General features: G+C 32.7%; 3 protein-coding genes across 7 annotated transcripts; 2 read left to right on the forward strand and 1 right to left on the reverse strand.

The window, feature by feature from the left end:
• Positions 1–4,818: 4,818 nt before the first annotated feature.
• Positions 4,819–17,441, forward strand: LOC133694632 (histone-lysine N-methyltransferase SUVR5-like). Of its 4 annotated transcripts, none has more exons than XM_062116237.1 (12): positions 4,819–5,112; positions 7,839–8,327; positions 8,639–8,941; positions 9,052–9,162; positions 9,665–9,775; positions 10,395–13,232; positions 13,546–13,707; positions 14,800–14,916; positions 15,002–15,105; positions 15,186–15,323; positions 16,451–16,538; positions 16,859–17,441. In XM_062116237.1, exons 2-12 carry the CDS (start codon positions 7,980–7,982, stop codon positions 16,964–16,966), a joined length of 4,428 nt encoding a protein of 1,475 aa, XP_061972221.1. In that variant the 5' UTR covers positions 4,819–5,112; positions 7,839–7,979; the 3' UTR covers positions 16,967–17,441. The 4 variants fall into 4 exon arrangements, with proteins under 4 accessions (XP_061972221.1, XP_061972224.1, XP_061972222.1 ...); XM_062116240.1 differs by having other exon boundaries at positions 4,820–5,112; positions 8,112–8,327; positions 8,634–8,941; XM_062116238.1 differs by lacking the exon at positions 4,819–5,112 and adding an exon at positions 5,194–5,716.
• Positions 17,442–25,716: 8,275 nt separating this feature from the next.
• Positions 25,717–30,988, forward strand: LOC133694012 (BTB/POZ domain-containing protein At3g50780-like). Its single transcript, XM_062115421.1, has 2 exons — positions 25,717–27,102; positions 29,737–30,988. Exons 1-2 carry the CDS (start codon positions 26,467–26,469, stop codon positions 30,655–30,657), a joined length of 1,557 nt encoding a protein of 518 aa, XP_061971405.1. The 5' UTR covers positions 25,717–26,466; the 3' UTR covers positions 30,658–30,988.
• Positions 30,989–42,194: 11,206 nt separating this feature from the next.
• LOC133694022 (BEL1-like homeodomain protein 2) lies at positions 42,195–49,088 on the reverse strand. Of its 2 annotated transcripts, none has more exons than XM_062115438.1 (5): positions 48,684–49,088; positions 46,977–48,465; positions 45,104–45,489; positions 44,382–44,442; positions 42,195–42,913 (listed from the first exon to the last, which is right to left on the reverse strand). In XM_062115438.1, exons 2-5 carry the CDS (start codon positions 48,363–48,365, stop codon positions 42,269–42,271), a joined length of 2,481 nt encoding a protein of 826 aa, XP_061971422.1. In that variant the 5' UTR covers positions 48,366–48,465; positions 48,684–49,088; the 3' UTR covers positions 42,195–42,268. The 2 variants fall into 2 exon arrangements, with proteins under 2 accessions (XP_061971422.1, XP_061971421.1); XM_062115437.1 differs by having other exon boundaries at positions 46,977–48,462; positions 48,684–49,053.
• Positions 49,089–72,089: the final 23,001 nt, after the last annotated feature.

The following is a 72,089-nucleotide window of genomic DNA, read 5'->3' on the forward strand; positions in this document are numbered from 1 at the left end:
TACTTTTAAAGCAAAAAAAAAAAAGGTGTTCCATTTGAATGTTGAAATGCAATTGAGAGGTTTGTTCTGAAGGAAGTTATGTCATTGGAAAAAATGAAACACATATCCCTCATATAGAAAAATTGAAATGATGTTTACAACTCTTTTGAAATATTATGCTTTCAAAATAGTTACATTCTGACATATATGAGCTGTAATAAGTACATATACATGTTCTTTTGTAGACAACATTTTCAAACTTTCACATGATTCCAACAAAACTAATGTCCTCTCCCAGTTATTCAAGATGTTTTGCCCCCACTTTTTTTGTTTCCATTATTCTATATTTTTTTCCTTATATGTTTTTAATTTTTGCACTCTGCAATCATCACATGCATCATTTTCATTTGCAGCTTTTATCTTTAACTGTTTACCATTTATTTTCTACTACCGTAAATAGTTATACTGACAATTAATATTTCAGAATTGCATTGACTTAAATTCAGCAACTAATCTCTGGAATATTAATTAAAAAAAATACATGCACCTTAATAGTCCGATAACCAACGTAAAAAATCCATAAATACACCGACTAATCTCTGAAATATTAATTTGAAAAAAAATACACACACCTCAACAGTCCGATAACCAACGTAAAAAATCCATAAATACACCGACTAATCTATGAAATATTAATTTGAAAAAAAATACACGCACCTCAACAGTCCGATAACCAAGGTACAAAGTTGATAAATACACCGACAAATGTTTGAAATATAATTTTTTTTAAAAAAAACCATAACACAATAGTCTGCTACAATGATGACTCCAACGAGCTTCTGCAACTGCAAACTACTCTTTTTCAAAACTGTCATCACATTATTCTACAAAAATAAAATAAACATGTAGAAATAAATTATCAATCATGTCAAATAACATCACACAATACATTTAGCTAACATTTGAATTTTTTTCATTAATTAACATTTAAGAAAAATAAAATCATACCATGTCAGTTATGCACGTTTACTTCATGCATACATTCGTTGCAACCATTTGAACTTCTGTTCAAGAGTACCCATAATGTACCACATTTCTCGTTTCCTTCTTAAAACAAGATAATTCGTAGCAAAGTCGTGAAAATCATCATCAACCAAAACTCCAGGAATTGAGTGGAGCTCAGCCATCACCTCGGGAATACGATCCATATTCAAAGAAGTTGAATCACTCTTAGTCAACATACTCTTAAGTAGTTGATCCCATCTTAACAGCATCTAAATACCAATTCCAGATGTTTTCTTCTTTCTACCTCGACCCTCAGAAGGATCTCATTCTTTTCTTTTGCCATTGCTCCTTTTGTTGTTGCTGCTTGACATATTCACCCCCATTAACCATTCGAGACATGTTAATGTCCAAATTTGGAATCACATCCTCTTCTGAATCACCACTACCTTCTTCGAAATCAACACCATCAATGTTGGATTTGCTTGTGCCAGGATTGACATCATTACCACCAAGTACTCCTAACGAAGTAGCCCATACAAACTCTTCAATTGCGACAATGTTGGAAAACATTCTGTCAAATTTAATCTTCAATGACAGTTCAATACCGTTTTGTCTGAATTTTTTGGCTCCTCTTATTTCCTGCATATAATAAGTACAAGTAATGAAGGATCATGAATTGAACATTTTTTCTAAAATTTGACAACAAGAAATGAAATTGTTAGGGATGATGAGGAATTTATCTGAATTTTTGCTTTCCACCACTCATCACTAGCTGAAATTGTTCCTAATTCACTGCTCCAACCGATAGTTTCAGAAACCAGCTTTGATCATATCCTCCAATCCTTTTTACATCCATCCCATTTGTTTTTCAGTTGTGTTTTAGTGAATGTACGACCAGTTTGTTCTTTGAATGATGTTATAAGAAATTTCCACTCTATTTTATCGAAATGAGTATTCGGTTTCATTCCCATATCATTGGCCTTAATGCATAGACCACAAAATATATGCAACATTTCCTTTGTCCAAGCAGCCTTATCCAAAGATTCAAGACTTTCCATGATATCTTTTAAAACATTTAACAAAAGTTTAAAATCAATCAATGATATCAATTACTTTGTGGGACATATATAACCGTGGATTGAACCAATACAAAAACAATCAATGTTCTGCATTTACAAAAACTATGTGGTTAGCAACAAACATTGACCATGCATTTAATTTGAATGAGAATGTTTTCGTTAATTCCAAATAAACCAGAAGGAGTTGAAATTTGTCATGAAAACTAATTGAAACCCATTAATTATTTTAACTGTTCAGAAAACTTAGTTTCTGTTATAGAATCTTAAACCCAATTCAATGAGAATTTTTCTCTTTTTGAATCACTTTTACCATATCTTCACTGGACAACCCTTTAGAACATAACAGAACGGAACCTTAAAAGAAAATGACCAGGTGCAGAAACATAGGCTGTTTGGATTATTAGAAAACAGAGGAAAAAAACAAAAAGTCAAGAATATATTTCTAGATTCAAAGTAACACCTTTCTTTCTCAGCATCTAAACACACAAATGCAAAATTAAAGTTCTGATTTCCTTCAAAAGTAGAAATAAAAGTAATAGACGGTGAGAATTTGGTCTAATCCTACACTTAAGACATGCTAACAGGTCACTCCTTAGGATTTTTTATAAACAAACGCATAGTAAAGAACTCTACCATTTATCAAGCACAAACAACATATAATACACACAGTAAACAGATCAGTATGGATGCATAACATTGTTTCCAGTAAACAAACGAAATCAAGTAACAACATTGTAAACTAGTAGACATCAACAACAAAACAAATTTCAACGAAGAACAACATATAATTACGCACAGTAAACATATCATGAAGCAGCACAAAAATGAAAATTTTAGCTCAATTAAAAAAATTAAAGATAGAGATAAGGCAAGAACTTACGGGTCTCTCTTTCATATGACCTTTTCCAGCACGGATCTACTGTGTTTTTCTGCAAACCGAAACAATGGAGACCTAGCACAAAAATGAAATTTTGAACTGAATGAAAAAAAAATTGAAGAAGAAGATAAGGCAGAAACTTACTGGTCTATTGCTCATGTGACTTTTCCCAGCACGAATCTGTTGTGTTTTTATACAAACCGAAACAATGAAGGGACATATCGGTGAAGGTAAAGGTGACAGATCTTCATTTGAAAGAAGAAGGGACAGGGGGGAACAAGGATGCATCTGGCGTCTAACTTTGGTGTCCTGTATGAGTTGTTTTTGAAAATTTTTGATAAATTGTTTCGTTGTCTTTTGGCAAGAGACGAGAGAAGGGAACAAAGGGGAAGGATGAAATTAGAAAATGGAAGTCCAGATCAATGGCAGTAATTTGGGAACAAAGGGGAAGATGAGCTCTCGGCCGTTGAGAAAGTATCGCAATGTTTAATGCAATGTCAGTGGTGAGAGAAAGGAGAACATGTATGAATTGCTTTTCACAAATTGAGGTCCAACCTCAGTTTTGGACTGGGACCCATATAAAAAAAAGTGTGGTTGATATTAACCAAACACTTTAAAACAACTTTTAATTCCAGTCGCAGCCGTAGCAGCAGACCCAAACACCATCTTAAGGGTGTGTTTGAAATTGTGGTAGCGTTGATGGTTCAAAGTGCTTTTCGCTTAGAAATGCATTAAAATAAAGTTTTTATTTTTAAAAAATTATTTTTTACATCAGCATATTAAAACAATCTGAAACTATATAAAAAATTTATTTTAAGCAATTTGTTTTTTAAAATTTAAGGGAATGCGATTTACACCGTATTTCCAAACATATTCTAACATCAGGCTAAGAAAGGAAAGATAGCTAAAAGATTTTGAAATTTATATTAGTACAGTATATTTGATGCTTTCCTTTTATGAAAAAAATAGTCAATTCTTTTAGTTTAAAAAACTCAATATTGAGTCTTATATTGTTATATGTTTTGTAACTCAATCCTTTTATTATTTTTTCCTAACATTTAATTTCTTTTTTTGTATCCCCTAAAATTTTTTTTATTTTTTTGTTCTTATCCGGGTATCCTCACACCCTTTTAAAAGATAAGACTAATCATGTTCGGGGTTCGGGGTTGCCCCTTCCAATAAATGATCAAATTATCACCTACTTCAATCAAAATTAGAAATGCATTTAAAAGAGTTCAATATGGGAATTTTAAAAAGAATTAACAGTCAACATGGGTCAGAGGACTAACTTATAATTTAAAAAACTAGAAAACTAATTTACAAAACCCATAAAAACTACAAAGACCGAATCGTAATTCAGTTTTTATTTTATAAATCCTGAACCAAAAGAAAAAAAAAAAGAGAGCACGAAAGGGATGCTACGACGCCGTTGTTGGAAGTTCGGCTATGGTCTTTAAACAGAACTCAATAAGATGTGCCCTAAATCTCGTATCTCGATGCCAAGTAATCTTCGAAACATAAAACCCTTTTCAACAGCATCGACATAAACCACTGAAAAAAAACCTTAAAAGCTTTTGTTTTTGTGCTGTAAGAATATATTTTTTTAAATTTTAAATTTTTAATTATTTTTTTGTGTTTTAAAATTAATGAAAAGATTTGAATTTTTTTATTGTTTTATATAATGATATCAAAATTAAATTTAAATAAATAAAAAATATTATTTTAAATAAAAAAAAAGCATAATCATGAAAATCAACCACTCTCTTTAGAAACATACAGACAACAACAGCAAGTAATATTTTTCCTTTTAAAAAAAATCCCCACAAAACAGCCCTTTAGAATCGCACTTCTTTTGCCTAACCCGGCTTTTACATCTCTTCATGAACACACCACAGATCACGTCTTTTTGTTGCTCCCTCTCTCCCTCTCTCTCTCTAGATTTATTATATATTTCCCCTTCCTCTCTCTTTCTCTCTCTCTGTTTATTTTTTTTTGGTCACGGGACCTATATCCCCCCAGTTGCCCACAGAAACACGTATCTCACTGGCCAATTTTGATAAAAACATGGGACATTTGCACCAAAAAGAACAAAAAGACCACCCTCAGCCCCGCTAACCTTAACCCTCAAGGCCATAACCTTCCAAAACAATTACACCACTGCTGGGAAAAAAGGTGATCTCATCTCTCCTTGCAAGCTCACTCTCATATTCTTTAAAGCTACATTTACAGCGCCTAACTATCTCTCTTTTTTGTTTTGTCCATTGACTACTTATTATTATTTTTATGCATGTGTGTCACATTTTATTTTCTTGCAATCAATTGGAAGACCTAGCTATTGCTGCTGCTGGTATGCATGTATGTCTGGTATATAGCAGCAGCTGCTGCTGCTGGTGTCCCAACAAATATATATACAAGTACAAAAACACCTTAATACCCCCGAGAAAAAATAGAAGACATGCAATTAAGACAAACCCTTTTGGCACAAGGACTTTTGTTTAGGGATTTTAGGTCTATCTGGTTAATTAAAAAGGGGGTTTTTTTTATTTAATTTTGGATCATCTTCTAGGTCATGCATGTTTCACATGATGTTGATCATGTACAAAAAAATCTGGTTGTGGGTCTTGGATGGTGTGAATCCATTGTTGTTTTCTTACAGTTACTGCAACGATTAATGGTGAAACGATGCTAATGTACGGTTCCATGGCACGTTTTGTATCTGGGTTTGGTGGGTTAGGGTTTTAACTGATAATCTCTGCAAAAAGATTGAGTCTTTGAGGTGGGTTTTTGGTTTTTAAGGATCTGGGCCTTCTTTAATTTTTTGTTGTCGATTAATTTATAATGTTTGTTTTGTTTCATGTGTTATTTAGTGGTGCTACTTTGTCTTGTACCGTAGCAGAAGCTATGTTTTACAAGTTTGTAAGAGAAGATAGAGAAAACAAAATTTAATTTTTTGCTTTCGGAAGCCTCTGTAATGTACATGGGTTCTGCACGCTTGCATGTTGATTTGAATTTTGCTAGGTGCGGAAACCCCCTAGATTTTGATGACAGCTGCATTTGTTTTTATCTGCATTGTATTAATTTGATAAATTAAAATTCAATCATTTTTTAATTAATTGGCTTTTTTGGGATTCTTAATTGAATGTAATTGAAGTAGATTTTGCTCCTCCTTTTATATTAAAATATCAATATCTCCTTTTTTTAATCAATTACATATGAACACATTATGTTCATTTAATGAGGTCAGTTTTAGGGGAAAAATGATAATACTTCGCAAATTTATTACAAATAAGCAACCACGGTAAGTTATGCACATGAGGTGACCTGGATGAGATACAGAGGGAAGTGACTTCATTCAGACTGACTTTTTTTTTATGCAGTGATAGAACTTAACTGTACTAATATAGAAAAAGATTAAGACGTAGAAATTGCAAATAACCAGGTTGGGCTTTGGAATCATTAGGCAACTCAGTATCTTTGAGTTTTTATTAACTGAAGAGAGGAATGATAACTTCAGTTTTCAACTGTTGAAGGATGTTCACTTAATATCAAATGACTAGCAAAAGCGAAAACTAGGGAAATTTTGTTTATTCAGAATAATGGGTCACAATCTTTTTTGAAAACTGATGAAAACATGACCTTTTTTACAGTTAGATTGTTGTGGGTTTCTGTGGAAATTCAATGATAAGATGAGTTGTTCATTATTTTAGAGATGGTTACAATCATTCCATCTTAGTGGTCTTGTGAAACATTATAAGTCATTAACTGAATGAGGTCATGATATGCAAACCTTGAGTCAGTACTGTCCCTGCAATAGTAATGGATATTTTGGTGTTTCCTTTCCCCACCTCAAGAATGATTAGAATTCACAATCCCCCCTTTCTAGGTGCTTCTTTTGAATGATATCGCTCGTACAAGTGTTGACCCTTTGCACCTGTATCGCCTTCCTTTTCTAATGTGGTCTCCAATTACCTCATCACCAGAGAGCTTCCCTATGGTGGAGTGATTGAAAAAACAAATCCCAAGTACAGTTCTGAATTTTATTTGGCCCTAGCACCTTAGGAATTCATACTTGATGAAAGCAATAGGCCCTGCTCCCAAGTTGTATTGAATCGGAGCTCTTCTTGCTAACGTCCCCTGGTACATGGAAAGCTGTAGAACATTTTTTTTTAATATATAAATATAACAGTGAAAGTAATAAAAGCTTTTGCCTGCTTGCTTTCCTTGTTGGATTTGTAAGTGTTGTTTGAAAATCTCAATTGAAAGGGACATGGTATTCTGTGTTTACATGTTAAAGGGGGGTTTTTTAAGTCTGATTTTGCAATGTCAAATTATTTATGATTAAAGATTCTTCAATCTCTTTGTCAAGCCTTCTAGCCATGAGGCTATTATGTATGCTTGTATTTGCAAGTCGCTTTTTCCCACAGCGTAGTACTCTATATTTATTCTGTGGAAAAAGTGCTGATTTTTATGTGTTTGAAAACTTTTCTGCACTATCTTTTTCTGTTGCTATAGAGAAGAAGGCTTGAATTGATGCATGCTTACTATAGTTAGATAAAGCATTACCAGGGTTGGTGGGAGGTTCCTTTTTATTTGACGTGCTTAAACCTGGAAATTTGGCATGCATATTGATTATCTGCCATGTGATTTTCCCTCCATGTCTGAGAATCTGTTGGGCCAATAGTTGGCTTGATTAGCTAACAAGAAAACACACTATGTTGAATTACTGGACTACAGATTTTTTGGAAGTTTACTTATCAAGGATGCCTTTAATTACCACCATTTATGATTGGCAGCTTTTTTTTTTCTGAACATTTCTCTCTGACTGTTTGATTTATTGACCTGCAATTGAACATGGAAATGAGTTTGGAATGACCAATACATGTTTTGTGGGACTGCAGATTTCAGTTTAAATTATGGACATGCTTCCTTGTAATGGTGTTCAGTATGTTGGAGAATCTGATTGTGAATGACAGCGTTCAGGGACAGATTTTACTTATGATGGAGAATCTAATGGTTTTAAACTTGTAGAACAAGTTGCAATGGATGATGGCAGAGTGAATGACTTATTGCTAAATGTAGAAGAGTCTCGTATAGAAAGACAATGTGAGGGACTAGGGACAGTAGACAAATTGCATATTTCTGAAGGTGGAACTTCATATTCTGATTGTCAGGTAGCGAGCCAAAGGTTATCCTGTGATTCTCAGGATTTTGGAGAAGATGGCATAAACGAACAGAATTATTACACAGAACCCAATGCAGCCTCTGAAAACTCCAATTTAATTGTTGACACCATTGAAAGCGAACCAAACAGCTGTAGGTATGGAGAGCCATCTCTTTTAGAGCCTAACTGGCTAGAACACGATGAATCTGTGGCACTATGGGTCAAGGTAATTTTTTTTTTTGTTTTTTTTAAATTTCTCTATTCTTGCTTCCATGAAATAACAGTTGGTCTTTAGCAAATGCTGTACAGAAAATATTGATTGTAAGATGTCACATGCAATGTTAATCTTTCAAGGCTTGGATTGTGCTGTTGGCGCACTACCCTTTTTTTGAGGCTCCCTTGGCATTGTCTTTCACATGTTAGTTTTTACTAGGAAAAGTTTTTTTAATCCAGGAATTTTAAAATTTCTGTATATTACTGGGGATTTTTCCCAAGTTTGATTTTCATGCTGATACTCCTATGATTTTCTAAGTATAGTGGAGAGGCAAGTGGCAGGCTGGAATCAGATGTGCACGGGCAGACTGGCCATTGTCAACTTTGAGAGCCAAACCAACTCATGATCGAAAGCAGTATTTTGTGATATTTTTTCCTCACACCAGAAATTATTCCTGGGCAGATATGCTGCTTGTCCAACCAATCAATGGATTTCCAGAGCCTATTGCATATAAGACTCACAAAATTGGGCTAAAAATGGTTAAAGATATGAGTGTTGCACGGCGGTTTATAATGAAAAAGCTGGCTGTTGCCATGGTGAATATTGTCGATCAGTTTCATTCTGAGGTATGATTTTTAATCTTTTGTTGTCTTTTTTTTTCAAATACTAATTGATACTCATGCCTTGTTACTGTTTCCTTGCAATTTCTCTCTTTGTTCTTTTAAACTTGTCATAGGCTTTAGTAGACCCAGCTCGTGATGTGATGGTCTGGAAGGAATTTACCATGGAGGCTTCACGATGTAGTGGTTATTCTGATCTTGGAAGAATGCTTCTGAAACTTCAAAATGTAAACCCCTTTCCCTGTCAAACGGTGTAGGTTCTAGGTCTTTTTTCCTCTTCCTTTTACAATGCAGCAATTAGAACTTATGATCTATAAAAGCCAAACCCCTACTGATTTCTTAAAGCTAGCATTTGTTCCTTTCTTTTTTATGCATTGAAACATGTGTTCATTAAACGTAGGAGAAAGCAGTTATGAATAAACTTTACTGTTTGGAAATTAAGTTGTTTGCTGTTGCATTTCTTTGTTTTTTGTTTATAAATTTAGTCTTTTTTCATCGCGTGTCAAGTTGCCATGCTCTGGTGTTTTTCTTTGTATGCTATAATTAGGTGCATGGGGCCATTTGAAGACTTCTTTTTTCCCTACACGTGTTAAAACCTGGACTTTGTTATTCCGCATTTATTCACCATTTTTTTTCCCTTGCATTAATTTAAACACCAAACAATCTCCCTCCCACCCCTCCCCCCTCTTGGTAAATGATGATGTAATGGCACTTGTCCTTTCTCTGCAGATGATTTTGCAACAGTACATAAGTTCTGATTGGCTGCAGAATTCTTTTCAATCCTGGGTACAGCAGTGTCAAGTTGCATGTAGTGCTGAATCCATTGAATTGCTTAGGGAGGTATGTGTTAACTTGGCTGCTGACACATTAATTTGACTGCAGGTTGTTCTGACATGTAAAAGGCATGCTGGAGTTAACATTTCTGTCATGTCAAAATTATAATAGAATAAATTTCGTTCCTTGATATGGTATGTGATGTATTCATCCACTGCATGGGACTTTCTAGAAAATTGACAAAAAAGGGCATGTGAATGTCTACTTACCTAAATCAATTAAAATTTATTTATTATGCAAAAACATCCACATTCAATTCATGTTTTTGCTTCTTGTGATTAACTTTGAAATGTTTATTCAATAACCAGTTGATGCATATCTAATGTTTTGTTGTAAGAGCTGTGCTATGTGATTTCCACAATTGTATCTGATTGACATAGAAAGGAAATGCCACACAACCTGTGGTCATATGAACTTTCGATACAGTAAGCCTGTCCCCATTTTAGGTTAACCCTGTCTCGTGGGTTGCTTCATTCGTGCAAGGATACATGGTTGTTTGCTGGGCCATTAGGCTTCAGCTTGCTCTTGCGCTGCCCACCTCCCTACCTCCCTTTCCGTGCTAAGTTGTATAATCTTATATCTTTGTCTTCAAACATTTGTTGATTGTGGCTTTCTGTGATTCAAGGAATTGTACAATTCTATTCTATGGAATGAAGTCGATTCTCTCCATGATGCACCAGTGCAATCGACATTGGGATCCGAGTGGAAAACCTGGAAGCATGAAGCTATGAAGTGGTTCTCAACCTCCCAACCTGTGACAAGTAGTGGAGATATGGAGCAGCAGAACTGTGACAATCTCTCCCCCTCAACCATCAGTCTTCAAGCTACCAGGAAGAGGCCAAAGCTTGAAGTTCGCCGTGCAGAGACACATGCTTCCCAGGTTGAGTCCAGCAGTCCACTTCAAACTACGAATGTCGAAATTGACTCTGAGTTTTTCAGTAATCGAGACACTGTCAATGCTCATACTTTAGAATCAGAGCTTTCTAAAGAGGATGGTTTTGGCGAGGTAGCTGCACCTTTAGAGTCACCTTGTAGCATGGCTGATAGATGGGATGGGATTGTAGTTGAAGCAGGAAATCCTGAGCTTGTACAGAACAAAGGTGTAGAAATGACACCTGTTAATGAAGTTTTGGCTAAGGAAAGCATAGAACCTGGGAGTAAGAATCGCCAGTGTACTGCTTTTATTGAATCTAAGGGAAGGCAGTGTGTGAGGTGGGCTAATGATGGTGATGTTTATTGTTGTGTGCATCTGGCCTCTCGTTTTGCTGGCAGCTCCACTAGAGGAGAGGCAAGTCCTGTTCATAGTCCTATGTGTGAAGGTACCACTGTTCTTGGTACTCGATGCAAGCATCGGTCTCTACCAGGTACCATATTCTGCAAGAAACACAGACCCTGGCCTGATGCAGAGAAGACCTCAAATTTGCCAGAGAATCCCCTTAAGAGAAAACATGAAGAGATCTTTCCCAGTTCAGACACCACATATTGCAAAGAGATGGTGTTGTCTGGACAAGTTGAAAATCCCCTTCGAGTGCAACCTGTCTCAGCCATGGATGGCGATGCCTTTCATGGAAGGAAAAGCTTACCCAAGAAACTTGAGCATCCTGGCCATGATTGCAATAGCTCCAAGATGCTGCACTGTATTGGCTCAAGCTCCCTTGATAGTAGTATCCTGTGTCCTGAGAGTCCAAAGCGCTATTCGTTGTACTGTGACAAACACATTCCTAGTTGGCTCAAGCGTGCTAGAAATGGTAGAAGTAGGATAATATCAAAAGAAGTGTTTATAGATCTTTTGAAGGATTGTTGCTCATCGCAGCAGAAATTGCATTTACATCAAGCATGTGAGCTTTTCTACAAGCTTTTCAAAAGCATTTTCTCTCTAAGAAACCCAGTTCCTATGGAGGTTCAACTTCAGTGGGCTCTCTCTGAAGCTTCTAAAGATTTTAATGTTGGGGAACTCTTGTTGAAGTTAGTTTTCACTGAAAAGGAGAGACTCAAAAAGTTATGGGGCTTTGCTGTGGAGGAAGATTTACAAGTTTCCTCTGTCATGGAAGAACCAGCAATTTTTCCATTGGCTGTCAACTGTAGCCATGATGATGAAAATTCTATTAGGTGCAAAATATGCTCAAAGGAGTTTCTCGATGATAAAGAGCTTGGAAACCACTGGATGGACAGCCATAAAAAGGAAGCACAGTGGCATTTCAGAGGTCATGCTTGTGCCATATGCCTGGATTCTTTTACTGACAGAAAAAGTTTGGAAACCCATGTGCAGGAGAGACATCATGTGGAATTTGTTGAACAGTGCATGCTGTTCCAGTGCATTCCCTGTGCCAGCCACTTTGGGAACACTGACCAGTTATGGTTGCATGTCCTCTCTGTTCACCCTGCTGATTTCAGGCTGCCAAAAGGTGCTCAACAACTTAATCCGTCTATGGGTGAAGAGAAGGAGGATTCCTTGCAAAAACTTGAGCTGCAAAATGCAGCATCAATGGAAAATCACACTGAGAATTTAGGTGGTTTTAGAAAGTACATTTGCAAGTTCTGTGGCCTGAAGTTTGATTTACTACCTGATCTTGGTCGCCACCATCAAGCTGCTCATATGGGACCAAATCTATTCAGCTCTCGCCCCCCAAAGAGAGGTGTTCGATATTATGCTTATAGATTAAAATCTGGAAGACTTAGCCGCCCGAAATTTAAGAAAGGTCTGGGGGCAGCAACATATAGCAGCATCAGGAACAGGATGACTTCTGGTCTGAAGAAACGTATCCAGGCTTCAAAATCACTTAGCAGCCAGGGACTAAGCATACAGTCTAATTTGACTGAGGCAGGGGCTTTAGGTAGATTAGCAGAATCTCAATGCTCAGCGGTTGCAAAAATATTGTTTTCTGAGGTTCAGAAAACAAAACCTCGGCCTAATAACCTTGATATCTTAGCTATTGCACGCACTGCTTGCTGCAAGGTGAGCCTAAAAGCATCACTGGAGGGGAAATATGGAGTGTTGCCAGAACGCTTTTATTTGAAGGCAGCCAAGCTCTGCAGTGAGCACAATATTCAAGTACAATGGCACCAGGAGGAGTTTAGTTGTTCCAGAGGATGTAAGAGTTTCAAGGATCCAGGATTATTCTCGCCCTTGATGGCTCTTCCAAATGGTTTTAAGGGGAAACAAATGATACATTCATCTGATCATACAAACAGTGAGTGTGAAGTGGATGAGTGCCACTATATTATAGATATGCATGATGTTACAGAGGGGCCTAAGCAAAAGGCTACTGTCTTGTGTACTGACATAAGCTTTGGGAAGGAGACAATACCAGTGGCATGTGTTGTAGATGAAGATCTCCTGGATTCCCTCCATGTCTTGGCAGATGGTTATGATGGTCAAATTAGTAAATTCCCCAAGCCCTGGGATACTTTTACCTATGTAACATGGCCAGTTCATGATCAATGTGATAGTCTGGACATTGAGGTATCTTTTGGTTGGGTTTCTGATTTGTTTTTTAGATTTGATTTGATTTCGATTATGACCAATTGTATCGATGTGGAATGCACTTGTTGGTTGTCATCCTACATTGGAGATGATTGAACCCTGATTGGCTGCTGAGGACACTGCAATTCGAAATATAAAACACGTATACACAGACACACATATGCATAGAGATAGACAGAAAGGAAGGCAAACACCAAAGAAATATGCTCATTCATGCCATCTGCATATCCATATAATTTTAGAAATGCATTAAACACTGCTTTTTTCTCCTCCCACATCCCTTTTTATGTAGGGTTTGCAATTGAGGTGTTCTTGCCAATATTCAATGTGCTGTCCTGAAACATGTGATCATGTTTATCTCTTTGATAACGACTATGAAGATGCGAAGGACATATATGGGAAATCCATGCTTGGCAGATTTCCGTATGACTATAAGGGGCGGCTTGTTCTGGAGGTAATTTCATTATCTTTTTACCAGTGCAAATAGTTACTGATTACACTCCAAAGTTGATGTTCTTTTGATAGCTGAGTATCTATGATTGACTGCATATGGAGTAGCTGAACTTTCTATTCTCTGCAAATTTTTTATTGGCCTGCTGCTTTAAGAGTGTCTGGTGGGGTGACTGATACATGCTATTGTTTCTCTCTTCTATATTACTTGCCAATTTGATTACATAAACTGTACATGTGGGAATCCTGTAATAGAAAATAGCGTAAAAATTTAGCTTCCATTCACATCACCACCTTGCTTGATTCCCCCTTCATAAGTAGTTTTTACTTGATCTGATGAAGGGAGATGGCATGAAAGCTAGTGGAATTTCAAGAAAGTTGAAAAGAGCACAAATTTTTCTTGTTATGAAACATCATGCTACTAATACCAATGCTCTTTTTTTTGTGAGGGATGAAAGAAGAACTGTATTGGAACGGGATGGATATATGATTTATAGAAGAAATGACCTCCCATAAAACAATAGAAGAAACAAAATGGAACACGAGAGCATTAGAATTCTATTCAATGTCAGCTAAGTAGACATTCCCAAAGGTTCCTAAAGCATCACACTATAAAGAAGTGAGGAATGCTACCCTGTACCTCTAGAGTTTCCTCAAAGTTAAAGATGTTACTACTTTAATGATTCTACAGTATGCCGAACAAAACACATATCTTTTAACTGCTCACACCTCTGATTAAGCCTTCAAGTATAAATATGATAACTGAAAGTTATTGGTTCAAGATGCTTGCAAGTATCTAGTATCAGTCCTTTAGATTTGATCTGATCTGATCAGTTAATAAAAACCAGGATTCTGTTGGCCCATGAGATCACTAGGTCTTAATTTTCCCCTGATGGAGTTAAATAGTTCTTAAACATGTAAAACTTTGTACTCCATTTCTCATTTCTATGCCCAAGCTCTATTTGACAAGCAGATATAGCCTTTGTTTTGGTTCTCTCCCTGCCTGTTTGTGAGAGGTTGGTGGGGATTTGGTGGCCTGCACCCTTGTTTTGCTGATGAGACTTGCATTTGAAACATTTCTTGCTAAATTGTGCAGGAAGGTTACCTTGTTTACGAGTGCAATAGCATGTGCAACTGCAATAAAACATGCCCAAATAGAGTTTTGCAGAATGGAATACGAGTGAAACTGGAAGTCTTCAAAACAGAAAATAAAGTAACAATACTTCTCAATTAGAGTTTTGCTTTCAATTGTACAGTGTCTCTATAGTACCATATTAATTTGTCTTGCTGAAGTACAGGGTTGGGCTGTCAGGGCAGGTGAACCAATCCTACGTGGTACATTTATATGCGAGTACACTGGAGAGATTTTAAATGAACAGGAGGCAAGCAATAGGCGTGACAGGTTATAAACTTTGAAAAATGCAATTTTTGTTCATTTTGGTTTTTTTGCTATGTTTTGAATGTGCCTTGTTTGATTTTTAGGTATGGCAAAGAAGGTTGCAGCTATATGTATAAAATTGATGCTCATACCAATGATATGAGCAGAATGGTTGAAGGACAGGCCCATTATTTTATTGATGCTACAAAGTATGGGAATGTTTCACGGTTCATCAATCACAGGTAGGGAATGCTGTTAGGTATTATTCCTTGCCGTAGTCTTCTCTATAGTTTGAGAAATTTGCTTCTTGGAGACAAATGTATCAATGTGAACCAATTAAAATTTCCTCATACTCGATTGAACCATTTGATTTTCTGTAAGGTGAAGATGTTATCTAGGTTTGATGATGCCTATCTTTAGATATGCCAAGCATTAGCATGATGCCTTTATGAAGATGGATTTGTGAGATAAATGTGTCTGCAAAGCTCAGTTGCCATTTTCATATGAAAAAAAGCAAAACGATGCCTGTCTGATATGATCATATGCAGCTTAATGTGGCATTATCAGATGAAATGTTGATAGCAAAGTAGATTGCCAGTTATACAGGAGAAGTATAAGAATTGCTAAGATCTAACATATAAGAAACATCAAGCAACTCCAGAGAGTTCTTCAAAGACCTGACTTTCTCCAATCAGGTTACTGGGTGGACCATTCATGGAACCAGTCCCTTCATGACCTTTAACCCATGCAGTAGCTGTCTGGCCAGAACTGCAAACCGTGGAAACCGATAACCTCATTGATTTTTCCAAGGAAAATTTCTATTGAACTAGAAAACAAAATATTAAAAAGAATTTTTGTTAGAGGACTCTCTAGATGTATGCGAGGTTCTTGCTTTGAAGTACAGGTAGACATATTTTTGTTATATAGTTATATTTATGTTTAAATGATGGTTAACAACATCCATATGATTGCACAAGGACATCTCTGTAGTCTTTATTTTCTTGATTGATGGCTGGTTAGTTTAAGACATTGGTAGAAAAAGGACATGACAATTTAGTAATGCCATAAATCACTTTACCATCCACCTGCTTCTCCTGCCTAAGGAGTGGGGTCAATTCACAACATGCTCTTCAAAATTAGAAGCTTTAGCTTTTGGCATGTAATTTTAACATATAAACTTTCAAATGCATCAACACATGAAGAGACAGATTGCCCATATTTTAAGGGAAGAAAAGCCTCAAGAGTGGGGTAGATGATGGAATAGGGTTCAGGTAGTTGAATAGTTGTCTTAAGTCTTTTCTGGCATGTTATTTTGTCTGCTTTAGGCTGTGCTTGTTGATTCACACCTGACATATGTTCATGTTGGAAGCTGCATGCCAAATCTTGTGAACCACCAAGTTCTGGTCGACAGCATGGATTCTCAGCGTGCTCATATTGGTCTTTATGCAAGTCAGGATGTAAGTAATCACCTCATTCCATCTTGAATATCAATTTTTGTATGCATGGAACTAGAGATGTAGAGATACACATGTTTTCTTGAATCTTATATGTAACTTTAAGAATATTGATCTTCATAATAGTTCAAAGGAAGTTTTGTGGGATACTTTTGTGGGCTCTTTGCTTATTCATGGTGCATGATGTATGAGGGGTTCATCTTTACTTTATTGCAGTTCATAGCACACTGCATCTATTTGTTAATAGAACTTATTGTCTCAGTACTGTGTTTGTATTGATTACTTGCACATTTCATTTATTTGGTTAACCATATCATGTGCAGATAGCTTTTGGTGAAGAACTGACATACAACTATCGGTATGAGCTGCTGCCTGGAGAAGGATATCCTTGCCATTGTGGAGCTTCAAAGTGCCGAGGCCGCCTGTATTAAATCTTAAAATTTATCGTGCTCTCTCCTTCGTGAAATAATGGGATGTGGAGAACCTGACACAAGAATCAGATTCGGATGTGCTCAAGGGTATTATGGTTGTTATTCGTTGGCTGATCAAATTGTAAGTAGCTGCCCCAGTGGATTTGGTATCAAGCTGACAAGAAATTGGCCAAGTCCCAAGCAATGGAGCCGGAGGCCTGTGTTCCTTGAGCTACAATCATCTTCTCAATGTCCCGGCAAGTAGCCAGTGTTTATTCTCATTTGTTGATACGTTTTCATCCATGAAAGAGGACATCCATAATTTTATCTTGGCTTCTTTTTGTATGGAATGGCGAAAATCAGTGCCTCCCGAGCTTAATGGAAAGTGTAGGTTTTATTTTTCCTCTTTTTTTTTTCTCTCCAGATTGTAGGTATATGTGATCTCCTGTTATGTATATTCTTTTCATGAAAATGCATAAATTGCTAGTTTTTAGTAGTCATGCATGCCAAATTTGAGCATGATCAAGGTGTAAATGCCACAAGAAAAACCAAGCTACTGGAGGGCAAGCCGACAAGCCCGACGGTGATTTCATTCTGGTTTGCACGTGTTTCGGAGGGCATGGCATTGAAGTTGAGTGCAAAGAAAAGTCTTCGCAGCTTGTGGAAGGCGAAATTTTGGGTTTCTTTGTTAGCCTTACGAATTAAAGGGGCTCAAGTAAAAGAAATATAATAAAGTCTAGATTAAAAAGATTGAAGGAGTACAGAGACCAATCATGGGTTTAGCTTTCAAGTTATTGACGCAATACATTAATATTATTCCCACGATTTTCTGGATAATTTAGCTTGAGTAGTAAACTTTTAATAAATTCTTGTAAAACTAAACAATATTGGAGGAAACTAAATTAGGAACACTTGCCTATATAATATTGGTACATTTTATTTTGATATGGTTCTGAATATCATATGTTATTTGAAACAGTTTTGATAGATCATATATTTGAGTTTAAAATAGCATTTTGACCCATGCATTGTTGTGGGTTGGATTTTTTTAGCAAAAAAATAAATACGTAGGTTTTTTCAACGTGTTTTTGAACATAAAAAAATTCTCAATTATAAATAAAAATGCATATGCTTGCAATTAAATAAATCGAGAATTACTCGTGCCAATAAACGTTAAAAAAATTGTTAATGTTAATTAAAAATTAAATTGGAAAAATCAAGAAAAAAATATAGATCAAGATATTTAATTTTGCAATATTGACCATGTACATAGTTGGGTTTAATAATTTTGTTTTTAAAAATAATTTTTTTTATTTAATCAAAACATTATTCGCCCCAATAAAACATAAAAAAATGTTAAATAAACTAAAGACTATACTAGAAAAATCAAGAAATAAAAGTAGATCAAAATATTTAATCTTGTAACACGGATCATATATATAGTTATGTTCAATAACTATGTTACTCAGAATAATTTTTTTTATTCTATCAAACTATGATGAAACAGACATACATATGAAAGCGATTGAATAAAATCAAAGAAAAAAAAGATCATGCAAGTTTGTACATATTTGAAAAAATATCATAAGTTTATATGAAAATCAAGTAAAAACTAAATAATATTTAATCAAAAATTAAATTGAAAAGTTGAGAGATAAATGTGGCTATGAATATCTGATCTTAAAACACGAGCCAAATTTTTGATTATATTCAATAATTTTTTTTTGGAATAAATATTTTATTTAATAAAATGACAATTAAAAAAACACATAGTAAAGCAAATGAATAAAATTAAAGTGAAAAAAACTTAAACTAGGTAAAGATTAAATCATGTTTTAAAGTTTGTTAAAAAATTATTAAAATTAAAAAAAACTAATAAATGACAAAATTGCAAGAAAAAACATAAGGGCCAAAAAACAAATGGTAAAATAAAAGCCTCGGCACTCGAGCCTATATGATTTTTTCAAATTAAGAGATCGATGACTTGTTGTCACCCTTTATTTTTTTGAAAAAAAATAAACATGTGACGCGTTGCTGTGGTAGACGACATGTCGCATGCTAGTCCAACTTCAGGCGATTGAAAAGTCATTGAAAAATCAAGCCAAGGGTTGTTTTTCCTAAAAAAAACTTGATTTTCAACTTTTTTTTTAACCAAAAACACCTTACACACTTGACAAACCTATTAATGACTTTAAATAACCCTAAAAAATAAATCAAAAAACCAAAATCAAACCAAAAAATAAGAAACTTCTTGGGCTTAGATCTACAATCTCGAGGAAAATGAAGGGAAAAGAAGACCTAAGATAAAATCTCCTCGTTGAATGAAATCTATTAACACTAAAATTAATATTTTTCATGGCCAAAATCGGTGTCAAACGAGACTCTCTCATCCACCAGATTCTAGTCGCTTTCTCTTTCCTCTCTCAAATCAGGAATTGAAAAATAAATTTTTGTATCACAATTAAAATTTTGAAATATTGAGGGACCAAAATGTTATCATTTATAAAGTAAGAGGACCAAAGTGAACATTTTGACCCATTTTTTAAACCGCCACTGAATTTTTTTTTTCACACTTTGGTCCCCTTTGTTTCAATTATGACCCTCCTTAACACTTTTTTGATAATTTGGTAATTAATTTGGGAATAAAAGGATGCAATTGAAGAGAAACAAAGTTTGAGGACTAAATTATAAAAAAGAAAAATTTCATTGTTGATTGCTATAGTAAAAAACTCATGCATTCTTGTTTTTTTTTTTTCTCTAATAATTTATCAACATGATAAGGAAAACAATTGAGAAACACATAATTACAATTTTTAAGTTTTTTCTTTTAAATTTTCATAAGAAAATTTTACCCAATCTATACTTCATTTCACTTGCATCTATAATTATTCATACTTAATACATAATAGATCAAACTTATCAACCCTGATGGATGTGCGGAAGTTGCACATCATTTACTCTATTGTTTTTTTTTGTTTTTTTATTTCTTTTGTCTTGCTATAGTTTAGTAATTTAGACACTGAGATTTATAACTAAGGTTTTTTTTCCTCTGAATTTTAGATTACAATTCTCTAGATTTTTTTTTAGCTTATAGTGATTTTTAGGTTGCTCATTTTAACAAATGTTGCAAGTTTTCAGGAAAATGGACTAGTTCATCCTTATATAATGGGGTGAATTTTTAACCTATCTTTATATATTTAATTGCATCAATTTAATCTCTAAATAAAAGATCTTCCATTTTTCATCCAAACTAATGAAAAAGAAACATGATTTGCACATGATGTATTTTTATGAAAAATACCCTTTACTGAATATGATAATTAATTCTTATGAACTTGTATTTTAAAGATCTTGTCTAATATATCTTTAAATATATAATTGTACCAATTATTTCCTTATGTTTTAATTAAGAGTAGCTAGCATAGATAACTGGATGGACTGCACATGCAGGGATCAACCTCTAAAATGGTCATAATAAAAAATATTGTTCCATTCAATAGGTAATTTGGATATAGCGAACTCTAGACATGGATTCCCACTATGCCACATGTTTATATTTTTTTTTATGTAATAAATAATGTCTAGGTGATGCAAGCACGTTTCAAAAATAAAAAAAACAACAACTCAGGTTATAGCCTTGACCGGGTTTAACAAGTTAATTTTATTTTAATCAAATGATAAGGATAATTTGCAACGATAATAAACAAACAAATTTTCCTTTTCTTTTCTTTAAAAAAGACCATGATAACATGAAAAAAAAACCTTTGAAAGTACGTAACTGGCGGGTAAAAAAGAGATAAACAAATTAGCTCGAGTCAACCCGAGACGGTATGATATACATGTAACTTGGGTAATAAGAGGTGAGCTAACCCGGGTTAACCTGAAAATCTCATGGCCCAGATTATGAGATCAAGATAACCCAATAAAGAGAAAATTAAAGAAAATCACAAAGCTATTAAAAAAAAAACTAATGTCGAACGATGAAATTAGAAAAGAAAATAAGCCAAAAAAAGAGAGGATGTTGACCGACATTAACATTTCAAACCCGTGACCCGGGTCATTAGACCAAAAGTATCATACATGAAAAAACTGCGAAGCCAAATTCCTAGCAAATCAACCAGAGGATGAAATCGAGATAAGAGATCAATTACATAAATGAATCTAAAATAAAAAAAATAGCAATTAAAAGAATGAAAATGAAAATGAAAATAAAAAATAAATTAGAGTGCAACAATGTTTTTTTATTGGAGGGTTAAATTGAAAAGAAAAATAAATCTAACAAAAAAACAAAAAAAAGGACCAAATTAAAAAAAAATAATACATCATGAACTTGGAATGAAGGATAAAATTGAAAACATCAAAGCTTTTACAAAAGGGCCAAAAAGAAAAAATAGAAATCAAAAGAGGGACCAAATTGTAAAAACTTATACATGACGAATTCAAATTAAAGGATTAAATTAAAACAAATAAAACTTTAACAAAAGGGCCAAGGATAAAAAAATAGAAATCAATAGAATAAAAAGTGAAGTTGAAATATGAACAACAAAGAGGATCGATCTATACTTTTTGCGGTAATAAAGAGAAAAAAAAGTACGATTGATCCATAAATAACAAGGGTATCTTATGCATCTTGTGGGACCCATATTAGATAAGGTACCCATACACAAAGCCGAGTTAAACTTTTATTAACCAAGAAGATAAAAAAATACATGCAATAAATAAGACATCTTGGTTATGTGTCACTTAAGGAATTGGTCTAGAGTCCATCATCAATGATACACAACCTATAAAATCCAGAACATGAACAAATTTTATAAAAGCCCTTTTGTTGTTTTGGTTTTTTATCCCTAAGTAATCTAAAACTACAAGTGACAAGTACTTAGACCATCATACTTAGAAATACTCACACGAGTTCAAGTATATATAAACAATATTGAACCCAGGGTAAATCATTTTCATCTTCATCATAAAACTTTATCGTTGTCTCTTGATCCTAATATTTTTTACAACTTTACTACCCTCATTCTGATTAATAAAAATTAAGCACACTTTAACTTTGAAAAACACATTTCTATTGAGTTGAGATGGTTTTTTGACATGGTATCAGAGTCTTGTTGACCAAATAGTCATGAGTTCAAATCTTACTATCCTCTTTCTTATTAATAAAAATTAAGCATAGGGTAATGTGAGCCCGTACAAGTTTTAAGACCAAAGAACTTTCACTTGAGAAAGCATGTTAGAACGTAATATAAAACTATTCTTGGAACCTCACCTAACAGATACCATGTCAAATAACCATATCAACCTAATAATTTAAGTTGTTAGGGGAGTTCTAAGAATAATTTTATATTATTCTCTAAAATATTTAAGTAAAATTATTATAAGTTCTCTAATTTGTGTGTGTGTGTGTGTGTGTGTGTGTGTGTGTGTATAACTAGAGTAGATAAGTGTACTTTTTTCTTGTTTTTTTTTATTTATTACATGAGTTGATTTACTTTCTAATTTATGAAAGTTGGCTAGATATTGTTGGATTTCCCGAAACACATTAATGCAACAGGAATGCTATTTTTTTAAGGAGCTTTAAGATCCATTTAGACAGATTTAAAGTTGTTTAGGGTTTATCTAAAAATTACTTGAAGATTAAATATTATTTTTGGTTTTGAATAATTGCTTCAAAGCTAAGTTGTCGCAAACCATAAGTCATCCAAGTGTCCAATCTCTAATGATAATTCACACAAACCACTAGTGAGAATCTCTTAAACATTTTTAGAAGAGAGAGATTGTTATACTTTTGAGTGCTAATTTTTTTCTTTTGTGTTTTAGGTATTTTTGTACCGAACTCTACTTCTAAAAAATAAGAGAGATATAATATTCTATTTATAGGGAAGCCTAAAAACCCTATAAATAACAAAATATCAATTTTTTCTTTAAATAATATCGTATATGTTATTTTAGGCTAATTTTAGGAATTTTTTCAATTAAGCCATTACTTGATTGTTTCTAAGTTTAGAATTGTAATCCCTTTTATTAAATACATTATAGTTTTTAATTTCTAAAACTTATAATCAAGTCACACTTGATTAATCATCCCGTTTTAATTTCTAACCAATAGTTCTTATGTGTGTGACCTATTAGACTCTCTAATAATTTGGTTCAAATATAAATCATAATCCTAAATAAAATAGGATTAAATAAATTAAACAATTTAATTTATTATCAATTCAATAATTGATTGATTTATATTTAAAGATCAAGTATAATGTCTAACAACTTGTTATGATCATCTAAATATTAGAAAAGTTATAAATGATTTGATTAACCTTTCAGTGACCAGTTTCTTAGTGTAATTATTTTCCCTTCATCAACAATATTATGATTTAGATATTATAGTATGAAGCGTGTTTACTCTGTTAAATCATGTTTGCTCTCAACACGTGATTATTTGAATTAATACTATTTGAATATGATTTGAATAATTATTATCCCTTCATCAACAATAATTATTGATTATTTGAATAAGATTATAAATGTTTTTCAAATCTCATTACAGTCCGTAAAAGGATTTACAATCAATACTATTTGAGAACAGATGGAACATCTTCCCTAATTCACCTAGGGTGACGAGTTCTTTTTTGATTATTCAAATACCTTCATATAGTTTATATTATACATAATATCTACTCATTTGTTTCCCTTGATTAAGACAATGTATAGCAAGATCAAAACATAATACTCCTTATATAAGATAACTAAGTGATTTCAAGTCTAAAGATCATTTATATAACCGCCATGTAAGCCTTTTTATAGACACTTGTGATCTCTCCACATGAAATTCTCATGCAGGTCAGTTCAATGTACATGTCATCTGACAAACACCTACATATTAATTTTAAGTATCTCTCATACCTCAATTAATGAAAACAACCGTTTCTTTTTATAAAATAAAAAACATATAATTATAATAACTTTATAATTTTATTTGCAAGTCATTTTTGTCTTAAGAACTTTATCTTTATTCTAAACTCATTAATCAAATATTAGATTCATTAATAAAATATTTGATGAATATTAAAGATAAATAAGCCTTATTAATAAATTAAATATATATATATATATACATGAAGAAAGTCAATGCCATGTGTAATCAATCGATTTTCTATAAGGCATATATACTACAATCTCCCTTTTACATTAAAGTCAATCACTCATGTATTAAATACTTTTAATGGAAGATCACCTATATGAGTAAGAAATGTGATCACTTCTTTGAGAATTTACAAAAAAATTGATTTTTCTAAAACATTCATGAAACTTCGAGTTGTTCAAGATTAAAATAAACACAACCGTGAGAATCAGAGAAAATATTTAGGTAGAGAACTATGTGAATACTTTTGTTTTGGTTTACATAAAAGGTTGAATAGTTCAAGGCAAAATGTTCTTCAAGACATAATGTTTACTATTTAGGCATTAAATATATTACAATGACAAACTTGTAAATAATATATTTTTTGTTGATTTTTTTTTCACCAAAGCTTGAGAATGTAAAGTAATATAAAGTTATTAAGTTAATAATGTAAAGTTTAATTTATGAAACAAGGGAGATAAAGGGGGAAAAACGATTAAACTATAAGAGACATAATAGAGGTTTTTTGCATTTGAGTTGGGCAAACCCGAGACACCTCGCTTAAGTAAAATCTATTTCATATATAGCCTACAGTTGCACCACTCAAACTAAATTCCCTTATAAATACAAAACCAAAAGAAACAAGACTATTTTTTCTTATTAGCATAATGTTTTTTTTTTAATTGTTAAAATGATACAATATGAGATATAATTGGCAAAATAACATAATTTATACATGTAACGATTGAAAAATGCAACATTCAATGCGACAATTAAAAAAATATATGAAATGAGCTGTACAAATTACAATTAAAAGATAAGAGAGAGGATAGAGAAAAAAATAATAAAGAAAGAGACTACAAAGGTGTGTCAAAACTTCAATTATGACACCACTAGTACCATTAGAAAATCTTGACTAGATGAATCCAACAACATAAAAAAAAATCACTAATGGTCACCGGAGTAGACCACACTAGCTTTCCAAAGATGGAGGTTGACTCACTTTCCTTTAGCGGCAACTGTGGCTTACTCCGGTCACCATTGACGACCTTCATTTGTGTTATTAGATTCGTCTCGTCGAGATATTTTAGATGCTACTGGTGATGTCATAATAAAATATTTGGTGTGCCTTCAAGTTCTCTCTCTTTATTTATTTGTTCTCTCTTCTCTCTCCTCATACATTACAATAATAAGAGATGAGAGAGAGAAAAAAAAGATTTTGACGAGATAAATTTAATTATATTAAGAAGGTCACTAACAATAACTAGAGTGATTCATAATTGCTATAAAATACATGTGAGTTACCCATCATTTTTAGCTAATAAAAATAATCCATTTCAATTACTATTAATGATATTTTTTTGATATTAGTAGATATTTTTTTAGTAATACTAATGATGTGAGAAAAAGCATATTTTGGTCGCTAACGAGAAAGTGCTTTTTTAGATAGAGAAAGAAAGAGAATATGTTTTTTAGAGAGAGGGAACGAAAGCCATGCACAGGCTGAGTGTCTTCTGAGACCCGCATCACATACAATCATCAAAAGCATGAGATAGACACAAAGCTATGAGCCCATAACTACTTTGTTTTGCTTTTTATTAGAGTGGGAGTGGGAGTGGGAGTGGGGGTGTGTTTTGTGGGGTTTTTTTCGTTTCTGTTTTTAAGACAGTTTAAAGAGACATAACACTCATTACTCCACCCTGCAACTCTCTGTTCATGGTTCCCTTGATGCTTGACACTAGAGCTAACTTTCAACCATTTTAAGCACTTGCGGCCTTAAAAAATAAGAGATAAGAGATGGGTTTTCAAGTAATTCTTTAAATTTTCAAATTTTGGCAAGTTTCTATTGTTTTGGGCTTCCAGAGCTACTAAATTTCATGCTTGTTTATGGTTCTTTTATGAGCGTTTCTTATGAATTTCTGTCTAGAGTCTGTTCTAGTTTAGAGTTTGAGTAGAAAGGAGAACCTGTATATATTTGTTTTCTTTTGCTTTTTTGGCAGTGCAGATTTCTGCATGCATAAGTTTTTTGCAAGTATAGTCCTCTTTGGAACTGTGTTCTTATCTTTTTACTAACTTTAAACTATAATTCTTGTGTTTAGTTTTCTTGAAGTTGTAATTTGGGGTATATTGAATTTTAGGTGATTCATTTTCCTTGAAAATCTTATCAATTGCTTCTAGCATTTTTGTAGTGCTGTTTTGCTCTAGAGAAATTTCTTTTTTTGACTTTCGGATTCCCAGGATTGACTTGAATTACAGCGTTTCAGTTTCAATATGTATATATATTTATATTCTCTCTCGAGTCTTTTTGAAGGAAAACCAGCTTGTTGTTGTCATTTTGTTATCATTCAAAATTTAATCCTATTTTGATTTGAATAAATGGTGTAAGTTGTTCTTAAACATGGCTGAAATTAGACTTACAAGTGTAGGACAAGGTCAAACCAAGATCAGAAATGTCCCAACTGCTTTAACTCAAGAGGGTTTTTGGTGTTGTCCCTCTCCTGTTGTCTTTCAAAACACCATTAAAGCTCAAAATCCTTTAAACAAAACCAAACCCTCTTCACCAACACCTAAGACTACTGTCCAAAAGAAACAGACCCCTTCTAATGAGAGAAAGCCACCACCAACTCCATTAAGATCAGCAGTTGTTTCCGATGATCAACGAAATCGTTGCTCAGATACACCTGGTGTTAGTGTTTCTATTGTTAACGAGAGAACTCCAAGGCTTAAGATAGAAAGTTTGCCAAGGAAGGTGGCAATTGAATTTGGGGAACCTGGAACCAGTGATATGAAGGTAGTCTTACTTGGAAAACAAGGTTTTTGTGTGAAGTTGAGTGTCCACAAAAAAGTTCTAGAGGAGAATAGCAGCTTTTTTGCCAATAAGCTTTCTGAAGAGGAGTCCAATCTGTCCTGTCTAGAGATTGATGATTGTGAGGATGTAGAGATATATGTTGAAACTATGGGACTGATGTATTGCAAGGAGATGAAGCAGAGGTTGATCAAGCAAAGTGTCTCACGCGTGCTTCGAATCCTCAAGGTATTTAACTGGCAACAAATTCCTTCTTTTCACTACGTTTTATTGCAATTTTTCTGTATACATCTCGTTTTCTTTTATGTAGCTTATGTCCAACCTGTAATGATGTTTGATTGTGAAGTTGCCCTGGAAAAATCCTATTTTAGATAAAGGGTAGGTCAGGAGAAAGCTTTTTTGTGGGATTATAGTGTAGCATGTAATAAAAAACATACCTGTCTCCATTGGAAGATCTGGCTAGACCACCCTGCCCTCCATCCCGCCCCCTTCCTCTGACAGATCTAGCAGCATCCATTATCTAGGTCCTTTCACTGAAGCTGTTAAAAGATGGGGTCAGTGAGGAAGGGTTTGGGATAAGCCTAGGATTCAACTTGTTCTGGTTTTACTCATTGAAGAAACAACTTTTACTGTTTATTTATTAGTTGAAAAGGTTATACAAAGTGTCTCATTGCTCTTGCCTATGTTTTACTTCTCTAGAGATAGTCTATCTTATTGTTTAGCTGCTAGGGGCTTTTCTGACAAAAAGCGATTAGAATGGTCAAGATGGTTAATTGAATGGCTATGCATGTATCTTATCTAATTAACTCAAGGTTTACTTGGAGTATCTACAGAGAAATAAGGCGTATTAAAGATGCAATGCTCTTCCTGGATTTGTCTAGAAAGAGACTGGTTATGGATGTTACCATGAAGAAGCAAGATTGCTAAATATTAGGAAATCTAGATATCTGGAGATGTGATGGAATTCTGAAGCAGTCTGGCTACCAAATTGGTAACGTTGTGCTGGGTAAACATGGACGAAATTATTTAGATTATTAATCGCAAGTGTGAATTAGAAAAATGCCAGAATGTCCATGTCAGTTAGAAATTAGAACGGTCTAAAGATAGGCAAGGGTGGTTTAGCCAGAACGAAACTAGGAGCAATATTCTGGATACTTTGCACAAGCAATCAATATTTTCCCTTCATTTCCGATGTCTAATATTTTCTTCTGTGCCTTCATGCATGGTCACCTATGCAGCACCAAGTGTAAGGCCACAACCCTTTTCAGCTCTCTAAGCTTCCAACCTACTAGTTTATCTTAAGCACCATGATACCACTGTTAGTTCTCAGTTGAAGGATGCCTTAAGGATATATATTTATCGTAACTGTTGATTAGTGCATATGATTCAAAATTGTAAGACAAGAAATCACATAGAATATAAATGGTGATTAAAAATGTTTTGGATATGCCATGAAGTGCGGTTTGTGAGGAGCTTGCCTACAACTACTCACCAATAGCCTTTTTCTCATGTTTCACTGCAAATACGAAGTTTTCTTCTTTCTCCCGCATTGCAGCTTTGCTCCGACAAGAAACTATTTTCTTCTACTAGACTGTTCACTACTTTCAACTACTACCGTTATCTATTCTTTACATTGAACATAAGTCCTGCATTCCTCGAATTAGTGGCATTATTTTCTGCAGGACACTGTGCCGCACTCACTATGCAGGGAATAGTGGCAGTAACATCTAGCTTGTGTTTTATATATTTATTTCTTAACTATGTTCTTATATTAGATATAAAAGTCCAAGTTAATTAATTTGGTGTCGAAAATCTATACTGCTCTGAGCTAGCTGCAATCTATATGTTCTTCTTTGTCCTTGTTTCAGTTTGACTGGAACATTATTGTTATTAGGACTGTATATCTGTATCTTGCTAGCTAACTCCCTCCTTTTTGGAGTTAAAGCTTCATGTCCTATGTTGAACATAAGCATTTACCATACCAGGCTTTGATTTCTTGATGTGTATAGCTAAACGTTGTGGTTTGACTATTCTCTCATCTTTTCAATTCTTCTGCTCTCTTGTAATTGCTTTCATTTCTTACGCTATACTGTAACAAAACGCTTCCAGCAGCACTCTCTTTATATCATGTTTCTTATAATTTGGCATGTGTAAAGAAACCAAAATTTTTTGGGGCAACTTTTAAATTGAGAAGTCATTACATGTCTCCATTATGCAACTAAACAGAATTTTGGGCGCTGATAATTTGTAAAATTTATGAATGATTCTCAAATGCCAAAGATGGAAAACTTGAGTTTTCAAATTGATTTTAGTTTGGGATTGAGAAAGATGAAAGGTGAAGGGATTTTATAAAGAAAAGAGGTAGATATGTTGTCAACATTAACAAATGTACTATGCATTAGGCTGCCCTTTTCTTCTCTTTACAAATTCAAGTTGAATAATACCATTTCATGCCATGGCCACTGTGTTCAAGATCATATGGCTAGAACCAAGCCTTGAAGGCACAAAGTTGTGATTTGGTAGTGGTTATGTGATATTCTCTTGCCTTTTCACTACGGACCACTTTAGCTCCTTCACATGTATATTTTCTCTCCTCTTTCAGCTTTTGTATTCATTCTCACCGTGCATTTGTCGCTAGATCCAGGAACAACATATTGATTAGACTCTGATTTGATATCCATGTGTTAGTTCCTTTCTTTTCTAATATAGGGCTTATACTGGATAGTGTGGCCTTATTTTCACGTATTGAATCAGCCTTTGTCAGTGCCCGCCCTTGCTGCCTTTAGAAATTAATATGTCTGGAATTTTGTGATACTGTTTTACATCCATTAACGCCCATCATCAAACGGAACTTTTTTGCAGTTTGCTGAATTTCTTAGCTTCAACACATGCATCCAGTCATGCTTGGAGTATTTGGAAGCAGTTCCATGGGTTGGGGAAGAAGAAGAAGAGAAAGTGGTCTCCTTGGTTACACGGCTCCAGAATGAAGGTATCGAGGTCACACCAGTTTTGAAACGAGTCTTTTCTACTGTTGCTAATCCATCTAAAGATACAATTTCCCACATAATGGAACTTGTTCTCAAAAGCAACGAGGAAAAAGGCCGGCGTGAAATGAAATCCATAGTACTGAAGCTCCTTCGTGAAAATAGCAGCCTTCCAAGTTATGCAGGTTCATCTGATATCTGCAACGAAACTATTTATAGCTCCTGCAGAATTTGCTTGAATTCACTACTATCTCTGTTTAAAAAAGCAGCTGAACCCGAGTTTACTGATAAGCCTGTAAACAGTAAGCAAACTGTAGTAAAGCAAATAGCTCTTGAGGCTGATAATCTCTCATGGTTGCTTGAGATTTTAGCTGACAGACAAGCAGCGGATGAGTTTGCTCTAATGTGGTCTAGCCAGCAAGAGTTGACAGCCCTGCATTCAAAGCTACCTATAGTGTCTCGTTACCATGTTAGCTGCATTACATCAAGGCTATTTGTTGGAATTGGAAGAGGGGAGCTGCTACCTTCAAAAGACACTCGTCACTTGTTGTTACAAACCTGGTTGCAGCCATTGATCAGTGACTACAGTTGGTTGCAACATGGATGCAGGTCATTTGATAGGAAGGTAGTGGAGGAAGGGATTGGGAGGACGATTCTCACATTACCCCTGGAGAACCAACAGACCATTTTGCTTTCTTGGTTGGGAACTTTTTTGAAGTCCGGTGATAATTGTCCTAATCTTCAGAGAGCCTTTGAGGTCTGGTGGCGAAGGACTTTCATTAGACCTTACATGGAATGATGGAAAGACAAAGTAATCGACAAGAGTCTGATAGCTCAATGACATCAAAACAGGAGACTCAAAAGAATGCCCACATGATCAGTGAGAGCAACTTTTAAATGATATGCTATTAGGCAGAGTACTTGCATCAAATCAAAATATAAAAGAAAAGTTCACACAGCAAATCCTTCTGCGAAGGAAAACATTTTACTGAAAATTAGTGGAATGCCATTCAATCGAATTGAATCTTGTTCAAACTACATGCACTGATGAGTTCTTTATGCTTGAAGACATTTTACTGAAACTAGTGTTTGCTCATTTTAATGCCACGGTGGTCATCCTTTAGCTTGTTTTTTCTTCTGTCTGATTATCAGGTTGTGGTATACAGTCAAGTAGAATCTTTCTTTTATGGCCATCCCATGTGCATGCGTTGTTAATAATTTCCTTCCGTGTCATTATGCATCTTTTACTCGACTCTTTGCTTTTGTTTTGCTTGAGTGCTTCGCTTATGGCGTGGGAGCACTCACGAGTAGTTTCCCTTGGTATAATGTAGGCGAGATATTGTTTAAACCAAATTTATTATTTCTTTTATTATTGTAGTTTTAGCTTAATTTCAGATTTTATTTTTATTTTTTTCATTTTGACTTAGAATTATGATTTTTCGGTTAGAGAATAATATATATTATATCTTTAGATCTAATCTAAAAATTTAAGCTATTGAGTTGAATTGGTTCCTTGACATGGTATCAAAGTCTGGATGACCAAGCGGTCATGAGTTCGAATCTTATTATCCTTATTTATTTGATAAAAATTAAGCACATGACAATGTGAACCTATGCAAGTTTCAAGTCCAAAGGGCTTTCACTTGAAGGGTTGTGTTAAAGAATAATATATATTATATTTTGGGACCTTACCTACAAGTTTAAACTATTGTGTTGAATTGGTTCTTTGACATACCTTGTAAAGTTAATTTGGTTTATAGCTTATTTAATAAAACTTCTAATATAAATTTTATATTTGATACTTTATTTCAACAGATTTTAGTATTTTTGTAATCGCTATCTTTCCTGTACTATTTATATTTGTATCGCATATCCATTACGTAGATTATGGTTTTCTTTTAATCAAGGTTGGAAGCCTAGGATTATCCTCCCTTGATATTTTATTAGGTTATATACACCATCTCCAAGTAGGGTTGTTCATCAGCTTGAACCCAAACCGAGCCACATCAAACTGTATTTAGCAATTTAACATAGAGCTCGTTTGGCTCTGCGGCTGCGGCTGCGTTTTTTTTTAAAACGCAGTTGCAGCCGTTTGGTTACAAAAAAATAAGGTATACTGTTCACTGGGTCCCATCTTTTTTCTGCGTTGGAAACGCAGTATTTGCAAAGCAAGAATTTCATGCTTTTTTTCCACTGTTCATGTAATTGCACTGTTCAATGAACAGTGCAATTAACATGAACAACGCAAAATGATGCAATGTTCATGAACAGTGCAAGAAAATTGTACTGTTCATGTTAAAAATAGTGAACAGTGCAATTCTCTTGCACTGTTCACTTGCACTGCATGGACTTCTTCTTCTTCTTCTTCTTCTTCTTCTTCTTTTTTTTTTTTAGTGTGTTAAGTTTTTTTTTTGTTAATTTTTTTTAAAAAAACTAGTTTAGAGTGAATTTTATACATGATAATATTTTATCTAATTTTATTACACGCTAAAAAATTATGGAAACTGTAGTTCTTGTCAGATAAATTTTGTACGTAATGGAATTGTAGATAGTTTAATAGAACAATAAAAATATTTTTATATAAAGTATGATTTATTTCATAATGTTACCGCAATAGTTAAATCCACAATATTTAAATTAAAAACCATCAATATTAATTTATATTTTTTAAAATTATTTTATAACCTCAATTTCAAAAAGATTCTTAATTAAACACATTAAACTACTTTTTCTTCAACCTCAATTTCAACCACAGTTTTAACCAAACACCTATATTTTCAAACCGACCACAACTAAAAGTACTTTTTATAAAACAACTTTTTTTAAACTACAACCACAACAGCTACCGCAATACCAAACACACTCATAGTTTATTGACTCGTTTTCTCTATTACTCTTCCCTTGGAAACTGTTTATTGTCCATTAATAATTTGGTGAATATTGTAAACATCTTATTGGCCAACGATTATTGATCTGCGTAATTTGAAAGTTTTGATCTTGTAGAATATTTGATGGAATTAATTTAAATATTTATGCTCCTTTGTTTTGTTATCTCTTTGATGAGAGGTTCAAAAAAATCTACATATAACTTATAAACGAGAATTATATGATGGATAATAGATTAATTTTTTTATTTTAATAATTTAATTTATTCTTTATAATTAAAGTGTTTGGTAGCTTATACTTGGTATCTTATAAGTCAAGATGGTGACTGATCATATCTGCAAAAAGTTTTGATTTTTTGTAGAATTGTGAGCTCTTAAATGTTTAAATAAGTATTTATTTTAGAGAGAGAAAGTACAATGATATTTTAAAGAGATAGACTCTAAAAATATATATATAATAGAGAATATAGATTGTGAACTTGAAGTTTAAAGAATTCATATGATATTTATAGCCCATAAATCTTGTTCTTTTATGGAGAAGAAGGGTTGAATGGTCATTTCCTTCATATGTTATTTTGAATTGTATTTCACTCAAAATAATATATATTGAATCAATATAAAATATTAAGGGACCTATGTTGAGGTTTAGAAAAATTACCAAAATAGTGTCAGACTCAGATGAGTTGTTTAAGCTTGTTAGGGGTGAAAAATGAGCTCAGATGCTCTATTCCAGACCCATTATGGTTGGATCCAAGCACTGTTTAGACTAATTTTCTAGGCCATTTTGAGCCTGTTAAATTTGAATTCATTACTCTTATTCTTGAAAATCATTCTTTTTATTCTCTCTAGGCTTCCATGCATAAATTATATATTTTAACTGGTTTATGTTTATTAAAATACGGTTATGATAAAATTTGTTGACTTGGAAAAAAAGAGTCATAATATGTATTTTCTTAATTACCATGCTATAGCTGGAAACAATACTATTTTTTTAATCGGATTGGAAATGATATTCTTCAATTAAATTATATGTTAATTGTGACTAAATCCAAAAAAGGAAAAATACAAATTCTTCGAAGTTGTTGTCTTGAAATTTCCCAAGACCACCACCAAATAAACCCTTTAAAATGAACACCACATGTATTTTGATAGTTTGTTCTGAAGCTAAAACGATTTTTTTTCTTCAGTTTTAAAGAACTTTCACGTCCTTATTTTGTGGATTGGTTTGCAAAATTTCTTAAACAGCACTGTGAACACTCTAATTTATGTTATTTTTTTGCTATTTTCAAAATACATTTTTAATTTATGTTATTTTTTTGAAAACTTACACCGCAGCGTGTCATTTTTTATTATAAAGAATTCCTGCAATGATGGGTGTCCTTGGTCTCCTCTTCCATGTCTAGGAGTCATTTTCATCTGCAGAAATGTCAAATGCTAGTCGTTTAGCGGAAGATAACAAGCCCAATAGAGAGTTGTATTATGCCCATGCTATAGTAGCTTGATGCTATTAGGTGATGATGGTGCAATTGATAATAATAATAATAATAATAATAATAATAATAATAATGCATGGGAATACGGGTACTTCTTTAAATGTGACAGTGGTTTTTAATACACAAACAATTGACAGCATCCCAAATTGCAATAAAAATTTGAAAGCATCAGTCATACAATTAGGGCAATGATCTATCAACTTGAGAAGAAAAATTTAATGAAAACATAGTAGAGTGAATGGCGCATGGTATATCCAAATACTATTATTGTTTCAACATATCTAGTTTCCTGTAAAATCATACAAATGTTTTGTCATTGTTCTTCTGGCCTCAGAGGACATTACAATGCAGTTCTGCATAATGTGCCTGCAACCCCACCAGCACGGGCATACAAATGATGAGTACACAGATATGCTTTGCCTGCGATGTTTTTTTTTTTTTTTGGTCTAGCTGTGGCGCAACTGACATTGCTAGCGAGCTTTGCTAGTTTGTCTTTTGCTGTGTTTCTTTGTTGATGCTACTGTTTGTTTTGGTGTGTTCTTCATAGCTACGATGAATTAAGAACTCACCTTCTGGCGATGACAGCCGATTGCAGAAATGTGTAGAGGTTCTTAAATGTAAAATTCATCATAAGGACATGGTCACAAGTGGTACTAAATATTTTTATTATTTCTTTTGGTGTAACCCCATGACCACTACTTTGCCCTGTCAAGCAAATGAAGTTTCAAGTTAAATTAATGAGAGGTGGTGGATTCTTTAGCCTTGTATTCTTCCCAGATTAGTATTAAAGCTTCTCTTTCTAACTAGGGCTTGCACTGGTTACTTATTAGCCCATTTGTTTTAGCGGTTCGAAAGTGTTTTTGTAAAAGTTATTTTTTAAATATTTTAAATCGTTTTGATGTATTAATATAAATAATTAATAAATAAATTATTATTTTAATTTATTTATAAATAAAAAACATTTTAAAAAACAAATTATTGCTACCTTATCCCAGCAAGAAAAAAAAGGAATGTAGATCTTCAGTACAAGCGGTTGATGATAACATTATTTCATGGATTAACAGAACAAAAGTTGGATCTCTAGGAGTAGTCTCAGTCTTCCAATGTGCTTAAAGGAAAAGAAAAGAAAAGAGAGCGAAAGCAGTAAAAACTAACCATTATTTATGAGAAACCACACACTACCACTTGCTGAATTTTGCTTACAGCATTGGGTTTTCTTTCCTCTTCTTCTTCTTCTTCTTCTTCTTCTTCTTCTTCTTCTGTCAATTTAGTGGTCCTTAATTAAATTTGTAGTTCAAAGAGATGTACATGAATGTGCTCTTAGTTAATCCACATTACTTGCTGCTGTCCCCTGTCGGGGATGTGGGGCATCGGAGCCTCCCTCCCTTGTCATTAAAATTACATTAAGTGGCCCTCATTGTACTAACTAAAATATTTAGCTAGCAAGACCAGAAGCAGTTGAGTTTTTTTTTAGTTTAAAAGGTTCATTAAGATTCATGATGATTTTTGAAAGTCTATAACATTATGCTTTATGCAACATTAAAATACTAGATTTAATAATTTTACTGATTTAATTTTTTATTGGTATTTACACTAACATTTCATTAATTAACAGCATATTTATGAAAACTAAAAGATTAATTAGAATCTCAGCTAGCTAGCGTACATGGTCTGCAACATTATTTTCAATACAAACTACTTTCTTCAAAATATTCATAAAACCGGTCATTTGAATTAGGATTGAAAGATTTATAAGAACTTTATTCATCATAGTCCAATACTAATTTGAAACTTTCTATATATTATTTTCATACTGATTCCATTTGTGGTAAGTCAGTCGCATTGGGACTAGAGAATTCATGAGAATCTTAGATTTTAAGAACATCATGCAATCATTAGGCCGCTAATCCCCACTCAATCACTAGCTAATCTCAAAAGCGTTTAGTTGAAGTAATTAGTTAATTCCTTTAGTTTTAGTAGTTAGAGAACAAATTTAAAACAATTTTTTAGAAAGAAAGAGTGAAAAAGTGGAACTATTAATTATAATGCTAAGAGACCTCCTTAGTTCATATATAGTTTAATTAGCTTTGGGTTGGATATGAGTATTCTATCAAGCAGCACCAAATTATATTAATTTCTTTGTTTGGTTTAAGTTATTGTCAGTAATTATCATATATCTAGTCAGTTTTTACCCAGCAATAACATGCATGGTTAGAGTATGAAAAAGTTTAGGACCATCTTTTTTATATAATATTTAGGAATTATTGTATCATTTTCTTTTATGATACTTCTCTTAAAAGATGGCAAAAAAATGATGTGTGAATTAATTTGTAAGCTCATTCAACTATTTTCTTTTAGCTAAACTAAAGATTTAATGGATTTTCCAATTAAAAAAAATATACAATGTGATAAACTAATTCTACTCTATGTTTTAAAAAAAAAGGCATAAACTAATTCTACTCTATGTTTTTTAAAAAAAAGGCATCGCATTTGTTTATTGTTTATATAAATAATGAAGCAAGTTTTTTTTTTAAAGATTTTGTTTTAATTTTTTTTTCTTATGATTATTCATGTTGTTTTTAGATTGACCAAGTTGGTTGGGTTATGTCGGACCAATTTCCTTACAATTTAATTTTAAACTCGAGTTATACAAGAAGTACTTAAGTCAGAAAGTTTTTATATTATCAATTTTATCCTTTTTTCTTCTTCTCAATTTCTTCTTCACACTATTTTTTATTAGTTAGTCGAGTTGTTTCTTAACAAGCCAAGTCAATTGGGTTATGTTGAAATAACTTCCATATAATTTAGTTTTAAACTTGAATTGGATAAAAAGATACTAGGGATGAAATGTTTTATTTTCTATTAATTTCATTATTTTTTTTCTAATTTTTTTTTAAAATTTTTTTATCAATCGTATAAGTTATCTTTAAACCAACCAAGTCAATTAAGTTACATTAAAACAATTCTCACTCTTTTTTTTTAACCCAGGCTAGATGAGGAATCAACACTAACCCTACATGTCGAGTTTAATAACAACACAAATTTTATTACATTAGAAACAGATTAATTTGATCTGAAGCATATAAGGAGTATTTAATGTGGTCACTAAATAAACATGCTTTATTAAATCGAGATTGTGGTAAACTTATGAAAGCATCCATTATTGATGTCGTCACAGGAATAATTTCCAATTATTTTAGCAGAAGTAATTAGTAAACAAGGCTCCTTTTGGCACCCAAGGCCCATATCTTATCTACAGGAAACCCTAACCTACCTGCGCATTCAACCAGTTCAATTTATTTGTCACTGAAGTCTGTAAAACTGTCATCAGCTCTGAGAAGAATGGGGCCAGGCCATGCCATGACCAAGAAGAAAGAAAGAAAAAAAAGAAAGAAACTCCTCCTCCTCCTCCTTATCATCATCATCATCATGGGTGTTCCTATCAGTGGACCCCATGTTACAGGTATCTGGTTGGTGGACAGGCCCTTGGATTGGATCTGAGGGGTAGCTTTCAATCTAGCAATTTTTTTGAGACAGGGGGCCCAGTCCAAGTTGTTATATTTTGGTGGGGATCCTTCTTTTCTCTTTGCCTTGTTTTAATTCAATTTTTTAGGAAAAAGAAAAAACACACAGAAATACTATAATATATCATTTTATATATTGTCAGTTTCTTCACATTGAATTTGTAATTTTTTGAGTCGAAATAAGACAAAGAAACCATCCTGGGGTACTTGTCAACTCTGGTATATTGATGACTGGCAGTGAGGGTTTTTGAGCCTATCCTAGCTAGCCCAGATGTTTACGAACTCTGCTCAGACCCACTCGAATGCAATATTTATAACACATTTAATGAAACAACTATCAAAAGAATAGTGAAAGGATCACACACACACGCACGCAGTTTGTTCAATGAGACTTAATTAATCACTCTTTTTTTTTTTTTTCAACTTTACAGCGAGAACGCATTTCATCTGGGCAAAACTTACGTTGACTCGAGGTTTAAAAATATATTAAAATAATATTTTTTATTTTTTAAAAATTATTTTTATTATTAATATATTAAAATAATTTGGAAAAATATATAAAAAATTAAATTTTAAAAAACCACTTTTTAGTCGCTTCTCGGACACTGTGTTTAGTATACAATTCAAATCTAACTTTCAGCACTCAGTCGCTGCTAGCTCGAGAGGTTTCTGGCTGTGTTCCCACAGGCTTTCACAAAAATTACAGCACTATGATATTTAAATTCTTGGTCGTATAATTTATTTTCCTTGAGATATTTGTTAGACCTGGCATGCAGCTGCATACATACATACATACATAGTGATCAGTTAACCCATTAATCTATTTATATTAAATAGGTACTAATTTTGAAAAAAAAAAAGAAATTTTCTCGAAATCACTCTGTTTCTACGTATATGCACTCATACATCTCATAATTGGAGTGTAAAAAACACAAAATAAGAAATCTAACCCTTAATTTTAGTTTATGTTTTAGCTTAGTGACTGTTTGACTGTCTGAATAGTAGGAAAAATTGAAACAAAACGGTCCATTTAATTAAATCTTTTGAAGAGCATTTTTTTAAAAATTTCCTTTATAAGCAACTTTGACGATCAAAGAACGTTATACAGAAGAGAATGGCGTTGCTGCTTTGATATTTACTCCCATGAGTGAAACATTGAGCTGCTCACATATTGTTTGTGCTTTTCCTATCAAGATAGCGATTTAACCGCTGCTACATCACATCATACAATTGCCCCAAAATATATTTTATAATTTCTCATAGAATCTTCTTCCATGAAAATAGATACCTTAATTCAAAAGGAACATATTGATCGTCGCAGCAAAACACCTTTGCAAATTCAAATGTAAGGCATATATGTTGTTTAAGGTTGTGGTGTTCTTATAAAGAAAGCAACATATTAGGTAAAGGGTTCTTGTTGCTTTACACACTATTGTTGTGGATTTTAAGGAACCAATGTTTCTAATTAGTGATGGTTACCAGGTAACGTATCGAAACCTACCCTATACTATCTATAAGTAAATAGAGGTATAGTTAACATTTCGATATTGGGATTGACTCGTAAGTAAAGGAGAATGAATTATTAGTTTATCGGATTAATTATTTTTATTAATTTAGAAGTTTTTTTTATTTATTTATTTAATATTAACCTAATTGGATTTGAATTGAAATTGATTAGGTTAATAAGGTCATTAAAAACCTGGTCTGGTCTATTAAGTTTAATTAAATTAATAACTTACCTGTTTCAAATGAAAAATAAAATTAGGTTAGATTTCAAAATTTAAATTTCTCAGTTTAATTTATTAAATCAAAACATGTTTAATAATTATTGTTAGAGCTAGAGATAAATACTTAGTTGAAATAATATCGTTATATTATAATTCATAAAGATCAACTACTATACTCTTCTAAAAAATAACCAATTAACGTATTAGAGGATATTTGATTTAAGATGAAGGGACACTGAGAAAAGGGTTATAAAAAGGATTTAATTATTTTGTTAAAAAAATTATTTCTTATCTTTTCTTTTCAAAATTTAGAACTCAAAAAGATAAATCAAAGCATGGGGCTTAATTGATTTTTTAAAAGGTTTAATTGAACATATCATAGAAGGGATAAAATGATAGCTAAGGTAAAATATGGAGGGGAAAAAAGGCTAGATTTTCAAGAATCACAAATCATATGATAAATAACACTTGTTTCAATTTCAATTATCTATTCACTAATTTTAGAACAAGAAGGAGAGTGAAGGGCAATACTAGTTATATATGCTTGTGCTACCTTTAATGGATGGCATTGGTGGTTATTGTGAAGAAGTGGTAGCTGAGGTTCCCCTCCCCTTTTGGTATGCCATTTAGGATAACCATGAAGTTTGAAACATGTATTAATAACATGGTTGTCACCATTATAGTGAGTACATTTGCGTGTCCTTTTCTTGGTATCTTGTCGTGTAGACTTTTCGGGTGGCTATAATAGTGCCATTGATAGATATTCCATCTATCAAAGCATCTTGATGTTTTTCCTAGGATTTGATCATGCAATTGTTATCTTCCTATACTTTATATTCTTCAGAATTTGTATTCTCAGGCGCAACTTTTGAACTTGAAATAAATATTTAACACTTATTATGGTATATAGAGGAAAAATAAAGTTTGCTCTAAATAGAATATAGAAGTTTAAGCTATTGAATTGAGATGATTATTTAAGATGATATTATAGTCTTTTTCACCATGGAATCACAAGTTAGAATCTTATCACCCTCGTTCTATTTGATAAAAAAATAAGTACAAGGTAGTGTGAGTCTATACAAGTTTCAAGTTTAAAAGGCTTTCACTTAAAGAGGTGTGTTAGAGAATGATATAAATCATATATTGGGGTCTTACCTAACAATTTAACAACGTAATTGAGAGGTCATAATCCTTTGATAATGAAAAATTCATTATTTAGATTATGTTTCTAAGTTTAAAATAAATGTTGAAAACCTATTTTCAATTCTTTTTATGATTTAACCCATATAATATATTCAAATTGCCTTTATTTAGAAATTACTAGTTTATTGGTCTGCGCTCCACCGCGGTCAGATCTGTAAAAAAAAATATTAAGAACATGAAGAGTTTTTTGATAGTATCATTAAACCTAGTTAAGTGGGTCAATTTTAAAATCTTTTATCCTAGCACTTTATCTAACTCAAGTTTCCAATAAAACTGCGTGGGAGTTGACCCGACTTAAATCAATTGATTTATGGATTCAAAAATAACCTGGATGATCGATAAAAACATAACTTATCTATTAAAAAACTTCAAGATGACAAATGTTTTTAAAAAATATCGAGACAAAGATAAATTGGATCAACCTGCCTAGTCCCTCCGCGACCCTAGTCATGGACTTTATTAAGTTTAATAATTTTTTTTATAATTATATAATAAAAATTGATGCTCATAAAATTAAACACCAACCTTAAAATATATATATTTATTCGAGATTGTGATAACTCTATAAAAAACAAACAAAAATAAATAATGCAGTTTATTTTCTAACCAATACAATATAGTTATTCATAAACTCATATTTTGTAAGTTTTCTTAAAATTTTACTAAACTTCTACTGACATATATATATATATATATATATATATATATATATATATATATGTTCAGGATGATTGGTGCCTACTCTTATCTCAAATACACCGGATGTTTAAATTTCGATATAAGACCATAAAATGTAATTGAACACTCAATCTCTCCAACAATAGGCTAAAACTGAAAATCATTAGATGTGAAAAAAGTAGTTGAGATGGAACCGAGAGGAAAGAGACCCAACTTCAAAGAATATAGTGATGCGCTTAGAAATCAAGTTTAGCATCCGTCTCTATAGCCTCAACCAACAAGTATCAGTCACGAAATCAGTAGCTTTCATCACTACTCAATCATAGTACCCAGAAGAGTACATATCCTAGATAAATACAGCTCATCTCTAGGTTCTGTCATTATTAAAATATAATCTAATAATTTATATATGCACACAATTATGTATTATATATCCTTTTTCATCCATCTCTTGCAAACAAGGGACTGGAATTGCAATTATGTGTGGAAGAGAGAAAGGACAGTCATCTATATTCCTTTTTTTTGGATAATCATCGAGAGGAGTCATCTATATTCTTAAAGGGAAAAAAAAAGTCTGCCCACATTACCTTCCTCTCTGAAAATATATGACTTGATTGTTTTGTTATTCTAGTAAAACAAAAGGGTACAAAATCTTAACTTAAGACGTCCATAATTTTATTTTAAAAAAAAAGACTGAAAAATGCAAAACAATCTACTATACAATTACAATAGAATCCGTACAGCTAGCCAACTTCAATATGCTATACGTTTTGATCTCATTATGTGTTTCTTTCTTCTTAGAATGAAAGTAAAAAGAAGAAAGAAAGAAAGAAGGCAGAAAGTAAGATTATATTTTCTCTGAAATGTACTATATAAGAGTTTATGATTAATTGATTTTAATTAACAGCCTCCAAAATCTCTAACAGAGAAAGTAGGGCTCTTGTCAGGCACGTTTCCAGCATGGCGTAGCCCTAGAGTGAGAGACACATCTCCAGCAGTAGAGGTCCCAAACCTCATAAGTGTAGACCCAATGTGGTCAGCACCAGCATTGGCATTGCCGGATGTGGTCCCATAATCAGCTGTAACAATGCTGCCCTGGCGACATGTATCGTCAGCGAAGTCATGGAAGGGTTGTCCAGCATGTGGTTGCGGTGCGACCTCTGTGGTGGAGGTGATATTGGTAGGTGTAATAATGGTGGTGGAGGAGGTGGAGAGTTTAGCTTGGTTTTCCGAGAAACATTGTCTATTGATGGCAAGGAGTGAAGGGTCCTTTTCATTGGCATTGATTTCGGATCTTTTGCCTGATGGTATGGTTGTAGCTGTGGGGGCTGTTGTTGTGGCAGCTGGTGCTGATGATCCTGTCGTTGTTGTAGTAGGCGTTGGTGTTTGTGCAAGCCCACTATTGTTGTTGTTGCTGTTGCTGCTGGTTGGCTTCCTTTCTCTATCTTCTGCCCCTGGTTCCTCTTCTTTGGCTTCTTGCTGGTACATTTCTTCAACCATGGGTTTCCACAACCGAACCCTGGCATTAATGAACCAGTTTGACACCTAAACAGCGCATAGAGTGGTAGCATGGATTATAAACCTTCATTTAATTTAATTAACCACGTACAATATGATTAACGAAAGATTATAGCTACAAGGTCATATATATATATATATATATATATGATGCAAGCAAATCTTAGTTGCTAATTGGGATATCCTTTCGAGATAATTATAAAAAATAAAATAATAAAAGCTATAAAACACAGTAATATTATTATAACAGACATTAGTAGTGGAATTCACTTGACAGTGTCGATTGCCATGATTAATTCAAGAATACCTTACAATAAAAGCATCTAAATGTGTGTTTATTTCTATTCTCTTTCCAAGGGCACCTTTGGGATTTTGCTTGTCATGCAAATAATATAACAGGTACCTAACGGCAAAACAATTATAAGAAATTACAGTACACTTGATAATAAACTATACATGATGGTAAATTTAGAATGAGTTTGTTTTTGCATTAGAAGTTTACTTAAAAAAAGATTGTTTTTTTTATTGTTTTAAATTAATTTTTTATGATTTTAAATCGTTTTAATATATTTATATTAAAAGATAATTTTAAAATAATATTATTTTAATTTATTTCTAAACAAAAATACTTTCAAAAACAATTATATATATATTTTTCACAACTTCTCGCTAGAAGTTCAGTAACATATTCTTTAATTTCACGCAAGACAAGGAAAGAAAAAAAAAATCCGAAGGAAGAAGAGTCAAGTTGGAAACCCATCTTGACCTTAAATTTTGAGAGGAAAACAGATTAAATAGAAAAAAGAAATAAAATTTTATAGGGTTTAATCACAAGAGAAACAAGGAGATGCAGCTGCAATAAATACGTGATAGACAAGAAAACAGTAAGAAGGTTAAAAACCCACTTGCAGGTGGTAAAGAATAACATGCAAGTAAAAATCCCGACAAGTATACAAGAATTTTGTTCACTGTCTTTATGGTTCTTCTTCGCGTGGGTTGGATAATATGCGGTGTCATTTGTAGAGAGAGAGACATAGAAAGAGAATCAAAGATGCAAACTCTCATGTCTCATCTCGTGTACTTGTGTCTCTGCTCTTAAATAATAGTATCTCCCTAGAGTTTCTTCACTGATAATGTCCATTTCAGAATCTATGTCCCTCGACTCGACTTATAAAAGAATCCAAAGAAATCAATAAATTTAAAATATATGGAAAACACAAATTAAAAGAAAGAAAGAAAGAGGTGTACCAGAGAAAGTAAACCCTAAACCATGCAAACAAATCTACTCAACTCACTCATGGTCCCTTCTTGTTTTTTCTTTCTTTTTTTTTCCTCTCTAGAATAGAATCCCATTTTCATGTTACATGACAGTACCCTGCCCTGAAACACTCTCTTTCCCTCGTTCTTTCTCATCAGGTATATTTACTGTTATGCTGAAGAAGAGATAAAAAAGGTGTATACGTAGAGAAAGGGGAGGGGGGGGGGGTGCGCTAACCTGATTTCTCGATAAACCAGTCTGTCTAGCTAACAGATGCTTATCAGCATCGCTTGGATACCTGAGAAAGAGACCAGAAAATGACATCAGAGTCAACACATAAACCATATACACCAATGCTAGCTTTTCTTTGTGTACCATATAACACGAGGCGCGAGAATCAAGAGAAGAAAAGATGAGCAGTATTTGTAGCAGGCAGTAGTAGGGGTATCAGAGAAGTTTAGGGGGATACGTACAGCTGCTCTCATTGATCTCTCTTATTATTTTCTGTATAAATTGTGATTTTCACATAGAGAAAGAGAGAGAAAGGAAAAGGTAGTCAGTTAAATCAAACTTTAATAAAGTTTTTCTCTCTTTTTATTTCACACACTAGCTAATTTCTGAGGTCTGCAAATGGAGGAGGGAACTTAGGTACAAGGGGAAAAAGCAGTGGACAAATAGAAACCCTTCGGCAGCTTTTAGCTGACGAGACAACATCCAAGGACACTGCATTACTGTTCCTTTTAATCACATTATGGACAAAAAGCTAGAGAAAAAAACAAGGGAACTTGGATCTTGTGTTAGTATCTATCTAGTTAACTATATAATCAGAAAGTATCATTATATGATAAAAACTTTTACTCTACTACTAATAATAAGTACTGCATACACTTTGATTTTTCAACTTTCTTGATTGTGATAATTTTCTTGATTATAGTGAAGTTTAGGTAAAAGTAACGTACGGGTGGAGAAAATGCTCAAAAAGCCAGGCTCTTAGAATGTTGACAGATCGTTCAGGCAAGCCTCTTTGGGGTCTCCAAGCTTCTTGTTCCATCATGCCCATCTGGTTAAAGGCTCTTTGTTGTCTAAGACTTTGCTCTAATAACTTAAGCCTTGGTGTCTCTCCTTTTGTTATAGCTGAGGTCCCAGCACCATCTTTGTCTCCAAGTAGCTCACAGCTATGCTTCAATTGTGCTGATATTGCTTCTTTTAGACACCGAAAATGCCTTGACATTGCCTTCTGGGCAAGGGCAGTGTAAGGGACAGCCGCGCCGAAACCCATGATTAGATCAAATGAGTTCACTACCATTTGCATTTGCTCACAATAATGGTTGTACCTCTTATCCACCTGCAATAATATTGTACACCGACAAATTAAACATATAAATTCAAGGATTAATTTTCATCAATCCCAACATGACTTTATGTAAGAAATAAAAATAAAAAACAATTACGGCATGCATACGTATGAAAAGAATGCTATACCAAGTCCCATGAAGCAGACCCCTAAAACAAAACTCTAGGCTGTTTTCACTACCTCGTCATATTGCAAATATATTACAGTTGTGTATGTAAGGAGAAGTGGACATCATTAGAGGACTAAGTCATGTGACTTTATTTGATATATTCATGACAGTGTCATATCAATTGTTTAAGAGTTTATTAGCGTTATGTTTAAAATGTCTTTTCTCGAAAAATTATTAAAATTATATAGTTTTAGTTTTTAAAATTTATTTCTATCTAAAAACACTAAAAAAATTAATTTAAAACAAAAAAATCAAATTTTAATAAAAAAACAAGCTAAAACTCACTTGAAAACACCACAACACCTGTTTCAAAACCTTGTTTGCTTTGTTGCTTTCCTTTTTCTTTCCTTTTGAGCTAGAACTTCTGTAAGCTAGCTATTTTCTTAATAATACTATCAACTATTATCCAATAAAACACCACATGACAGGAGGGGTTAGAGTAGAGCAATAAAGACAATCAAGAATTTTACGACACCCAGGAAAATACACATATATTTGACAAGACTTGTGGTTCTTAAAGGAAACCCACGTAGCAGAGAAAGAGAAAGGAGAAGAATAAATGCATTAATCAAAGCTGGTACAGTGCTGAAATGATTGTTAATAGGAGCATAGAATATCCTTGGTGTTTCTTTCGTTACTGTCTTTCCCCCAAATACAGCCAATTGCCAGGCTTGCTTCTGTAATGCATAAACAAAACAAAAACGAAAGGAGAAAAGAAAAGGAAAACACCCCCTGCTGCCAAGGTCAACTAAGATAAAATATCAGTGCCTTTGTTTCTCTGCAGTATTTCTACGATGGGTACCACTCTTTTAGCTTCATAATAACTTCCCTTACGTAACATGGTGGATTATCAGTCGTCTTCCCAATCAGGAGGAACGTCGCTTCTTGCTGGACACAGATAGATACCCCTAATAATAGTAGACTTTCATGACTTTTGTTCTTTTTTTTACCTTACCACACCAACCAGAAACCTTAACACAAACCCAACACCATTCCAATCAATGTGTGAATACAAATTTCAGAAAATAAATAATATGATGACTAATCCAACTCTACCAACTAGATGATCTTATGTAACCCTATTGTATTGCACAAGGGTGAGCCGGCTTTTCTCTCCTTGGGATTTTTAAATAGTTTATAATATTGTTGAAAAGGCTTTCCGTAGTTTTCTGTTTGTCCGTGTGATTTAGAAAATCATTGATGCACTAAAATAAACATACCAAGAAAAAAAATAAAAATAAAAGGGTCTTGACTCTTGAGGGAGAGAGAAGGTATGGAAAGAAAAGGAGAGAGAGAAAGATTTACATGCCTCATCAAGCATGGACAACAGTTTGACCTTCTTTCTTTGATGCTCAATTCTATCAGCAGCTGACAAGGGAAGGGGATCTTTAGTTGAAGAAGAAGAGCCGCCGCCGCCGCAGGGATTGTTATTAGAACTAGGGTTTGTGTTTTGTCTACCAAATTTGCTTTTCTTGAACTGACCTCTTCCGACACTGCAAAACTCTTCTAACAACTCTTGTGCTGCTCTCACATACTTTGAATTCCTCAAAACATTCACCACTCCTAATGATGACCCAAAGCCAACATGAACTTGGTGGTGGTTTTGTCCCACTCCTCCTTGTAAATGTAATGCTTGATGGTGTTGGTGGCCTCCCAAATTCTTGTAAAATTGAGCAGAAGATGATCCACCAGCTCCTTGATTATAATACAATAACCCACCACTTCCCATCCTCAATTCTTCTGCTTTAGCTGCCTCTAAATGTTGCAAAGATGATGATAATGATAGAGAAAGTCCTTGCCCTTCAACAACACCACTAATTTCACTTGGATTATTGAGTGGAGCACCAGTATTGCCTCCTTCATGAGAACTATCAGGAACCCAAGTGAATTGTGGTGGAGATATAACATTTGTAGCACCAAAACCTCCTCCTGACACAGCAATATACCCTTGAAGAGAACTTGAAGGATTTGGTAACAACATGTGCAGTGTAGAAGAAGTTGAAGTAGGGGTTTGATGATGAGAAGGAGAAGGAGATTGTGGTGACCTGGGTTGTGATGGGTTCATTAAAAAAAGTTGCATGGCTGCAGCTGAATCTGCATTGATGCCTGAAATTTGATGCTGATGTTGAGCCAAACTGTCACGGTTACTATTACTCTTGGAATCACCTATCCCCAAACCTCCTACCACCATACTTTGCCTGTTGCTGCTGTTATACCAATCGTTGGTTGTTACCGGTTGTTGTTGTCGTGGCTGGGTCCGGTAATTAGAGTGTACAGGCTGATCCAACAAATCAACAGCCGCAGCTGGTCCACCAGCAGGAGGGAAATTGAACATTTCTGATAACATGCCGGCAGTTTCGTAGACCGGAAGGCCACTTGATTCTTCTTCTTCTTCTTCTTCAATACCTACTAATGCCGGTGGGGGTGGTTCATAGTCTGATTGGATTCTAAGCTTATCTCTGCGGATCTGTTGGGCTATATCATGTTGCTGCTGCTGCTGCTGTTGCTGTTGATTATGCTCTTGGAGAGATACGGAGGATCTGTCGAAACCACCATGGGAGAAGGAAAAAATACCTTGATGGTAATCTTGGGACATAGAATTATGATTTGAAGGATTGGACTTAATGTTTGGAGAGATTAACTGGTGAGTCTTTGAGTGAGGGAGAATTGGAGGGAATGGAGGTGTAGCTATTCCCATATCAGTATCTTGAAGATGATGATCATCATCTCTTCCAATTATCTTCTTAATTTATAGCACCCCCACCAACTTATTTTCTTTCTCTTGTCAATCAAATCTGCTACATGTAGAGACAAACAAGAAACAAGAAATTAACATTCTCTTAAGCTTAACATATCAAGAAATTAACATACTAAAAACCAACAAAGTGTAACTGAGAGGGAGAGAAAGAGCAACGAGTATCAAATTGGTCTTTGTTGGAGCTTTATTTGGTTAATCTTTCTCTTTATTTATATAAATATATCATACTAACACACACGCACGCACACAAGTAAGTACCTGTTGGAGTTTCAGAGTTTGAGAGGATAGAAAGCTCTCAGACATCGTATTCTCTTCTGTGGTATTGAAAGCTTGGTAAATTCATTTGTTTATCTCTCTCTCTCTCTCTCTCTCTCTCTCTCTCTCTCTCTCTATCTATCTAATCTCTATATGTGTAGCCATCTGTCTGTCGTCTCTTTCTTTCTCTTTCTCTCCTTTTCTTTCTCCTGGTTGCTCTTTAGCAGCACTTAGAGTTAGTGAGTGTAAAGAGAGAAAGAAAGAGGGAGAGGAAGAGGTGAAGCTTAGCAATAAAATAAAGAAAAAGAATGGAGGCTTAATAGACTGATATCTCTCTCTCTCTCAAAAAAAAAAAAAAAAAAGCAAGAAAAAAAAAAGAAAGAGGAAAGAAAGAGAGATCAAGAGGTCGCTATTGTTTCTTGCTTTTCTTTCTCTCCTTCTTCATCTCCTCTTTTTACTCATCAATATTTTATATTTATTAAATTTTTTTTTTGCTTTCTTGTAACAATATTCAATGTTTTTTTTTAATTTTTGTTTCCTCTGCATTTTGTCAACAGAAAAATAAAAACGAAGACAATAATTAACTACTAGATATAATTTAGAGAAAAGAAATACAATAAGTAAACAGAATCGAAACATATGCAAACAAAGACTTTATCAAGTTTATTGCAACTTGACTAATATGACCCTAAAAAACTTGGGGTTTTTAGGTTTTAAAAGTCAAGGGCATCTAAACTGACTTTTTCAATCAAGATTACAGCGTATTTCTTAAGTTGTGTCTCTGTGTGTGTGTGTGTAGTAAATTTGATGATATTTATTTCATTTATATGAACAAAATGATGTAGCCTATTTATGTCATTTTGTACACAGTCCTTCGGAAACCAACGCAAACTATGGAATAAAATAATGAAGATCGATGAGGTCAGTGCAAAGTCATCTCAACGATCCAAACTACCTCCATCCTTCGATTTGATTTCTATGACCACAATGCCCTATAGCTTTATGATTATTTGGAACCCACAGCAACACGGGTTGGTGAGGTCTAATCGGTGCATTTGGGATGCATATTTTTTTTCCATTAATAACACATAACCAAGCTAGCTATATATATATATATATATATATATAAGCAGCCATGGGAGGTAGAGAAAACATAAATACTAGTAATTAATATATACATGAGCAAATTAAAGGGAGATTTGATTTAGTTTTGTTAACAAGGAAAGGCTACACACAAGCAAGAAAGATGGTTTGCACATGCTGTAGGTTGGGCTCAAGGCAAGTTAGGTTTGTCTGTGGGGAGTATATGAAAAGCACATATAACAGCTTTGCGGTTTGGCAATGCCAAGATTGGCAATTTTGATCACCCTTTTCATTTCGCCCTTGATTTCCACATATATATATATATATATATATATATATATATATATATATATATATATATATATATACACGATTTTCTTTGTCTACTCCTTTTTATTTGTGATGCTTTTCCGTGCTTAGTTTAATTGCTTTCAATTTTCTTTTTCAGTATCATAATTAAAGGTGATTATTAGGGGTGAGCAAAAAAACCGAAAAACCAAAAAACCGAGAAAACTGGAAATAACCGAAAAAACCAAACCGTGAAAAAAAAACTGATTAAAATTTTAAAAAAACCAGCCGGTTCGGTTTGGTTTTATAAGCTTAAAACCGAACTGGACAGAAAAAATCGAGCCAAACCAAAAAAATCGAGTCAAACTAGAAAAAAACAGAGCTAAAACCAAAAAACCGAGCCAAACTGGTTTGAATCGATATTTGTCCTAAAAAACCGAACCGAAACTGGTCAGTTTGAATCGGTTTCAGTTTTTTTTTAAATTCGGTTTGGTTATTTTTTTTATAAGAACCGAATCGAACCGAAAATAATCACCCTTAGTGATTACAATGATAAAACATCCCAAAACTGTAAATCTTCAATTGTTGGATCGAATTTTTGAATCGTATACTACAAGTGGTAAGAAACTCTTTTTCCTTTGGAATATACTACTGGGAGTCCCTTACATAAATATTAATGTTGATGGGAATACTATATGCTTATAGGATATTTTTGTATGCGATCTTATATACAATATTAATGTCGATAAGATCAATCCTTATAATCAATATTAATGTTTGATTGACAAGTATATGATTTTTAGAGGACTTTTACACATTTAGGACATAGGGAGATGATGATCTTAAGTTTCCATCATTCCATGCTAAGGATAGTTTTGTGACCTAGAAAAAGGCTATTAAGGGTAGCTAATCATTTAGTGGGACCTAGAATGGTTCTAAACCAAGGGATGTTTGGTTTATCGTTTTCTTAGGCTCGATGATGTTTGAGCTTAGCGTATAGTTGATCCTAAAAAAGTTGTTTCTGACACCTTGTCGGACTTAAATGCTGTTAGGCCTGGTGTGTGGTTGAGCTTAAGAAAGTTGAGCCCATATGCTCTTGGGTCCAGCGTAGAGCTGAGCCCATGAAAGTTGGATCTAGCATCCCGCCAGAACTTGAGTTTGACTTCTATTGAGTATTTGTGCGCGTTGGATCCTTTTTTTTCTGAGCTTTTTTACCGGTGAGCCTTTTAAGCAAGTGGATTTAGTCCATAAGAGTTGATCTCTCACAATGACAAGAGTGTTTTTTACTCATTTTTTGCATATTAAAGTTTTATTCTTCTATGATCAAATCTTAAATAAAACATCAGCGTGGAACATTTGTTATATAAGAGATAAGGGATGTAACAATAAGAAACAATATATATATATATATATATATATAACTAGCAGCCAGTTTCATCTAATCATATCCCTCTTTATCAAAGAAAATAATACTTTAATCCCGTGTGGTAAATGAATGATTGATTATGACAATATCAAATGTGCTTATCTAGAATATCTCGACTACCCAAGTGGATTATCTAGCACAAGTTTTAATCATGACAAGCTAGCGACTGAAAGACATTTGTTTCCATCAACTCGAATCTATCTTTGTTAGTTCATTATAAATCACAAAGAAATGAGAAAGACGTACTACTAGCTTGAAACTTAATTTGACAATCCATATAGAAAAACTAGTTTTCATGGATCAAACAGTTTTCAAGACGCTATTTCAAATTGTGTAGACACCTGATCTCCAGTCCCTTATTTGAGATCGTGGGGCATTTTCCTTCAGATTTACATTTTGAGGATGAAAGGTTGCGAATCTTTTTCAATTTTGTTATCTACAAAGAGATAAACAGGTTGGCTAGCATGCCGCTTTGCCATGTGAGATTGCTCTTGATTGATGCGCTGCCATAAGCTAGACTTTTTGTTGGGATTTTGTTATCATATTTTTTCTTTGTTTTTCTCTCGGACCTAAAAACATTATCAATTTTGCAGACCAAAAATACTTAGAAGGCAGTATAAGAAATTAGAGATACTTGAGAAGGATTTTTATTGTGTACGAAGTTGGTATACTCCTTTTCCAACTTCATAATATATATGGATGCAAATTACTTGGTCGATATTATATGATAATTATTTTTTTTGGGTTGTGGAGAGTGCTACGTTGATTATCTATGTAGTTTTCTGAAACGATTAATTCATTTATTCAAGATTCTTCATTAACATTTAACCCTTTTAGTAATATAGTTTTGTCTGTAATTTCTACACATATATAGAAGACATTAGAATAAGATTTGTAAGATGATAAAAAGATTGTTATAAGAAAACAAATTAAGAGTTAAACCTCCCAAATATTTTTGATGAACATTTCACAAATTAAAAGGACAATGTCAAACCTCTTTAATTAATTACATATCACACATATAAATATAGAGGATATAGCAATAAATAGAAAAAAAAATCAAATAATACAAATACTTTATGTGTTATGCCGATGTCCATAAGTAAAGAGAGAAATATAGCAATAATTAGAACCAGTTAAATTTGAAGAACTCTCAAATCATAGTCTAAAATACTCCCAAAGCTAATATTACACAAAAAATTGCACCTTAAAAAATCCATAAAAATGAATTGAAATATATCTTTATAAGGAAATTTATCTTAATCCTAATGGATAACGAAATAGTCAGAATCTTAATCTTATTATGTTGATATTGTTTGAAAAAATTGATCCTCAGGTTTCCTTTGTCCAATATAAATTACTTATACAATAAGGATTTGTTGAACTCATATCACGTATCTAACAATCTCTACATTTGTTTGAATTCTCTTTGTTATTATCCATTTTTGTGTCTCTATACAAGGAAAAAAAAACAATTGTCAGAAGAAAACCAAAAATATATAGCGGTGAACACAGGACACATGGGCGCCCAGAAAATAGTCAAATATTGGTTGAGGAAGTTCAAAAATACAAAGATTGAAATTTGACAGTATATGTTTTACTGATAAAGGCTATATTGACAAAAAAAAAATCAATTTGAGGAAGAAAAGTCTAAAATCAGATGTTTAAGGACTCAATTAGATTTTTTTGAAAGATTAATTGAGTTTATAAAGGGTTTGATTGTAAGAAAAATTGATTTTGAAGTCAATTTAGGCTTTAATTAAAAGAAATTAAAGTTTGATGGTCAAATTATAATTTAGTCAAATCAGGGGCTTAATTGCATGAATATTGAAGTTTGATAGGAAATTAGGGACTTGATTAAAGAAATCCAAAACCAAGAACCAAACTGGAAAAGACGCGTAAATATAGGGGCTGAAATTGATCGAATCAGGGGTCAAATTGAAGAAATTAGAAGTTTGTTGATCAATTGAGAGTCAAAATGCATAAATTCAAAACGATCAATAGGGAAAAAGCAACCAACTTCAAGGTTGGCATTTGAATTTGGTAGGGATGCAATTGAATTGATTTTTAAAATTAAAATCTGAAATGAGGACTTATTGGAAATTGACACTTTTTCGCACCTTTTTGTTTTAAATGAAATGTCGTGAAAAATAGGGGAAACAGAGAAAGAAAAAGAAAGGAAAAGCAAAGAAAAATAGATGAGAAAAACAGAAAAAATAGAGAGGACCAAGAAAGAAAAGAAAAGGAAACATAGCAGACGAAAAAAAAGAGAAGGATTAAAGAAAAGCAGCCTCTCTCTATGTTTCTTTTGTCGTTAGCAGCATCACCACTGCAAACCATCACCATTCTTCCTTGTCGCCGCCATCAGCATCACCGTGAGCCACTGCCAATTAGCTTCCCCTCTTTTTCTTCTTTTTCTTCTTCTTCTTTGCCTCTATTGTTCCTGTAAGTGAATAATGGAGAGTGAATTATAATTCACTTTCCACTGTTCACGTTGTATGTGAATAGTGGAGAACCCACTAAATCTGGGTCGGACTAGTTCTGGTCCAAACCAAAACATCTTGGCTGGGTCCGACCTAGTCCCCTTTGAAGTACTCTTGTTGGGCCAACATCGGCCCAATCCCTATTTCAGGCTGATATTGGCCCAACTCATTTAGGCCAACCTGGGCCTAATTTCTTTTTGGGCCGATCCCGGCCCCACCCAGGTGGTCTCATCCCATATAATTGGGTCAGGCCCAACCCAATATATTATAGTAATAATAATATAATAATATAACAATATATATTAAATGAAAAAACAAAACAACAAAAAAATATTCAAAAAAATTCAAAAATCCTCTAAAAAATTTGTGATTTTCTCGCAAAATTTTACTTTTGATTAATATTGGTTTGTATTTTTATACTGTAAAGATATAAGTTCAGTATTAAAATATCCAGTTTTCTCTTAAATGTTTCAAAAAAAATATGAAAAAAAGTATTATTTTCATGCATATGGTCACGTCTCTCAAAAATATAAAAAGTTCATATCGTATTTTCATAAAAAAAAATTAAAAAAATATTATGTATTAACATGCATTTTGAGCTTTAATAATCAATTTATTAAAGCCATGAAAACTAGGCCTTTCAAAAATACCAAAAAATATTTTGTTTTCTTTTAATATCTTGAATTATGAACTTATATGTAAGATGTATTCTCATTATTAAATAAAAAGGTAGTTTTATATATATATATATAGACATCAAAAATGTTAGGTTTTTACCTAATAAGATAATAATTTCCTTACTGAGGAGGGCTTTTCTTAAACCTTAGACAAACCAATAATTAGAAAACACGACAATATCTTATCTTGTATTAGATAATTAAACAATGTTGCTTACCTTAGGTAAAGCGTATTAGAGGTGTTAATACATTCCATATACACAACCAATCCCTATGCCCGATCTTTGAGACTAGTTAGGGTTCCTAGTGACTAAATACTAGGTGACGACTCTCATTCTCTCTTTCCACTAAAAAGAGACAAAATTCCTTGTCCTGTCCATTTTCCCCACACCATATACATATATACATTTGGATATTCCAGGAGGATGATCACCGCGACGCTACACCACGTGTGACACTCTTAATATTCAAAACTTTTCACCTTAATTATCAAGCCTTTTATTGTTGAATTTGTTGAAATTTAGGTCACATATTAATATTTATATATTTTGATGATAACAAGTAAGTGAAAATGGACTAATGATATGTTTGGTTAAGATTAAGTTTAAACAAGTTCATATGAAGATCATCAACAAACATGAAGAATTAAATGAAGAAATAAATTAACAAGTCCAAGATGCAAAACAAGTAAAGACTTAGTTCTGAATGATTTATTTTAGTGCTTATTATGTAAATCTTTATATCTTACTTGATAACACAAATTAAAATGAATTCACACACTTCACATTGCATGCATTATAGAATTGATATGCATTTAGTCTATTCGAGATTCATTAGATTTAAAACTATTAAAATTGGATTTTAAATTGAGCCACTCGATCGCTTGGCCATACCAAATGAACTGGTCGACCGCTTGACCATACCAAGTGAACCAGTTGATCATACCAAATGAACCGGTCAACCGTTTCTTCATCAAGAATGAACATTTAGGAATCTGTAGGAATCAATTGACTGATTGGCTTGACCAATCTAAACCGGTCGACTATTTTAGTTGTCAAAGGAATAATAATGGCTATAAACCAACTAGTTTTTGCTAAAAACATATATATAGCTTGTCTAATTGAAGAATTAAGTACAAAATTTGAATATATATTATATACAAGTTGTTTTAAAAACAAAAACAACTTCAAATCATCAAGCATAAATCATACTCATATTTGTGCATTAAAACCTTCATATTCTTGTAAATAAGTATAAATTTCCACACTTACTACACTTAAACACCTCAATACATTATAAGTGCTATTGAGTGAGCTATAGAGACATAAGCTTAAATTGAATTATCTACATTTTGAGAAAGTGTTGCTACATTTCAAACAATTATAATCCTTCAAGAATTTAAGTGAAAAACCCTTTGTCTTAGGGAGGTACATAACCAAAGTGAAAGATCTTGAAGATGGTATTTTTTTCAAGTGGTGAAAAAGGGTTTGGTAAGGATTCAACAAAGACATTGTAATCTTTGGCTTGGATTAGTAAAAAATACGATACTCAAGATCGGTTTGGTGCTTGAGGTATGGATGTAGACTTGCTGAACCACATTAAAAATCAAGTTTGCAATTTCTATCCCTATACTCTTTATTTTAACCACTTTAATTTTATTGTTGGTTAATTGTTTTTAATTGAGTTAATTGCAATATTTGTTATTATTAATGAAAGAACTAATTCACCCTCTTAGGTGTTATTGTTGTCTCAATCATAGAACAATAAAATTATGTTTTTACAACTAATAATGAAATTAAAGTTTTTTAAAAAACCTTAAACTTAGACAACAAAAGTAACTTTGGCAACATATGAGCTAAATTATTTATGTTACTTTTTTTGATAATAGTAGGTGTGATCAAAATACAATTTGGTTTGGTTTTGGCTAAGAAATCCAACCAAATCAAGTTTTTTTAATTTATGTGAAATTCAAGCCGAATCGAATCAAAAACTGATTCAAACCAAACTAGTTTGGTTTGGTTCGAGTTGGATTTTTTGCTTTGAAAACTAAAAAACCCAATGCCTTTTAAATGAGCTTGTTCTTTAGGTTTTTTATATGGGCCTATATTAAATTCAGTTTTAACAATTTTTTAATGGGCATGGGCTTTTATAGGTGTTTTTAACAAACTTTAAAATTTGGTGCAATACCAAACCAAATTGAATTACACGAAATCAAAGACACAATGTTAATACCTTTAATTTTTCACACTATAATATCTGCAAATTGATTCATCGAGATGAATCTGGGGAATAATCTAGAAATGGGTTATGACAGTTACAAAATATAAAGATTTTTTGAAGTGGTCTTATTGTAATGGGCAACCTACAAAGGTGAAAATAAGATTTTTTTTTTCAATGGTGAAAAATTCAAAGATTTTTCGAAGTGGTCTCATTATAATGGGTGACCTGCTTAGGTGGGAAAATGCCAAGATTTTGCAAGATGGTCTCATTGTAATGAATGACTTACTTAGGTAAAAAAAATGCAAGGATCTTTCAAGTGGTGAAAAATGCAAAGATTTTTTAAAGTGATCTTATTGTAATGGGTGACCTGGTCAAAGGGAAAATGCTAAGATTTTTCAAAGTGATCTTATTATAATAGGTGATCTACTCAGGTGTAAAAATACAAAGATCTTTCAATTGGTGAAAAATACGAAGATCTTTCAAGTGATCCTATTTTAATGAGCAACCTGCCCAGGTGGAAAAAAATGCGACTTACCAGGCGAAATGATTCAATTAGAGATATCTTGAAGGGATGACATGATAGGACTTGAAGGCGTATTAACTAAAAGATGAGAGCTTAAAGGAGCACTTAAAGGGAAAAGAAATAGGGCTCGAAGGTGTACTATTTAAGGGATGAGAGTTTAAAGGGAAAAAGATAGGGCTTGAAGGGGACGATGGCTCGAAGTCGTACTCGAAAGGAGATAAGGTTAGAAAACACATTACTAGAAAGGTGAGGGCTCAAAGGCGCACCTAAAAGGAAGAAAATGGGGCTAAAAAGCGCTCTACATAAGAGATGAGGGTTTAAAGGCGCACTCGAAATAGGGTAGGGTTAGAAAACACACTACCTGAGAGATGAGAGCTCAAATGCTCACTTGAAAGGAAAAAGATAGGGTTAGAAAATGCTTTATCTGAAAGAGGAGGGCTTAAAGGGGCACTCGAAAGGAAAAAGATAGGGTTAGAAAGCGCTCTAACTAGGAGATGAAGGCTCAAAGGCCCACTTAAAAGTGGGTAGAGTTAGAAAACACACTACTTGGAAGATGAGGGCTCAAAGGCACACCTAAAAGGAAAAAGATAGAGTTAAAAAATGCATTATTTGGTAGATGAGGGCTCAAAGACGTACTAAAAAAAAGATAAGTTATAGAGACAGAGATAGGATTAGAAAGCACACTGTCTGAGAAGTGAGGGCTGGAAAGTGCTTGAAAGAAGGTAGGGTTAAAAAACACTACTTGGGAGATGAAGGGTCAAAGACGCACTCAAAAGGAAAAAGATATTTGCTAGTAAGACACTAATTTTTCAAAGATCAAAGTAATGTATTATAATCAATATGCATGCATACTTACCTGAGATATAGGTCCCTTTTCTTCATTGACTTTACTCCTTCTTGAAAGTTCAAGTCTTTATAGTAAGCTTCAATGGCTTTTTTGCTTCAACTTACTCGAGTCACAACTTATGATCTTGATCTTTGAAGGGTATGATATAAACCTTTATCTTAAAGGTTGTCAACTCTGCCCTATATTTTTTATTTTCTTAGAATACGAATTATGAAGTTATCCCTATTATGTGTTTTTTTTATTGCCCCCAGCCTGATCATGCCTCCAAATATTTCATTCGAGTTTTCTTTAGGTATGAAGTTGTGTGAAAGAAGATTTGGTTATTTACAAGGAGTTGTTTTCATGGAGAATTTTTGAAATTTCAAAGCTATTCTAAACATAAAAACAATTTTAACGTCGGTTTAAGACAAACGTGTTTTGAAAAAATTCAAGTGATTCCTATGAACATGTCTTCATAAGTGTTGAAAATTTTTGTTTTACTTTTGGTGAAAATATGAAGTGACATTTTGTTGGTTAAAGAGGTTCAAATTTCAATTTGAGGGTTTTAGATGATCAATCTTCAAAGAATTCATTTTATTTGTATGAATAATAGAGCTTGTTTCACATGGAAAAACATTGCCTACCGATCCAGATTGCCTGTCTTTGATCAGGAAAGGCTTGATTGAGTATATAACATAGGCTTTGGCTATTGACTACGAAGAAAAAGGATATTTGTAGGCTCAAAAGGTGTTTAAGGGATTTTAAAATTAAGAATCATCAATGCTTGTTTCTAGACCTTTTTGTCATTTGAATTGATTTGCAAAATGGTCCATCGTGCCTCTCAGTATCGGGCTTGGGCTCTTTCTCTTTGTTTTTTTTATTTGGTTTTGAGTATCATCATATTAGTTATTTTTTATGGTATGCTCAAATCTTTTGGATCCTTTAGATTATTTCATACCTCTAGCTTTGTTTGTGCCCTTTTAATCATTGAGGATTTTTTTTGTATATCTCTCGCACTTACTCCTCAGTGTGGGGTGTGATCCTAGCCAAGGTTAATTTTCAAGGTAAAAGGTATTAGGCTCAAAAGGGGATTGTAAATGATTTTTTTAGTATTGTGAAAGGACTATAAAAAATTGTCTTTTCTCATTTCAAACTCTTACATTTAGAATCAATAAGCATTTATATATATATATATGAATATGCAAAATGGTTTCTCATTATTCATCCAGTTAAAACTCTATTTTGAAGTCATCTCATGGTGTTTGGGTTACTCTTCAGTTTTTGTCTAGGTGTATGGTCACCTTTTTAGGAGATCACTTGAATTTTCAGAACTTGTTTGTTAAAACAAACACCAATTTGATTTTTATTTTTTGTACTAAAACCTTGATTTCCCAAAAATCCTTGTGAAAGCATGGGATAATGCATAGTTTTTGGAGAAAAGGGAAACACTTTAAAGAATTCTTGGTATGGTGGTTTTGTGAGTAAATGGTATGCTCTTGTAGGTGTGTTATTTGTATGAAACAACAACAAAAATAAAGGCACATTATGAACACAAGAACACACATGAACTTATTAAAAGGAATGGCTCATTTGACAAAAAAAGGTCTTGTGGCATTATGAGCCAAGTTGTCGACAAAACTAAAATAGGTCAAAACAAACATGATCAAACAAAAGGCAACAATAGCTGCAAACTCCTTCTTCCTATTATGTTACCCTTGTAGGGATTTATTAACAGTGTGGAAAAAAAACTATGGTAGAACTTCATTCTTTATATATACCCCTTTAAATCTGAATCCCTCAAGAATTTATGTTGCCTTCTTCGCACCCTACTCTTACCATCGGTGCTTTTAATTTTCTCGGGCATTCCACCTCTAGTGCATTTACTGATCCACTTCCTGAAGCATGATTAGGTAGAGGGTTTGTACTCATGTTTAGAGTTTTTTCGAATGTTATTCACCCAACTTTAATCAATTGCATGAGCCTCTTTTTGAAGACATTGCACGTATGAATGTTATGTCTTGCAACACCAGTATGGTACTCGCAAGTGAGGTCTGCCTTGTACCAATTGGGGTAAGGTGGCTACAGAGGCGCGAGTGGTTCTGGAGTTACATGCCCGATGTTTAACAGCTTCTGGTATATCTCATTTAAGGGTAGCATTAATGGGGGTAGTTGATCCTGGACTTTTTGAAAATTCTTAGTTTGGTTTTTGATTTGAGACTCAGGTTTTCTTGCAGGAAATGAAGGGTTGAAATTTATGTTGGCAACTTGGGGTGGAGTATGGTAGTTTTGGAATTGGTTTTTCCTACCCTGTTATCACCTTCAACATAGTCGACCTTCTTTTTTTTCCCTTCAAAGTCTCTTTTCTCAGTGAGCATGAAAATTTTATCACTTACGACTCCTTGCTCTATAAGTACAGCTACTGTTATAGCGTCAATGAATTGTTAAGCCAAAATACCCATCACATGCTCGTAGTATGACACTTTAAGCAAATAGAGTGATCATTTCTTTGTTCAAAAGTGGGAGATGCACCTATGCAACTAGATCTCTCCATCTTTAAGCGCACTTCCTTATACTTTCCTTGTCCTTTTTGTCCAGATTGGACAAGCTGGTTCTATCAGGAGCAATTTTCATGTTGTACCTGTACTACTTGACAATTGCATCTACCAGATCTTTCCATCTCTGGAGTTTTGAATTGTCCAACCTTAAGTATCAATTCAATGCTGCCCAACTTAAATCATCTTGAAAAAAAAATGCATCAGTAGTATTTTATTATGTACTACTTTTGGCGTTTTATTACAGTGGGATTTGAGATGAGTCATAGAGAATTGTGTTCTAATGTATTTGATGAATTTAGGAACATAAAATTTCTTTCGCCCCACCACATTTAAAACCAGACGCATTTATATAGCCTGTATTGGGTCATACAAGTCTACCTCTTCAATAGCCCTGATTCTAGCTTCCAATGCTGCCATCTTATCTTGATCAATGTCATCAGATGACTTAGTTTATGGGACTCGTTGAAAAATACATCCATAACTGTAAGTGCTAACGCTAGTGTTATTGGTTGAATAAATGTTGGATTGTATTGGGGCTCCTAACTATGTTCGCCTATTCTTTCTTTGGGCTGAGTTGTTATTAGGATCTGAACAAAAGTGTTTTAATTTAAAATGCTTGGAAAACTTTTAGGATTTGGTCGTATGCACGAAAACAAAAAAAAATGTTTTTTTTGTTTTCTAAAAGGGGAAATTAATTTAAAATTTTTGAGATTTTTTTGGACTTTCAAAATTTTTTTAAAGAAACATTTCAGAGAAAATTAGGTATTTTAATATCGGATCCCTATCTTACAATGTAAATATACAGCTTGATATTATGCAAAAATTATTGGAAAAACATGCGAGAAAATCACAAATATTTTGAAATAACCCTTCGATTTTTTTTTGAAATTTTTGTTTTTCTAATGATATAATATTATATATTATTATTATTATATTGAGCTGGACCTAGCTGGGTTTGGTTGGGCTGACTAGCAGCCCAATAAACCTGACCCTTGTTTTTTTTCCTAGGATGGACCTAGCCTAACCATCATAAGCTAGGCTGCCATAAAGCAAATTAATTAACCCACCATTGCATGCAAATTTTGCATCTAGTGGTTGTCTAGTGGGGTGAAAAATAAGAACAAAAGGATAAGGGTGAAGGCTGTTGTTGCAAGGAAGGTTGTGCACTGCAGCTGGAGGTGGACCAAAAGAGGGGGCAATGGAGGTTGACAGAGGAGAAGAAAAGAAAACTAGGGAAGATATTTTTTTTTTGCCAACTTCGCACCCTTATTTCTCCTCCTTTAAGTCATGAAATCCATCTCTATATATAGAGGGTGGATGAGGGACATTTTGTCTTTAACAGTTCCAAATCTTGGTCCTTGATTTGACCCTGAAGGACCCCATCATTGATTCAAAGTGGCTATTATAAACTGTCAGATTTTGACAGTTGAAGGTTGGTTGGGTTAGCCACTTTAGGGCAATGTCATGGCTGCTGTGGAAAAGAAGAACAAAAAGACAAGGGAGAAGGCTTACCTGACCGACAAAGTGGTCAACAACGTTCCTATTGTTATAGGGAAGGTTGTGCATTGTGGTCGGAGGTGGTGTTGTTGGAGGTGGAGCAAAAGAGGGGGAAAGGAAGGTTGGCAGAGGAGAAGAAAAGAAAATTGGGGAAGATATGATTTTTTTTTGCCAACTTCGTACCTTAATTTCTTCTCCCTCAAGCCATGAAATCCACCCCTATTAATAGAGGTTAGAAGAGGGATATTTTGTCTTTAATGGTGCCAAATCTTGGTCCTTGATTTGACCCGAAAGGATCCCCATCATTGGTTCAAAGTGTCTATCATGGAGTGTCAGATTTTGATATTTAAAGGTTGGTTAGGATGATCATTTTGAGGCAGCGCCATGACTACTGTGGAAAAGAAGAATAAAAAGACAAGGGGAAGGCTTACCTAGTCGACAAAATGGTCAACGATGTTTTTGTTGTTGCAGGGAATGTTGTGCACTGTGGCTAAAGGTGATGTTTTTGGAGGTGGAGCTAAAAAAGAGGAAAGGGAGGTTGGTAGAGGAAAAGAAAAGAAAATTAGGGAAGAGATGATTTTTTTGCAAACTTCGTACCCTAATTTCTTCTCCCTCAAGCCATGAAATCCACCCCTATTTATAGAGGGTGGAAGAGAGACATTTTGTCTTTAATGATGCCAAATCTTGGTCATTGATTCGATCTGAAAGGATCCCCACCCTTTGATATATACAATTTCATTCACTCTTTTTCATATTTGTTTTTTTAATATATGCTTTATCATGTACATTGACATTTGGTCTCGTATGCATATTTATGCGCTAAAACAATATGAATTCGAAGAAAGCTTGATGAAAATGTTGATGAATATGAATAAAAAACTTGCTTGAGAATATTTTATAGATGAAATTTAGGTTTGAAACTCACGCTGAGCATATGTATATGCAAGCACTGTAAGGTAAAGAAAAGATCAATTAATCTTTTTTTCTTTTATTTGACGCACGTAAGATATGGTATTAATTACTGGAAACTATAAGTAATTAATTCACCGAAAAGTATATTGGAAATAAAAGAAACAAGGAATGGTTGTGGTCTTTCTCCCAAAGCCTTTAAGAGATCTTTTGGTATATTAACACCCAATTGAAATAGGAAGATGAAAAAAATAAAGAAGAAAGAAACACCTTTTTCTGGCCAACTGCATGCAGGATTGATGTTTGACAGCCTAACCTTCTCCTTGTATCCCATCTGTTGTCTTTTGTATTCGTAGTCACGTGAATCCCACCCTCCCCTCACACGCTTGACAGCCCCACTTCCTCTTCCTCCTCCTCCTCATCATTGAAAAATCTAATGATTTTCTCATCTGCCCCTCACGTGCCAAAGCCAGCTCCACGCACGTGTCCCTTCCTTTTTATTTCTAATATAACTACCATTGCACCTCTACACACACACATGTACGCCTTTATGCATGATATTTTACGATACCTAATCAAATCTGTCCTCTTCTTTAGTTTTCCTGCGTCCACGTTCGAGCTAGTATCTAATGAAATACCGAGACAATAACCTTGCTCCCTTATGATTCAATTATAAGCCATGGTTAAAGTGCATGGTGTCTTTGTTTTTTGTTTTTTTTTTTCCAAATGTACTAAACATAAAGATAAAAAAAGCTATCATTTTGATATGAAAAAAATATATTGTAACAATATCGTGATGTCGGTCGGGACTTCTCGAAATTGGTATGGAGAAATATATATCGTGAAAAATAAGGAGTTGTCACCTAATAATTTAAAGAAATTAGAGATCCTAAAATGTGCATTGATCTCAAATATTCAAGTAAGGGAGTTAGTTATGTTTAGGGATGAATGACATCACCCTTGCAAGATCCTTTCTTATGAAAGGTTATCTTTACAATGTGTTGTCCTAAATTTATCCTTTTGATTTTTCTTAATTATCCTAATTTTTTAATTTTTAATTTAATTTTTAAAAATTTTAAAAAAATTGACATCAATCCTTAAAATTTTAGGGGTGCTTTACATTGATCGAGTAGAGTAAGACTAGTTTCAACAATATGTCTATGTCAACGTTTAGTTGTGTCATTTTGTTCATGAGTATGTGGACAAATTAAACAATGATAAATACCAATTGTTCGAAAAAGTTATTTAAATTTTTATATTCACTGCTCTAGTATGTTTGGACAAATATAATTTTACTAGAGAATTGCCTTTCAACTAGAACTTGGAATTGGTGAAAAATAGTGAAGACATCAGATTTGGCAACAAGAGAAAAAAAACCAGATATATTTCGTATACGCATCCATAAAAATAACAAAATAACAATAACCATTAGAAGCAAACATGAGAGCAAGTCCCCAAACATTACTGAAAATTAATTTAAGAGGAGATGAAGTTTTGTAACTCGTAGGTCTTAATAATATACGCAATGATATCTCCAATGAACGAGCTTGAAACTCAAAATTAAAACATCGTGAGTTACAAACAATCTTTTTATTTAATGCTAAGAAACTCAAAACATGTGAACTAGGAGGAACCAGGTGACGATGCCAGGTATCAGTAGAGGTAGACACAATAGCGGACCAAAAAGCTTGAGGCATAAATATTACGAAAGACTCAAATAAAACATAAAGACTATCTTTACTCTTACCGGAAAGAAGCAATTAATTCCTTGGCTATGAGATCCTTGACATAAAAAATGAGTGAATTTCAAAATACACATGATTTTATTATCCATTTTGGGACCCCACTTGAAACAAAAATCAAGGAAAAAAAAGAAGGGAAAAGAAAAAATACAAAAAAATTGAAAATGTTGGAAGAAAAAAAAATATCAATGAGAAGAGTATAATAGAACGCCCAAGAAATTGCTGAAAACTGATTGAAGAAGATCAAATATACAAGATTAAAAAATTTGACAGTGTATTTTAGATTGATGAAGGCTTTATTAGCAAAGAAAAATTTATTTGAGGAGGAAAACTCAAAATTGAATGTTTAAAGACTCAAAAAGAATTTTTCAAGGTTTATTTGAATTTATTGAGGGCTCAATTGCAAGAAAAATTTCTTTTTACAGTCAATTAGGCTTTAATTGGAAGAAATTAAAGTTTGGGAGTTGAATTGTAATTTTTCAAAGTTAATTTGGTCAAATTAGGGGCTTTATTGCATAAATATTAAAGTTTGATGGGTAATTAGAGACTTAATTGAATAAATTCAAAACTAATGATCAAACTGGAAAAGACGCATGAATATATAAGCTGAAATTGACCAAATTAAGGGCTAAATTGAAGAAATTGAAAGTTTATTGGTTAATTGAGGATCAAAATGCACAAATTCAGAATCAAGAATCAAAATGAAAAAGGCAACCAACTTAGGAGTTGATAATTAAGTTTGGTAAGTGTGAAATTGCATGAAATTAAAAGTTTGAAGGCAATTATTAGTGTAATTAAAAGAAATCAAAAGATTAAGGGATCAATTGAAATTTGTTATTCCCAAGTCAAAAACCCTAAACGACGCATCATTCATATTTAAAATAGAGAAGGTGAATGACACGTTGTTTAGTTGAGTGACCTCTATTTTTTACAGTTTTGACAAATGAAATTAGCAACTTCAAACGAATAAATATAAAGTTACAAACTTTGAAATTATGTAAGGTTGGATTCAAATAAAATAAGTGCATCCTACTTAAACAATATAATTCCTTGTCGTGTGAAAGCTTTGTTTTTCCCTTATATGCACTGTGGATCCCATGAAAAATCACTTCCAAAAAAAAACTTATAATCTTGCTTAGCAACAGGATAATTGAAAGGATATGTCACCCAACGTATCACTAAGTCCTTTCTCTATGAAAAAAATAGAATAAAAAAAAAAGTAAAAGATGAGTAAATAAGTAAACATCATCATGTAAGAAATTTCTTAAAGAAGAAACAATCACACTAAAAAAAACTTAATAGAGAGAAAGGAAGAAAGTATTTATACAAAGGAATTTCTAGAATACAGGGTTACATTGTTAGTGGATTGTACAGGGTTTACGAGTTAGGTTGCCTAGCCTTTAAAAATCTTGACTTGTTACGAGACTTATGATATTTATTTTTTAGATTTTTTAACCCATTAACATTTGTAATATCCACATTATATGATTTAGACAAGTTCAATTGACGGAAATCCAAAAAATTACAGATGAGCCAATTGTTTTAGCAGCCCTGCTAATTTTAAAACCAAAATAGATGCAAAATTAAATCATCATAGTTACTTGAATTAATTTTTCTTTTTTTTTCCTTAATTACTCATAAAAAAAATAAGTTAAAGTTTTTTTGTCTTAAAAACCAAATATTTTGCCTTTTAAAATAAACTGTTAAGAAAAAAAAGGTTATTGTTTATATTGCTTATTCTTGAGCTAGAAAAAAATTATAGTTTTTGTTGTACTAAATACTCGATATTTTTCCTTTGAAAATAAATTATTTAAAAAAAAGGGTTATTGTTCAAACTATTTATTGAAAAATAATGATTTATGGACCCAGACTTGTGTTGTGCCAAGCCGAGCTTGTGTGACTTGAGCTCGAAGTTCATTTATATTAGAATTTCTTTTATCTAAAAGCTTTGATTCTCAATCAGTTTAATTTTAGTTTTTTAATTGTTAATTATATAAGTTACAAGACTTTGTTGTAAAAATTTTATAATTTTTCGATGTGAGGTAGAGGGTAGGGTGTATCAATCATGATAATTAGGAGTTTTTTAAAATTAATTTTTTATTTATTTTAATTAAATTAATATTCCATGTTAAAATATTTTTATTGAAGAATAATTTTCAATATAATTTTAACTTAAAAGTGAGTTGATTTCACTTTAAACTTGTTCTTTAATATGTGCTCATTAACGTAAAACATATTAACATACATGCTCATGATAATAATTTATCGAGTTGCAGCCAGTTAAGCAAACTATGATTGGAAATGATTTTGTGTAGGGAAAGAAAACACATGAAGAACAAAAAACTTTGTAGTTGTAAACCTGAAAAAGAAAAAAATCTTAACGTCACTGTTATGGTGGTGCGAAGGTGGTGTCGGTGGTGCTCATAAGTGGTGATGTTGATGGCAGCTGTATAACGAAAACGCAAATTGTACATGTCACATGGTTTCACACTTGAAGGTCCTTTTCTAACCCTTTCGGCTTTCTATTTATTTTTATATTGTATGATTCTAGCATTTTGGTTTCAGAGACTTGATACCTGCATGAATAGGACCTTTTGCTTTTCGATAGCAAGAACATACAGATCGATAGATCTTCTCTTACCTCCTCCATGGCTCAATCTCAAAAAAAGACACCTTGATTTCATTTGCAGGAAGATTTATGTGCTCAAAATCAACATTCCTATACACTTTCGCGTGCAGAGGATTGCATGTGTGGATGCTAACATTTAAACCCACTTTTGTTCATTATTGCCCATTGATTTAAAATCACAGCCAAACTTTCTCCACCTTGTGATATAGATTTTAAATACAGAACCATGATCCATGTGAATAAATCTGAAGAAAACATTATTAATTAATATGCAAAGTTCAGAACGTCTAAATAACAAGAACAAAGAAAAGATCTCTCAATCGGTTAGATTACCCTACCAGAATTAAATGAGTTCTATGTTAGATCCCTCCGATGAGTTGGAATCATATACTAAAGTCAGATTAAATCTGAAGAAAATAGTGTTACGATGTTTTGTAACACTATATATATATATTCTATGAATTTATTTAAATTTTATGACGTAGGTCACGGGGCTTCAACATTATACATGTTGAGTTAACTCAAATCGTTTTTTTGAACTATTTTTTTCTAATTAAGTTTTTTTAATTTTATTCTTAAACATTGAGCAGATTAAAAGTAGGACATCATAATTGTTTTCTATGAGATTATCCTGATCTTATGACTCGGATCGCAAGTTTGGAAGGTTGATCCAGGTTAACTCTGTTCATTTTTTTAGTCATTTTTAATTGATTTCTTTTCAATTTCACCCTTCAACAACTCAATTATTATTTTTTAGATTTTTTTTTTAATTTCATATCTTTCCATATTAAGTTGTTTGTGGATTGAGTTTTTTTTTTTAAAAAAAAATATTTCTTTTTATGGAGTTACAATAGTCTCATGGATTTAGTTTTTTTTTTCTTGATTTCAACCTTTAACATTATATCTGTTGGAAATGAGGATTTGTAATTTTTTAATTAATTTTTATGATTTTATCTTAGTTTAATGATCTAGGCTACGGGTTAAACATGTTAGCTCGGGTTGACATGAATTGATTGTTTTTTTTTTACTTTTTTTAATTAATTTTTTTATCTCATCATTTAACATTGAGTTGGTTGAAAGCTGAGTTTTATAAAATAAAATTTATTTGGTTTCTATGAGGTTATTCAATCTCATGACCCAAGAGTTCTAGGTTTGGTAGGTTAACCATGGTTGACTTAGGTAGTTTTTTTATTTAAAAAAAAATTAACAACTTTTTTATTTCATCGTTCAACATTAAGTTGATTAAGAATTGACTTTCATAATTTATTTTTATTTTATTCTCATAGGGTTATCACAGTCTCATGATCAGGATCACATATTTTATAGGCTAACACGGGTCGATTCAATATGTCATCATCTCAATATTTAAAAAACAATATCAACTAGTATATCACAATATCAACATTTCAAAAAAAGATTTTTGTCAAATATGCATCATATTTTAAGTTCATAATTAATTGTTTTGTAAACAAAAAACACATTAGCAATGCTTATAAATTTTTTTATGCTAAACAATTGATATGATCCACAGCGCAACGTGAGTCAATAATCTAGTCCTAACTAAAAAAGCTAAAAATTTCATGAAAAATAAGATGTTAAATTGTTGATATATCTATGTTATTTTATCGTGCCAAAAAAAATATTTGGAAATATTATCTAGGAAATTAAGATGTTTATATCTGTGTTTTGAAAGTCTTTTTTGAAAAGCATTTATTATAATTTTTTATATTTTGCTATATTATAGAAAACTAGTCAACGAAATTCATTTTCCGAACAAAGAAAAAAATAAATTTTAGATGGAAAAAGTGTTTTCCAATATAAATATTGAAAAACAATTTCCATGAAGGATCCAAAAAACTAAAGTGGTACAATAATTCATTATTATTTTATATAATAATAATAATAATAATAAATGTTTTGAAAATATAATATTATTAGAAAATAATAAATTATTAATATATTTATATAAGAAATAATATATTAGTATATATTAATATACAATATAAAGTATAGTAATTTAAAATATTAATGCATATACTACTTTAATTTATATAATATTATAGAAAATATATTTGAATACAAAATGTGTTATTATACAATAATTATTTATTTTAAATCATATAAATTGTGTTATAAAATTAGGATTGCATAGAAAAACAATTTATTTTCATTGTTCTTGAAACACCGAAAAATAGTTGTCTATAATTTTATATTTAAAATATTTATATTATATATATAGTTATATTTTATAAAATAAACTATATTATAATAATTTTTCTCACCATTATATATATATATCGTTTTTTCTTGTAAATGGAAATATTAATAAGTGATTTGCTAGCCTATTTTTCAAGGTATAGTAAAACATTAAAAATTATTTTTTAATTTATTTTATATAAAAATCATTTAAAAAAAAATATTAACATAATAGCCTTTATATTTTCAGGCCCATGATAAGATCAAGAAACAAACTAATATATCATCATTAATGGAAGAATGAAAACATTCAACATGACGGATAGCAGGACTTTTCAAATTAATTTAACAAAGTCGACGGCTTTGGTTATTGTCTGTATTTAAAAAACATTTCTAAAAAAATTATATTTTCAATGTGATTTGGCTAATTTTAGATCATTTCATAGATTTTGATTATTTCATTGTCATTATCATAATAACAAACTTTTAAAAAAGTTCAATCACAAAAGAAAAAAATAAGAAATCATTTAGAAGAAAAAGAGATAATGTTTTCAGTTGTGGAAAGGTTGTGGATCAATTTGAATTTTAGAAACAACACCTCCACACAATTCAAAAATAGAAAATAAAATAAAATAAATGAGTGGATAAATACAAGAAAATAAATGAAGGTTGTGGAAACTTAGACAAGAAAAGAGGACAAGTCCCTTTGATGTTAGTATAAATATAGCAAGTGTGAACAGTAAAAGAAGCTAGAAGGAAAAAAACAGAGAAAATAAATAAAAAGAATAATTTTATATTACTTGCTTATTGCGAAACCAAAATATTTATTCATATTTATTATTTTCATGTCTTTTACTTCTTTAACTCAAAATTTAGTTCTAACAAACAATATTATTACAACAAGTATTACTTTCATAGTGAGGATTCCACTATCATTTTCTGTGGTGCATGATTAGAAACCTGAAAAGTTCAATGGATTAAATTTTAAAAGGTGACGTTCAAAGATATTGTTCTATCCGAGTACCTTGAACTTGCAAATTTCTTGATCAATGAAGCACCAAAATTGTCAGATAATGAATTTGATCCTACTATTATGGCAGTTGTGGATGCAAGGAATCATGGTAATTTTGAGTGTGAGAATTACATCTTGAATGAGTTGGATAATACACTTTATAACGTGTAAAAACCATGTGACCCGAGTTTTGCTATGGGTCAGATTTTTTTTCCTACCAAAAAATTATATATGCAAGCTTTCTCAACATATTTCTATTCATAAAAAGAAATTTATGTGTAAATAAAAAATTTAATGCATACATGTAATCAACTAAATTAAGAATTATGTGTGTTAATAAATGAATAAAATAGTCATTAACAATAAATAAATAAAAAATAAAAAAAATCAAGAAATATTTATAGATAAAGATATTTGACCGCGCAACATAGGCTTTTGCTTTGGTTGTGTTTAATGATTTTGTTTAGCAAAATCAAATTTTTATTTAATCAAGCGATCATAGAAATGACACATGAAACTAATTGAATAAAATAAAAGAAAGAAATATTATGTAAGTTACACATATTAGAAATATTATCAAAATATAAAAATTTATAATTTATATAAAATAAAAAAAAATTATATATGAATTAGAATAATTTGTTCAAAAAATTAAATGCATATAAAATAATTAAAAAATAATTGTTATTTAAAAGAGTCTAAATAAACAAAATAAAAGAGACAAGAGGTGTTAATTTAAATCTAAATTAAAATTTTATTTTGAAAAAAGGTATGCAAAAGGCATAAATAAAAAAAATAGGAAAGAAAAAAAGAAAAAAGCACGACACCATTGAGCATTGACAAGCCAAGCCAATGCGCCTAGCCTATTTAGTATAAGCCTGCGTACTTGAGCCCATAATGTTTTTTGTTGGCAGATGGGGTGGAAAAAACAACCATTTAATGGTGGCCGGAAAATTCGGATTGAAGGTTTTATTATCTAAAAACTCATTTTCAATTTATTTTGACTCTAAACACCTAAAAATACCATAAGATCCTTATTAAATTAATTTGTGGCCTAAAAAAACCTAAGAAACCATCCTAAAACCCAAAATCAATTGAAAATAATTTGTGTGTGCTCATATGTGTTTTTAGGTGCTTTCAAGGTAAAAAACACCTAAATGAAACTCCCCTCATTATATTGAACCATCATACACCGAGATCTTCTGTTTTGGTGGTCGAAATTGATGTGAACGCCATTTTTCTCTATCTATTGTTAGAATCCAATGACTTTCCCTCTTCTCTCTTAAACTAGGAACTAACAAAAAAAAGAAAAATAAAGTTTGAGACCAAATTTGATGTTTTCA

The sequence above is a fragment of the Populus nigra genome, chromosome 5 (assembly GCF_951802175.1).
Source record: "Populus nigra chromosome 5, ddPopNigr1.1, whole genome shotgun sequence".
NCBI lineage: Eukaryota > Viridiplantae > Streptophyta > Magnoliopsida > Malpighiales > Salicaceae > Populus > Populus nigra.

What these genes read in the sequence shown, in the direction of transcription:
- LOC133694632 (XM_062116237.1), top strand. Translation starts at nt 7,980, where the DNA reads ATGGATGATGGCAGAGTGAATGACTTATTGCTAAATGTAGAAGAGTCT. An exon ending in TCGATCAGTTTCATTCTGAG is followed by an intron (nt 8,942 to 9,051) that starts GTATGATTTTTA and finishes AACTTGTCATAG; the next exon opens with GCTTTAGTAGACCCAGCTCG. An exon ending in GTCTTTATGCAAGTCAGGAT is followed by an intron (nt 16,539 to 16,858) that starts GTAAGTAATCAC and finishes TATCATGTGCAG; the next exon opens with ATAGCTTTTGGTGAAGAACT.
- LOC133694012 (XM_062115421.1), top strand. Translation starts at nt 26,467, where the DNA reads ATGGCTGAAATTAGACTTACAAGTGTAGGACAAGGTCAAACCAAGATC. An exon ending in GCGTGCTTCGAATCCTCAAG is followed by an intron (nt 27,103 to 29,736) that starts GTATTTAACTGG and finishes ACTTTTTTGCAG; the next exon opens with TTTGCTGAATTTCTTAGCTT.
- LOC133694022 (XM_062115438.1), bottom strand. Translation starts at nt 48,365, where the DNA reads ATGGGAATAGCTACACCTCCATTCCCTCCAATTCTCCCTCACTCAAAG. An exon ending in TGTTGTCCATGCTTGATGAG is followed by an intron (nt 45,490 to 46,976) that starts GCATGTAAATCT and finishes ATATTATTGCAG; the next exon opens with GTGGATAAGAGGTACAACCA. An exon ending in TTTGAGCATTTTCTCCACCC is followed by an intron (nt 44,443 to 45,103) that starts GTACGTTACTTT and finishes TCTCTTTCTCAG; the next exon opens with GTATCCAAGCGATGCTGATA.